At 32.4% G+C, this 72,089-nt stretch overlaps 2 protein-coding genes across 3 annotated transcripts; one reads left to right on the forward strand and one right to left on the reverse strand.

Moving 5' to 3' along the window:
- Positions 1 to 11,541: 11,541 nt before the first annotated feature.
- Positions 11,542 to 13,754, reverse strand: LOC137819427 (patatin-17-like). The gene is made up of 7 exons (XM_068623279.1): positions 13,534 to 13,754; positions 13,262 to 13,446; positions 13,034 to 13,187; positions 12,803 to 12,949; positions 12,450 to 12,695; positions 11,968 to 12,137; positions 11,542 to 11,875 (listed from the first exon to the last, which is right to left on the reverse strand). The coding sequence occupies exons 1-7, from the start codon at positions 13,720 to 13,722 to the stop codon at positions 11,752 to 11,754; spliced, it is 1,215 nt and encodes a 404-aa protein (XP_068479380.1). The 5' UTR covers positions 13,723 to 13,754; the 3' UTR covers positions 11,542 to 11,751.
- Positions 13,755 to 42,278: 28,524 nt separating this feature from the next.
- LOC137819580 (patatin-like protein 2) lies at positions 42,279 to 44,262 on the forward strand. 2 transcript variants are annotated; one of them, XM_068623474.1, is made up of 7 exons: positions 42,279 to 42,496; positions 42,584 to 42,768; positions 42,859 to 43,012; positions 43,089 to 43,235; positions 43,319 to 43,570; positions 43,672 to 43,840; positions 43,933 to 44,262. In XM_068623474.1, exons 1-6 carry the CDS (start codon positions 42,314 to 42,316, stop codon positions 43,681 to 43,683), a joined length of 933 nt encoding a protein of 310 aa, XP_068479575.1. In that variant the 5' UTR covers positions 42,279 to 42,313; the 3' UTR covers positions 43,684 to 43,840; positions 43,933 to 44,262. The 2 variants fall into 2 exon arrangements, with proteins under 2 accessions (XP_068479575.1, XP_068479576.1); XM_068623475.1 differs by having other exon boundaries at positions 43,697 to 43,840.
- Positions 44,263 to 72,089: the final 27,827 nt, after the last annotated feature.

Consider the following 72,089-nt stretch of genomic DNA (forward strand, 5'->3'; position numbering starts at 1 on the left):
AAGCTTTGTGTAGGAATCAAAACTGATCTTAACAAAGATTCTAAACAACCTAATCTAACCCAACCAAAAAGTAGCACAACTTCAGGCTTCATGTGGATTTGAAACATCAAAGATCCAAAGTTCAAAAAGGAAGACATGTTCAAGGTGTTCCAAAGATGGGCAAGGGTGAAAGAGGTGTTCATTTAACGTAGGTTGAACAGGTGGGGGAGAAGATTTGGGTTTGTGAGGTTCTTTGAAGTTGGAAACGTGGGGCGCCCGGAGAAGAAGTTGGACCAAATTTACATTGGGAATTTGAAACTCTATGTTAATGTCCTTAGACACAGGAGATCAAAGCTTAAGCAATATAGAGATACAAGAAGGATAGGAAGGATTACGGGTAGGGAAATACCAAGGGAGACCAAAAAACATAGTATGGTTATTCTTGAGGTGAAGAAGAAGATGAAAGGCAAGGAGGTTTGGATGGAGAAGAATGGGAATAAATCGTATGCTGATGCAGTTAGAGGGTCCACACAAAACAATTGGAAAGGTTCAATCATTACGTCTACACATCTCGTGCTACCATGGATGAAGAGTAGCGTAGTTGGCCAGTTCTCTATAGAACTGGATTTCGAGCAACTATGTAAGGAATTTGTAAAAGGGGGAATGAACATGATTAAAGTGAGGTATATGTGGGACAACTTGGCTTTACTAACGCCAAGAGAATTGGAGTGCATGGAAGATCTAATCAAGCTCAACAAAGAGTGGTTTGAAAGTGTGTTTGAAACTATTGATCCTTGGAGTGAGTCATATGTTGTTGGCCATAAAATCGTTTGGGTGAAGTGCTATGGTCTCCCCATATCCCTATGGAGCAATGATTTCTTTGCCAAAGTAGTAGGAGAAGAGGAAACACTAGTGGTAGTTGATAAATCTACGACATCATGGGACAATCTTGAGTATGCAAGACTGCAAGTTCGTATCCTTAAGAACCATAATGTGAGAATGGTGAAGGGCTTGCGGATCAATGGTGAAGTGTATAGTATCTTTATTGAAGAGGAATACCCAAGTGTTAGTGAGGGACAATGCAAGTGTCCTGATAACCACTACGCTTCTTCTGATAGTGTTACCTCTTCAGAATCCTTTGTGGCTGAAACTGTAGTCTTTGTAAGCATTTGTGAAAAAGAGTTCCGGTAGAGGGAAGGGGAGGAGCATCAGTCGATGATGGTAGCGAGGGGATAGGTAAGGATCTCAATAGATAAGATAAAGGTTATGCTTTTTCGGGAAGGCTCTATCAGAAGCAACGAGAAACAGAGGAAAAAGGGTAAGTCTGTCATGGATGAGGAAAAGTGTGGTAAGTGTGCCACTATTGAGGCTGTCAGCCATGCAACCTTGTCTCCGACACTTGCATTCTCTAGCCGCATTGCCAATACAACTTTAGCAAACCTAGTCGTAGCCATTGACGACCTAGTTGCGTCAATGTGAAGGTCAACAATCATATCTTGTCAATGTTGGGCCTTGGGAATCAAGGGAAGGTCGAAGAGATGGTGACTCTACTTTGAATCTCTCATGTGGCCTAGGTGATGAGGGAACAATTGTGCGGAGCATTAGTGAAACCCCCACAAGGCATCGTAGGTACAAAGGGCTTTGGGAATTGGGGGAACCTAGCTCTCTTGTAAGGGGGAAGATGAGCATAAGGGCGAGTTGCGCTCTGGTCAGAAACAATACCTTACCTAGATCGGATGCTTCCTCAGCAACCACCTAGAATGGGGACATAGTCAATTTTAACTCTAGATTCTAGAATATGGGTAGCTGTGCGAAACCTCTTAATTTGTGGGAGATTGATAAGCAAGTAGGTATCACTTGCAGTGGGAACGAAGAAGAGGTCATCAAAGAATTTAAAAGTATGGAAGAAAGGGATAATGAGGTGATGAGGAGGTATGAGGAGGGAATTAAAAAGGGTTACCTATGATTATAGTGACTCTGAATATAAGAGGTCTAGGGGGAGGGGGTGGGGAGGTACCTTAGGTAAATTATTTCTCGCGAAGGTGTAGATTTTTTAAACTTGCAAGAAACGAAAGCAAAATCTTTCTCATATGGTAGATTTTTTCTTTGTGGGGGGACAATAAGGTTGGCTGGATTTATAATGATGGTGTTAATGGTGCGGGTAGTCTTTTAACTATGTGGAATAAAGAATCCATTTGCTATGAGAGTCATGCGATGGGGAAGGGTTATATAGCTTTTTTTGGCTGTCATATGTCTACCAAGATAAAATCAGGTGTGGTTAATCTGTGTTGAATGCAATCTTAGAGCCAAGGCTATCTTATAGGAGGAACTTTCTGTTGAAGATGGATGAAGTCTCTTCTCTACCTAGTGTTGTGTGTGTTTGATGTAGAAAATAGCTAGTTTGTTGTAAAGTTTGTAATAGGTTTAGATGATCTTGTATGTAGGCTTGTAATTGTGTAAGGTTGCCTTTTGCTGTATGACCCATCCTAGATGCCTAACCAAGTCTAGATCAAGCACATGATGTGGTTAAATGGTTTTTGAAAAGCTTTTAAAAGTGCTCTTAAAAGATTTAAATCAGTACAAAAATAAATATGTTTTATGGAGAAAGAATCGGTTTATTTCTTCTCTGTTAAAAGGCTTTTCTAAAATTCTGTTAGGGCACCACAGGTAAAACTTAGTTCGTTATTTCAGTTAGCTGAGCTGGCCTGTTTGTTATCTTTTAATTTGTTTCACTGTGAAAGAACATGTTTATTCTTTGGTCAGCTGAAAGGTTTTTCACAAGTTAGTTAGGGCACCAAAGGCACAACTCAGACAGTTATTTCAATTAGCTGAGTTGGCGGTTTTCACAAAATAAATCTGTTAAGTTCAAAATGAATCTGTTGTTTTCATAACTGCTTTTCAACTGTTTTTTGAAAAGAAGTTAGAAACTGTTTTTCTATATAAAGAAAAGTCTCTCTCACATGAAAAGGTGCTGAGCAATTATGTTTTTGACAGAGATCAAACAATTTCCATGTGAGAAGAAGGATTGAAAGATTTTTGAAAGGTTTTCCAAAGAGATTTTCAAGTGTGCTTGTTCTAGGAAACCTTTGATCTTGGTGACGGTGCTGGTGCAGTTCTGCAGCAAATTGAACTACTGGTTTTGAGTTCTTGCATCTTCTTTTCAGGTGTAATCTTTCCTTTATTCTGTTTTGTAAAGGTGTAAGTGTTAGTCACTCCTTGATAGGGTTTCTTGGAGTGCAAGGTGTGCTGAAATAGGGTTTTTCAGCATTGATTGTGTTGTTCTTGTAGTGTTCAAGAACTGCTGTGTTTGTAAGTAATTGGTACTGTTTTTAGTGGATTCCACCTTGGGGTAAGGTGAGACTGGACGTAGCTCTGTATGAGTGAACCAGTATAAAAACTTGTGTGCCTTTTCTTCTCATCCCTGCACTCATTTCTGGTTTTCCTTAATTCTGTCAAGAACTAAATCTGTTCTTTTGAAATTGAATCTGTTAATTCTGGGTTTAAATAAGAACTGTTCTTCCTGATTTGTTAAAGCTTTCTCATCTCAAACAAGGCAGTTGTATATGATGGTCTAAGTGATATGTGAACAAACAATCTATTCATTAAAATCTGAGAAAGAATCATTCTCCTTAGAACCTTGTGTTGAGTAAATTTGTTTGATTTCTAAGCATAGTTGTATCCTTCATCCTCATAATATTCAGCTGATCTGACTCTGTTATAATCTTCTATTAATCACAATTTTATATTGAACAAGTTCAAATTGTGCTAGACTGCTCTGAAGAATCAATCTGTTTCATGTAAAAACAATCTGTTCTTTTTGCCTCTCGTATATTGAAAATTGTGTGCTCTTGCGAAAATTTTATAAGCTCAATTCACCCCTCCCCTCTTGAACTTAGACACTAATAGACCCAACACTTTCTAATCTAAAACTAGTACATCTGGACCTGGCACAAGTAGACGCAGAGGAAATCTTTACTATGGCACAAGTACAATCTTGGGTGTGGATGAAACATAAAGAAAGGAAAGTTAACTTCTCTTTTTCTGATTCGATTTTGTCACCGCTAACTAGTATTAATATGGTAACTAAGTAAGTTGAGTTTGATGCAATCTGTGTAAATATTTTAGGACATAAAAGTAAAGCATGTAAGGATGAGCTGAACCAATATCTTAGCTTGAATTATTCATATCTTTTGGTTATGGCATTTTTTGTTTCTTTGTATCAATTGAGAGGGGAAGGAGGTAGGGTTCTGTGATGCAGGTAAATAAGGAGAGGAGCAGAGAATAACAGGTATCAAAGGAGAGACGGGCTGTCACAATTGTTAAAACGAGGAAAAAGCAGTTAAGAAACTATGATGAAGGTGCTCGAAAGTTTATGAAGGGAGGGTCAGGTGGGTGGCCTTCTTGAGTAATAAATGGTAGTATTTGTTAGGAGTTTCTGCAGCCAGCAAAGTAAAAGGAAGACAGTAAGCGGTGGAAGGGAAAGTTGAAAGCACACGAAGAGAAAGATGAGGTTATGTTTAGATAGAGCATAGCAGTTTCTCAAGAGGACCAAAGGACGTCTGCTGGTATAAAAGGGAAGTAAAAGGGAAGTAAAAATTTAAGTAATATTTTAATGAATTAATGTACATTTAACTATCTTTGAACACGGTGCAGTGGCTTTAAGCTGAAGGACCAAGTGACGTTTTGCTGGTAAGATAACACTTTTTATGTAGATAAGGGATAGGTTAGCCTCCCTACAACTCAAAGATTAGGAGATCGAATGTTGAAGAGGGAAGAGAAGATAAAGGTAGGAAAAGAAATTGCAACAATGAAAGGAATAAAGTGTTCGATAGAAGAAGACTAAGAGAAAAGAGGCCAAGCATGAAATTGATGAACTGCTACTACACCCATTCCCTAGGGCTAGGCCAAAATAAATTTTAAGGGGTCTGTGTAATTGTTATTTTGTTGAATGGGCAGCACGTTAGTGGTTGGTAAGAGGGCCCTTGGAGTAAGGTTAAAGATGCAATCAAATATAAAGAGAAGCACACGGCTTACTGAGGCTACAAGAAGCACACGTTATATTCCTAAGCCTTTTCTTTCTTTCTTTTTTGTGTTAGAGATAGAGCAGGTTTTAGAAAGCAAGGGTCTTCTTTGTGTTTAAAGGGAAGGGCTATGCAAAGTGCAACCAAGGTCACTCATGCCTTATTCTAAGCTAAAAAATGGTTGTTAATCTTTCTCTTTTTTTTTTCTCTTTTCTTTTGTCTTGTATACGGGTTGAGATACCCCTAAAGTATCTCTTTAATTTATTTTATTCTTTGCCAAAAAACAAAAAAAAAACATCTGGACCTGGCCTAGTGCATCTATGGCGATTTTAATGCGGTTAGAAGTCTAAATGAAAGGAAAGGTGTTAGAGAAAGGGGAGACCAGTCAAAGGAGATTAGTGTTTTAATGACTTCATTGATAGGAATCTCTTGATGGGTGGTGGGTAAGAAGTATACGTGGTTCAAGCCAAATGGTCCAGCTAAAAGCAGGCTAGATAGGGTGTTGATTTCCAATGAGTGGCTACAAAAGTGGTTTATGAGCAACCGAGGGAGGTTTTAGATCACATTCTTATAGTAGTGAAATTATTGGTCAAGGATTGGGGTCCTAAGCGTTTTAGAACTATTGATGTGTGGCTTCTGAAGATGGGTTTTAAAGACCTTGTGAAAGATAAATGGATGTCATATACTATACAAGGGAATGGAATCTCTAAACTTAAAGATAAGCTTAAAATGCTCAAAGCTGACTTGAAAGTTTGGAACTATGAAGTGTTTAGGAATTTAAACTCGAATAAGGAAAGGATTCTAAAGGAACTAGAGGATCTTGATTTTCAAAATGCAAATGGTGGTCTAAAGGGAAGTAGTAGGTCGAAAAGAATAGAACTTATTGGTATGCTGGCGGTGATAAACAAAAGGATAGATTCTCTTGTAAGTCAAAAGGTAAAGCAAACTGGATTAAGCATGGGGACTCCTGTTCAAGGTACTTCCACTCTACACTCAGATGGAGAACACTTAGAAATGAAGTTAAATGTGTTGTGGTCGGAGGCCATGGATCAAGGAACTAGAGGTTGTTCGGAAAGAGGAGAAAAAGTTGTTTGAAGAAAGATTTATGGTAGTAAAAGACTTCGGGATTCAACTTGGTGAGGTAGAGTTTAAATCTCTATCAATGGAAGATAATCTTAGCCTTATTGCTAACTTCTCTGAGGAAGAGATACGAAACCGATTTGGCAGTGCGAAGGGAATAAAAGCCTTGGATCGAATGACATTAATTTCAACTTTATCAAGAAGAGTTGGGATGTTATGAAATGAGAGATTGTAGCAGTGGTGAGGCATTTTCAGGAATCAGGTAATATACCGAAAGGGTGCAATGCATCCTTTATAGACTTAGTCCCTAAAGTGAGTGACCCTTTAAAACTTGAGTAATATAGGCCAACTAGTGGGGGCACTTTAAAAAATCATTTCAAAGGTTTTATCAAGTAGAATCAAGTGTGTCTTACCCTTTGTTATTGATGAAAGTCAATCAGCTTTTTTGAAGGACAAAGGGATGTTAGACAATGTTGTTATGACAAATGAAGTGGTGGAGGATATCAGGAGGTATAAGGGACGTGGACTGTGCTTGAAGATGGATTATGAGAAGGCGTATGGCTCAATAAGGTTGAAATTCCTATATAATATGTTGCAAAGGTTGGGTTTCCATAGTAAATGGATTAATTGAGTTAGAGGATGTTTGGAATTTACTTCAATATATGTGTTGGTCAATGGGATGGAGGAACTTAGACCATTGAGAGGATTGAGAAAGGCGACTCGCTAGTGCCATTCCTTTTTATTATGGTAGCTGGAGACTTAGCAGGGTTAGTAAGACAAGCTTTAAAAGCTAATATGCTTTTAGGTGTGAAGATTGGAAGGAATGAGGTAAAGAGGTGTGTTTGCTACAGTTCATGGATGATACCTTGATCATGTGCGAAGATTCTCTTTACAATGTGATCACCATTAAGGCTATCCTTAGGGGATACGAGCTTGCCTCAGGATTCAATATCAACTTCCATAAGTTAAATCTAGCCAGCATAAATATGGAGAGCAAGACCCTTGCGTGCTATGCAAAAACTTTAAATTGTAACTTGATGAGAGTTCCTTTTATGTATCTGGTCTTGGAAATAGGAGGTAATCCAAGGAAGAGGCATTTATGGGAGCCAATCCTAGAGAAATTAAAAGCCAAGCTCTTTGCGTGGAATGAGAGATTTTTGTCTCTGGTAGGTAGAATATGTTTAATTAAGTTGGTTTTTACAGTGCTTCCCCTTTTTTTCCTATCCTTCTTCAAGGTTTCGAAATCACATTGCAAAAGTATTTTAGTATACAAAGGAGGTTTCTATGGGGTTGGGGGGATGAGAACAAATCTATACTGTGGGTGAGTTGGGAGAAATTGTGTATACCTAAACAAGAGGGCGGTTTGGGGTTCAAAGATATTCAAAAGTTTAATGTTGCCCTGTTAGCTAAGTGGAAATGGCAACTCGTGAGTGAAGATGAAGGGAAATGGAAAGATTTGTTGGTCTCAAAATATGGCACGAAAGCAGGCAATCTTAGGGTACATGTTAAACACCAATCCTGGTGGTGGACGGACTTGTCAAAGGTTTGCTGTGAGGGAGGAGAAGTAGGATGGTTCCAAGAGGCTCTAAGATGGAAAATAGGAACAGGAGACAAAGCCGAATTCTAGGAGGATGTATGGATTGGTAACTGTAACCTCAAAACACTTTATCCAAGATTGTTCTCTTTATCTACGGATCACGGTCTAAAAGTGGGAGAGGTAGGGGTGGGAAGAATCAGTATGGCGTTGGCGCCTTAGGTGGAGGCGTGAAAGGTTTGAATGGGAATCTCTATTTGAGGATGATTTGTATTCATATATATCTAAGTCCTCTCTAAATAGAGAGGTGAAGAATATTCAGGAGTGGGGGAGAGAGAATCTCGGGTCCTTCTCTGTGAAGTTTGCGTATGATTTAATTACTTGCTATCACGCTAGCAGGCGGTACAATGAGTTATTCACTTGTCTATGGAAGGTCAAAGCTCTACCCAATATGTTGACTACAACTTGGAGGGTCCTACTGGATAGAATCCCTACTATAATGTGTCTAAGTAGGAGAGGGGTTTTGGTTGACACTATATTAAGTGGTATGTGCCGAGTTGAGGATGAATTGAGTCAGCATCTGTTTCTAGAGTGCAAACACGCTCAAAGCGTTTGGTCCTTGTGTTTCAGATGGATATGCATCCTCTGAGTCCAGCATAACGATCTAAAGTGTCATTTGAGAGTTTCCATCTAGTTCAGGTCAACAACTATAAAACCCTGGTCTGGAAAGGTACCTGGGCAACGTTAGTATGGAGTATCTGGGAACAAAGGAATAATGTTATTTTCAAGCAAGGTGTAGTTGATGTTGAAGAGATATTTCAGAAGGCACCCCTCAAATATTGGTTGTGACTAAAACACAAGGTACCCTTTTTTAATCAATCCTTTGTGGATTGGGTTTTGAATTCCCTCCCTTGCATTAGAAGCCTCGGGTAACGATATGAGAGGGGTGGTTAGGATTTTCGGCCAAGTTAAAAGTGTTAGGATTGATGGCTAGAACAAGAGGGGGGTGAATTGTTTATAAAATATTTTCTCAAATACTTTCCTTAGAATGAATCTTTAACAACCAACCCAGAAAAGCAATTTAGAAAGCCAATCAAATAGTCAAACAGAAACTGATATCAGAATTATAATCGGTTAAAACTATGATTTAACCGGATGTTTATGACAACGGAAATATCAAACAGTTATGGAGAGAAGAGATAGAGAGATTTACACACAAAGTTTATACTGGTTGACTCAACCTTTGAGCTACATCCAGTCCTCAGTCAAAACACTGAGTAATCCACTATGTAACCAATCACAGATTACAAACACACATCACAAAGAGGTGACTTTGAATCCCACAAAGCTTACTCACCCTCTTTGCACACAGCCAACACCTCAATCCAGAATCACACTGACTTTACATGATTTTACAAACAGTTTTACAGAGTGTAATATGAACAATTATAAGAAACAAAGCAAGGGTAGAAAACACCTGGAATTACAGTACACCAGAAACCCTATTGGTCAGTTCTTGAATCACAACAAAGCCCAAAAGCAATCTTGCTAAACTTGGAAAAACACCTTTTCACAAACAGTTGGTAATCCTACCGTTAAACGCAAATTTGAACAACTGAATCAGTTAAAACAGGTTTTCAAAATACTGTTATGAAAACTCACATTTAATCGGTTAAAACTACGATTTAATCGGTTGAATGGTTTTAGCAGTTATACAACTAATTCAAAAAACAGTTTCAAAACTCCTTTGTCAGCTAAGTGACAAACATCTGATTGTCTCGAAACTTTAATTGGTTGTTTTTCCCTTTGCATGGAAAAATACTTTAATCTTTAAAACAGATTGAAATAAGCTTTATTTGAGAATCAAGACTGATCTTACAAAGATTCTAAATCCCATAACAAAACTTAAGCCTAAAACACAACACAACTTCAGACTCCATGAGGATTTGAAACATCAAAGCTTCCCATCTTCAACAAAAAAAGGTAAAGAAGATCCGGGATGCCGCTTATTTCGCATAAAGCTTTAATATTGCCAAAGTTTGCAGTAGTTCCTGGAGTAGCAAGTAGAGGTGAAATCAGGATGAGGGCCTTACAGAATTATGGTCTGGCAGTGAATCCTGGTTTTAGAATAATTGTGTTAATCCTGAGCAGGGAAGTAATAAGGACTTGCTTGTGTGGCTTTTTATCGAAGATGCTATCATGGGTAGAAGGCGTGACATTACTCCTTTATCGTTGACTGAGATCACTCATATAATTGAGCACGATGTTTAAGATAACTAAAAGTTAGTATCCTTATCTGGCATTTTTTTATAGAAGCTCTAAGAGGAATCATATTTATAAGTTAATGCAGCAAATAGACTTCCTCGTTAAGACCTTGTTCACTGCTGTTGTGAGCAAAGTGAAAGTGCACTTATGCAGTAGTTGCTGACCTACTTTTGGTTAGTTGCAGAACCAAAGTATTAGGGTGCTTCTTTGGTCCAGTATTTGGATTTGTAAAGGAGAAGCAGGGGTCACATCTCTGTTCATGTGGAGTAGCCTCACTCTGTTGGCCAAGGGGTGTTTTGCAGGTTCAAGGCAAATTTTTGCAGCATGTAAGGGAGTTTTGTAGATTAAATACAGAACTCTACAGTTACTATGTAGTTTTTGGAGAAAGGAAGATTTTGGATGTTTATCCTCCAGTAGAAGTAGCGTTTAGAGATACTGTCATGGGTTTAGTAAATATTTGAATATAGATACTGTCATGGGTTTAGTAAATATTTGAATATAGTCTAGTAACCATATGTAAATACACACAGGGAACTGTATGTAAATGTATATGGAAATGTAAATTTGTATGGTGATTATATAAGTTGTTAGCCGTGTTGTTAGATAGAAAAGAAAATAAATAAATTGGAAATGAAATTTATTAGTTAGAAGAAAAAGTAGAGAAAAAAATTGTAAAATTATTTTATTTTAAAGAAAAAAAAGTAACATGATCATCCTTTTTTTTTATATCACTACAAAAAAATCATTAAATTACAACTAATTTTAGAGACCAAAATAATTAGTTACTATTAGATTAAATTAAAAATCATTTTAGAGCCTACAAAAATTATTGATATCTAAAGTAGTTTTTATTATTAATAAAAATTTATAGAATAGTTTTAAATTAATATCTAACCATTAGCTACCAAGGTTTTAACTAGTAATATTTTAGATTCTAAAGTAGTCTCTAAAAGACTAATTGAGACCAATTTAGAATCTAAAATATTAATAGCTAAAATTTTAGTAGTTAATTTAAATACTAATTTAAAAATTATTTATAATTTTTATTAATAATAGAAACCACTTTAAACATAAATAAATTTTTAGTATCTAAAATAATATCTAATTTAATTAATATAATGACTAATTATTTTTTTTTCTAAATTAAGTTGTTATTTAATAAATTTGTTGTAGTATAGGTAATAGGTAATCCTTACAAAGAAGCTAGACAATGGAATAAAAATAATGTAATATGTATATGATTTTTGAATTTGATAATAATGTTTTTAATTAAAATAAATTTATCTCTATTTAATAGCATGATTAGCACATGATTAATGTAACCCGGCCATAATTAAATACATGCAATTAGTTTAATTGTATGCTACATAAATATTTTTATATAAAAGATAACACAATTCATGATTATGAGATCATTAATAACACGAATAGCAGGTGGGAGTTCATCCATCATTTTGCACTTATCAATATGAATTATAAAAGAAATAAAAGACAGAAGCAAGTTGATGAAAGAATTATTAATCCAAAATTATCTTAAACTAAACCATCAATCATAATCTCAAACCCATTTATAGAAACTAATTCTTTCTATGAATTCAAATTTAACTAATCTATTAGTTCAAAAAACGTTTCTTCTATGCACAGAAAGAAAAAGAAAAGAACTGCACAGAACTCACATTCGTTGAACATAATATTATTATACATTGATGCTTATCACATTCACAAAGAGCTGCATAGAACTCTCATGACAGAGATGCTTGCTGCATTATTCATGGTTCTTGCAAGCTACAAGAGTTGCACATAACTCTCATGCCTTCAACCTTATTCTATACAAAAGTACAACATAATTAATACAACCTCATACAATTGACATTAAATAACTTGCTTGAGTTTTTCTGAAGGAACCCTAAGAGTTTGAGGAAATGGTCTTCCTCCTTTTTTCATAGATTTTCGTTTCAGACGATGCTGTCTTTCTCCATACAGAATATCAGCAAGCCTTCATAAAAACACATAAAACCATTCTCCTCAAAACCAGCTAAAATAAATAATTGAGTAAACTAAAAGGTAATTAATTCATATTTTTTTCACCTGTCAAGAGCCTCAGCATTTGTTCCGCCAGCTTCTTCTAGATCTAAAGTATCCAAATTCAGCTTTACAGGTTTTTCTTGTAACAGATGTTTTCCTATCTCTTCAAGGCCGTCCATGTTTTCTTTTGTAACATTAACCATGTTGTTGAAATCAGGATTCAAGTTGTATTCCTGCCATTGGTTACAAGATTCATCAATATATAATACAAAACTATAAATATCTCTTAAGAAAAATCAGTGAAAGAACAAAAGGAATACAAGGCGTGGAAGATAAGTGTCTCTTTCATTTTATGGTTATTTTGAGTAAGATGTTTTGGTACCTTTCACTAAGTACTCTTATCTGTTTTTGGAAAGATTTATTGTAATGAATAAAGATTTCTCTTTTAGTATAAACTATCTAGTTTTTAGAGTTAGGTGTAGCAGGAAAAGTGTTTGACTAAGAAAAATGAAAAACTCTTGCTACCAATAAATAAAAAGAAATACCTGAATTCGAAGGTAGGTGCCGGGTTGAATGTCTGAGAAGAGTGAAGCAAGGTAGTATTCAGTAATGAGTGAAGAAAGTCGAGGGAGAACACCGAGTAGAGGAGAAATCCAATCCCAAGGAAACCATGTGGCAGCTGTCTGAGCATCAAAGATCTGCTCAATTTTTGTTATTCCAGTCCCTAAAGACAACACAAGGATTTTTGGATATTCATTGTGTCGTAACACTTCACTCACTGCTGCTTCTGTCTGCTCAAATTAAACTTGATAGTGTTAAACTAGTGACCTTGTATCATGCATCATAATTCACATCAATAGTTTTATGATATTTGTAATCAATAACTAAACTACTTTACCGGATTCCCAGATGCTGTACCACCACTAATCATATTGAACTCAACACCATCATTCTCAAAATAGTAGGGTGGTAGAAATATGGGTGCAGCTGAAGTGGATATGCATATGTCCGACATCAAGGCATTGAAGTAGGGAACATTCTTCAGCTGCATCACCAAAACATTATATTAACTGGTGTTTGTTTATTAATGTATGTGTTTCATTTCAATATAAGCATATATGCTGCTAACCTTGTAGTTTGAGAATATAACTGGCTTTCGTGTCTTGATGTCGAAAGCTGGGATTACAACATTGGTGATTGTCTGACTAAGTCGTGTGTCTCTCAACAGTTCACGAGTTATGTTATGTAAAGGCTCCCCATCGAATCTGGGACCGTGTCCAGGTCTGCATGTTGGTTGTTTCATCATCAGAAATTCATCAGAAATGATGATGTTGTGAGAATATTAATAACATTATACCTAGATTCATTGAATATCTGAGGGCCATTTTGTTTGTAGAACTCTACAATTTCTGCAGGAGTAAAAGCAGGAAGATTAGGATGGTGAGGGCCTGAGGTGGCTAACATAGCTGTTATGAGTCCACCAGTGCCATTCCCTCCTATCACATCAAAATAATGTACTAATTCTGCATTTGGATCCTTAACCTGCAACACAACCAAATTCAAATTAGCCTCATAAATATTCATTCATGCCATTTCAATACATGCATAGTATTAACAACAGTAATCAACCTTAAGAGCCTTATCTAAGTAATCAAGAACTGTTGCTGGAATAATCCCCTTGATACCACCACCATCAATTGTCAGAATAGTTATCATGTTTCCATACTCTGATGGAGGTAGTTTTTGGGCACTCAATCCACCAATCAGTTGCCCACCAAACACCAAAACAAAAAACAAAACCAAATGATGAGCCATCATTTGCTTCACAAGAATATTGTACTGAATTAGTGTGTTTTGTTCTCAAATGGGGTAAGGCTATTTATAGAAATATTTTCGAGGATACATGCAAGTACCATGATTAAACAAATCTTTTTTTATACATTTTTTTAACAGCAAGATGTTTTTTTATGCATGATAATGCCTTTCATTGCTTACTCAATCTTTGGAGTTTTCACTGCTTCAAAAGGAGAGGATAATGTAATAAAATCCACTCTCCATCCTCATCATTGATCAACATTATAAGCAAATGCACAACTGAATTTTTAAGACTTTACTTTTACCAAAATTATCCACTTTTTTTTTTAATCAGCAATAAAGATTTAATAAATAGAAGTACTAGGGGTACTCCAACCCATTTACACAATTCCTTATACTAGAGAAAGAAGGTTTCCAGATAACATGCCTAAACATAGACATATTCTACACATATATCTGCTAATCTTAACCTCTTTAAAAACAACAAGATGTCAATACATAAACCAAAATAGCTATCAAGGAATCCTACAACTTAATCCAATTCCAGACTATAGGCGTATCAGCTCAAAAGAAAGACTTTGCCTCCTTGCTATCTACTGCATTTTCCAAGCATCCATTATGATTAAAGTTGTGCCCCAAGAACATTACTCTCATGCAAACCAAGAATCCAACAAAAAGCAAAGAAAGGGTGTTAATCATCAATGTATTGATTTTAAACATTCATATACATTAATACACCAATCAGAATAAGAGAAATTTGACTTTGGAAATTTATAACTTACCCATGCCCACGCCTTTACTTGGGCTAAAGCAAAAATTTCAACAGGATCCACCACTGCATTATTGAAAATTATCCTATTCCTATGATTCCAAATTCCCCAAATAATAGAAATCCACATACATGAAAATTATCCACTTGGAAACACCAAATATAAGATGCAGGATCTCACATTCAACACACAATCTACATTGATGAAAAAAGAAACCTAAAATTATATGGTGATAAAATGTGACATTATATTAGATTCCCCATAGTTAAATTATCTTAAATTAAAAAATGTAAAATTATTTTTTAAAGTTAAAAAACATAAAGTATCTAGTTCATAATACTACCAATTATTAAGGACCAACTACTTTTTTTTATTATATATATATATATATATATACAAACAAAGGAATGGAATAATTAAATTGTCCCAATCCTTATATAAAACAAATATATACAAAACAAAATTGGCCATAAAAGTATTTCCTACCAAAAAATAGTCTATTTCTTTCACTTACTTTACATATCAGCAAACCTCAAAATATGCCGCACAAAAAAACATTTAATTGATCACAATATGCTCTCTTTTGTTCCTAAGAAATAACCGTGTAGATTTATTGCCCCTAGATTATATTGTCTTCAAAACTAAACAACTTCATACAAATATCTTCCTTTCCTTATAGAATTATTAAAGATAAACTACTAATTAATTTGAACAAGAATTACTAAGGACAAACTACTAACTTTAACATGTGTAATGTCCTTCTAACTACAATAGTGAAAATAAATGGTTTTAGAATCGAAAAAAAATCAATATTAAAGTGTGATTAACATTCCTCTTATATATGTTTGTCAAAAAGCTTAAAATGTATGTCTCAAAGTCATTGAATCTTGCAGAAACACTAATAGCGTCGACCTAACATATGTAAATTGAATGAGCAATACTTAATAAGATAATGATACGATCGACTAGGCCGATACTATCTAAATGAAATATAAAAAATTAAAACATTTGCATCGATCTAGCTGACACTATACAAAATTAAAATAAAAAGTTGATTTTAAAGTAGGTCAAGGCGATGTTAATTGGTAGAAAAAAATTGGTAGTTTTGGTTAAGTCAACACTAGGTGTGGTGAAAAAAAAAAGTTCAATTTAAAAGTATTTCCAATCCTTTTTTAAATTTGAAACCTACTTATATCAATTATAAATGCAAAACTCAAAATCATTCCAAACTCAATGTTAATTATAATTAAAAATCCAAATCCAAATTCAATATCAATATCTAAATCTAGTTTGGAAGATTAGTTAACATATCAATGTTCACAATTACTCAAGCAAAGAACTCCACCAACATTATATATGTGTGTTTTTTTATATATATGAGGTTAAAGGATAAACATAAAAGAGTAGGAAACATTATTGAGAGTCTATTTATAGTTATTTGTACTAATTACAACTTAGTTATGTGAATCTTGTTTTTTTTTTATCAACAAGAAATAATAAATAAATATAGATTATTTAAGGGGTGACTCAACCCTTATACAAGAAAAAGAAAAATAAGATAGGACGTCACACCCCCAACTTATTCCAAGCCCCCAACAAAAATTACCAACTAACCCTTATCTCAAAAATATCACATCCAAAGAAGTCCACTCTTAATAAAAGTCATAGTGCACGAACACATCAAACTCCAAAAAACATAAAGCATAAGCAAACCATCAAACATAAACCGCCAAAAATTAGAGTAAATTATTAAAAATTCTCTTTACAAATAACACAAACAACTGAATATATCACTATCTCAACAAAACTCATATGTATTTCTTTTCACATCACAAATGCGTCTGCTTAGAATCTCCATATCCAAAAATAAGAGACAAATGCTCTTGATGAAAATCAATCCCTAATTACTCCACTTAGAAGGACAGATTGCTTAAGATCATTATGCAAAACACACAACTCTTCCTTCCTAAAACAAGGACTTAGAAACACATACTAAAATAAAAGAAACAAATCTATTTCATAATTTTCATGCATATCATAGGTTCTACACCAATAAAAATAATTAAACTTTGCAACTTTTTTTTTACTTGTAAATTTGATAATAATAATAATAATAATTATTCCCGTTAAAATAAATTCATCTCTATTTGAGTTGTTAATTAATTAATAGCATGATTAGCACATGAATCTAATTAAGCCGCCCATGATTAAATGCATGGAATTGGTTTAATTGTAAGTTACATTTTTTATGCATAAAAGATGAAACACAATGAATGATTATGTGATGATAACACGAATAGAACATGGGAATTCATCCATCATTTGCTACTTATTAATATGATGAATTATAAAAAAAATAAAACATAGAACCATACAAACGTTATCTTTTATGTAATCTATTCGTACAAACGTTGTCTTTTATGTAGGTATGGGATGACTAGAAAACGCATAGAGAAAATAAATGTTACCATTTATTGCATGTGTGAAGTATTAGGAGTTGGTTTTGTACCTAACGCTTACGTATTATTAAGTAGAGTTAGTCAGAGTGATAACTTAAAAAGGAGAGCCATTATACGTATACAATCAAATTTTATATTTATATAATTTATATTTGGATTAAAAAATCATGTACCGTCTAATCATATTATACGTATACAATCAAAATACAATATAATCATGCACCGTCTTCACATTTAATCCAACATATACATATAAAATTTGAACTCAATAGGTTATTTTAATACTCCAAATTATTTTATTTTTAATTATTGATAAAAAATCAATATGTAAAGTTATCCATAATAATTTATATATATTTTTTTTATAAAAAATTTTATGTTAAGTATTACTATGCACATCAGTTAGGCTAACATCTCAAGTAACAACAATCATCGGTCATCACATAAAATAAATATTATTAAAAAAAAGAAAGAAAATACAAAAAATATATGGCGGAACTATACCAAAACTCATATGTTAACAAAAACGATACATAGGTAAATTATACCTATTTATAAAATTCTAAGAACAGACTAGATGGAAGTCTATTATATTAATGAAATGATTCTCTATGAATAAATCTTAAATCAGCACACACAGTTATAAAATATGAGTAATCCTAAACCTTATTTTCCCACAGTAATTAAGACAAGTATTTCATCGATTACGAAGCAACCATGGAACATTAGTCCTAGCAGTAAACGCGGCAAAAACCAAGGCAGAATCACATTTAAGCTATACATTAGTAAGCCCCATCTTTTGAGCTTCCTCCATAGCATGTATAACTCTATAAAACTCAACAACCATAGAAGTCTAAACTTCAAGAAACGCAGAGAAAACACCGATAAACTCTCCCATACTCCCACGAAAAATACCTCCACAAGTAGTAAGACCAGAATATTCTCTAGCAGCCCCATCAATGTTAATTTTAACCCAGCTTGGTGAAGGGAACTCCCATTTAACAGGAAAAGATGAAGAACTTTACTAGTACGAATATTAATACCAAAAAACTTAATCATGTTGAAATCCAACATATCATTCTTCATTGAAACTTTAGACGAATTTCCCACTAGACAAGTTAAATCTTTAATATTATATTTATATTAAATAATAATAATAATAATAATAATAAAACGTGATAATGGTTGATGAAGTTATTAATAACAATAAAGTATAAGAATTAAAATAATCAGTATTTAGTAATTGAAGATGTAGTCATTACAAGAAAAATCCATTTTAGCTACCAACAAAAAGTGGGGGCTAAAAAAAAGAAGTCACTAGTATGGGTGAAGTCTACTCAAGTTGGACACAAAAATAAATGTCAAATATTATGTCCACAATGGAGACCTTTAACTCACACTAAAAATTATTAAAATAATAATAATAAGTTAGCATCTAGAATGGGGACACAAAGTAGATCCATAAAAAATAAGTTGCAGAATGGTACTGTATCGAGAATGGGGACACAAAGTGGATGCAAGTTAATATTTTATTACATTTAGCGTAGATCTATGTGACACTAAGGTGACATGGACATTTATTGTAACCTTAGCCCACACTATAAGTTATTTAATCAGAAGACAAAAAAAACCTTAAAACATTTTTGTCTCACATTTTCATCTTCTCACACTTTAAATTTCTCATTCCTGTCTCACACTTTCAAACTCATAATCCCGAAATTCCTCCTAAAACCCTACGTCTTCTTCATGGTCATTTCACTCTCCTTAATTTTGTTTTTCGTTTTTGTCTTTGTGGTCATTTCACTCTCCTTAAGTGCATTTTACTCATTTATTTCCTAGGTAGTGTCCCCAATAGCGACAATTTACTCACATTTGCTTTCTCACGCAGTATCCCCAACGACGACGCTAAGTTTAATTATTGTAGGAGATCCCACATTGCCTAAAGATTAGGACATTACATAGTATATAAGTGGATGCAAACCTCACCTTATAAGTCGGTTTATGAGGTTGAGTTAGGCTTAAAGTTCACTTCTTAACATGGTATAAGAGTCATTTCGAGCCTATCTTAGCGATTGTTTATTGGGCCTATCAGAACACCCACTACCAGGCCGCTATCAACCACCCATAATATATAGTCTCACGCACAAATTGGTAGCCTCGTGTGAGGGGGGTGTGTTGGAGATCCCACATAGACTACAAATTATGACATTTTATAGTATATAAGTGGGTGCAAACCTTACCTTATAAGTCGGTTTTATGAGGTCGAGTTAGGCTTATAGTCCACTTCTTAACATGGTATCAAAGTTATTTCGAGTTTATCCTAGCGATTGTTTGTTGGGCCTATCCAGCCACCCGCTATCGGGTGGTTATCAGACCACCCATAATATATAATCTCACGCACAAGTTGGTAGTCTCGCGTGAGGGGGTGTGTTGGAGATCTCACATCAATTAGAGATGACGACATTTCATAGAATATAAGTGGGTCCAAACCTCACCTCATAAGTCGATTTTATGAGGTTGAGTTAGGCTTAAAGTCCACTTCTTAACATGGTATCAGAGCCATTTCGAGTCCATCCTAGCGATTGTTTGTTGGGCTTATCAGACCACCCACTATCGAGTCATTATCGGACTAACCACAATATATAGTCTCACGCATAAGTTGGTAGCCTCGTATGAGAGGGTGTGTTGGAGATCCCACATCGACTAGAGATTATGACATTTCATAGTATATAAGTGGGTGCAAACCTCACCTTATAAACTAGTTTTATGAGGTTAAGTTAGGTTTAAAGTCCACTTCTTAATAATTATTTAATTTTATATTCATTTTAGTGTCCCCAAACCTATGCTATAGTTAAATAATATATTTTTCTTTATGTAGGCTTAGCCAACACTATCTTATAAATTTGTGTCCCATTGGAGGTTGTCTCTAATGCATAGCCACCAAAATATTACTTCCATTTGGGTAATTTTCTAAAATCCTTTTTGTTTCTTAATACTTTATGAAACCCTATTTATTGTACATGGTGAGAAAGCCAATTTTCCTAGTCCTTTAGAATTTAACCACTTAAGGAGAATACCAAACTCTTCATATTGTTGAATTCTTCTATTTGCATATTAAGCCATGTAATTGCCTAAAAAAATCATTGTTTGGACCTTCCAAATTATTTATAACTACAACTTGTTATGTTGGTGTATACTTATAGGCAAGTATTTATTGTTCTTTTTAGTTATCCTCCATTAGGATTCAAAATCATGATATTATAAAGACACAACAAATCAGGCTATCTTTCTTCCTGCAACTTTCCACTCCCACATGAATTGCCTTTGTATTTCACAATTTATGGGACTATCTTTTTGAATGCTCTAAAAAAGCATATGAAAAAATGTGGGACTGAATGATATAACAAAAATTATAAGGCATATTCTACCACTATATGTTAAGCTTTTCCTTTTCCACTAAGCAAGCATTTTTCTAATCTTATTTAACACAGTGACCACATCTTACATCTTCTAAGGTTTTCACTAGTTAGGATTCCTATATATGTAAATGGCATAGACATTTTTTGTTTTGATCAACAAAGAATAAAATGAATTAAAATGGAGCATTTCAGAGATTTTAGGGATGTTCCAACCCTTATAGAAAAGTACCATATGTTATAAGCCATACAAACCAAAGATACACCATTTAAGCAAAGACAAAATGCTATAAAAACATATTATATTTACCTTGTATTATTTCTACTAGATATAAGTAAAAGCATATCTAAACATTCTTATTGCCTATTACCTAGCCATTTATGTGTAATGCATCATCAAAAGTTGTCTAAACAACTCCTCTAATACTTCTTTGCGCCAATTTGTTGCACCTCAATGAATTCTTTCCTTCTCTTAGAAAGATTTGTGCATAATGTACCATAGAACTAAAAAAGATCCTTGTTGTGCTTAAACCTTCGTAATAAAACTTCACCTTGTTACAATACTTTATTCCTAACAACTCTTTCCTCTAAAGCCTCTTCCAATGTTCTTGGGAACCTACAATATAACCTCAATTACCATATGCCTGCAATAATAGAACAAAAACTTTTTCCCTCCTTGGCTAAGGAGTAAGTCAATTCTTTTAAACTTAACCAATTAACCTCCACATAAACTGCAAAAGCAAAATTATGTAAAACAACTCATAAAACCAGAGCTTAACTTACCCAACATTATACTTCACACAAAAGGACCCCAAGCATTGTTGAATTGGACAATATGACAACATCTAGAATTGTTCTTTGTTTCAAAGTGATTGAAACCCTGTTTCTATTAGGTCACACGATCACATCTCCTCAAAGTTCTCATTGCGGCAGTACCTTAATCCTCTCATACTCTTCTAATCCCATAACAGAATCATGACACAAGTCCTCCATTTTATGTGATTCCAATCTGCCTTCAATTCCAATATCTTTTTTCCCTTAAAATTCCCCCATCTGCCACAAACTTCTAACATATGCCACAGTGCCCATGTCCTGAAATCACGTTGTTCCTCTTCAACTCACCATCACTGTGGCTCAACTGCTCTTGGAGCCCCATAGGGATTGTTCTACTACCTCTTAGACTTATCACCCATGTACATTGCTGGTAGGATACCTTCGTAGACCTTGCATATTTTGTTTACCTCCTTCTTTCTATTTCCATCTTCTGTTTTTATCCTCAAGTTGCCTCTTGTCAAGCATCTATTTCTTTCCCATCTGTACAACAATAGTGAAAACCCTTAAGAAACATCTGTTTAGGACTATAATAGTTTTACATAAACTAATCTTTACTACCTCACACATAGAACTTTAAGCTTGTGAGTCATACAGAAGTTCCTACTAACCTATAGAATACAAACAGTTTAGAGGATAAAGCACCCAATCAGAAAAAGCAAAATTGAATTTGTTATCTTCCTCTTCATTCATGACCAAGCTTGTAGTTGTGCTAGACTAAGAATTTCATATGGATCCACTTTCTTTCCTTTAAAAACCACCCCATTTCTTTGGTTCCAAATGCTCCATAAAACTACTACCCACATGCCTTTCCACACACGATTTCATTTTGCATTAAATTGTTGTAAAAAAAACTGGATCAAATGTTGCTTGAGATCATTGTAATACATTATGTTCCCACCCACTTGGATACCGTCAACCATACAAAATGGCACAAACATAGTTGAACAATTAAGTATTACCACATTTTGTTGTCATTGTTTTTTACTAACCCCTGTCCCTCCCATCTTACTCATGAAAATTGACTTTCAATCCTGATAGCAACTCAAAAGATCTTAATAATTTCTTATAATTTCTTCAACGTGAACATTTTGAGTTTTATTTTCACATATAAGTTTGGTTGGGTTGCTTGCTTTTTCGTTAGTATAGTAGGTTTTTGGCAAGTTGTAAGGGAAATTGTGGAGGTTATTGTATTCTGTTCTATATAAGGATTGAATTACCTTTGAAGTGATTTATATTTTTTTTACTGATAAAAAAATAACATTATGACAACTAATTGCACATCTTCTTATATGAATTGAAACGATCAATCTTTCTGCAAAAGTTGTTGGAAAATCGCTCACCCCATCAAATTTGCATTTTTATCATTTTTCTTTTCTAATTTAATACAAAATGCTTTCTCTTTATTAATTGCTTCGAAAGAAATGTATTCCATGCATTGAGAACACTAATCAAACTACGTGCAATGTCATGCATGTAGCCCCAATAAATCAAACAAATTTGTCCAAGCCCCTGAAGATGGAATTGAGCAAATGCCTTATGGATAACCTCACTTTAGGACCAATTATTAAGGACCAACTACTTTTTTTTTTTATTATTATTATTATTATATATATATATATATAAAGGAATGGAATAATTAAATTGTCCCAATCCTTATATAAAACAAATATATACAAAACAAAAATTGGCCATAAGAGTATTTCCTACCAAAAAATAGTTTATTTCTTTCACTTATTTTACATATCAGCAAACCTCAAAATATGCCACACAAAAAAACATTTAATTGATCACAATATGCTCTCTTTTGTTCCTAAGAAACAGCTGTGTAGATTTATGGCCCCTAGATTATATTATGTCTTCAAAACTAAACAACTTCATACAAATATCTTCCTTTCGTTATAGAATTATTAAAGACAAACTACTAACTTCAACATGAATTAATAAGGACAAATTACTAACTTTAACATGTTTTGTCTATTAGAATGTCCTTCTAACTACCAAAATAAATGGTTTTAGAATCGACAAAAAAGATACAAATAATGAAAAAAAAAATCATATTAAAGTGTGATTAGCATCCGTCTTATATATGTTGGTCAAAAAGCTTAAAATGTATGTTCGGAAGTCATTGAATCTTGCGTCAGTATATGAAGAAACACTAGAAGTGTCGTCCTAATAATAGATGCAAATTGGATGAGCAATATTTAGTAAGATAATGATACAATGGACTAGGCCGATGCTACCTAAACAAAATATAAAAAAAATAAAATATTTGCATCGGTCTAGCTGACACTATACAAAATTAAAATAAAAAAATTGATTTTAAAGTAGGCCAGGGCGATGTTAATTGATAGAAAAAAAATTGGTAGTGTTGGTTAAACCAACACTAAGTGTGGTGAAAAAAATTCAATTTAAAAATATTTCCAATTATTTTTTAAATTTGAAACCTACGTATATCAATTATAATGCAAAACTCAACATCATTCCAAACTCAATGTTAATTATAATTAAAAACCCAAATCCAAATTCAATATCAATTATCAATATCTGATTTGGAAGATTAGTTAGCATATTAATGTTTACCCACCAATATTATATATGTATGTCACCAATATTATATATGTGTGTTTTTTTATATATATGAGGTTAAAGTGTAAACATAAAAGAGTAGAAAACATGATTTGAGAGTGTATCTTATAGTTGTTTGTTCTAATTACAACTTAGTTATGTGAATCTTGTTTTTTTTTTATCAACAAGAAACAATAAATAAATATAGATTACTTTGGGGTGACTCAATCCTTATAAAAAAGAAAAAACTTATTCCAAGCTCCTAACAAAAACTACCAACTAATCCTTATCCCAAAAATATCACATCCAAAGAAGTCCACAATTGACAATAGTCAGAGTGCACCAACACATCAAACTCCAAAAAACATAAACAAACCACCAAACATAAACCGCTAACAATTAGAAGAACTTATTAAAAATTTCCTTTAAATAACACAACAACTGAATATATCACTATCTCAACAAAATCCATAGGTATTCCTTTTCACATCACAAATGCGCTCGCTTAGAATCTCCTTATCCTAAAATAAGAGACAAATGCTCCTGATGAAAACCAGCCCCTAATTACTTCACTTTGGAGGACAAATTGACCTAGAAAGACATACTAAAATAACATAAATAAATCTATTTCACAATTTTCTTAGAGGTTATAGCACCAATCAAAATAATTGAACTTGGTAACTTTTTCTTTACTTGTAAATTTGATAATAATAATAATTACTCCCATTAAAATAAATTTATCTCTATTTGAGTTGTTAATTAATGAATAACATGATTAGCACATGAATGTAATTAAGCCGCCCATGATTAAATGCATGCAATTAGTTTATTAGTTTAACTGTAAGTTACATTTTTTATACATAAAAGATGGCACACAATTAACGATTACGTGATGATAACACGAATAGGACTTGGGAGTTCATCCATCACTTGCTACTTATTAATATGAATTATAAAAAAAATAAAACATAGAACCATACAAACGTTATCTTTTATGTAATCTATTCATACAAACGTTGTCTTTTATGTAAGTATGGGATGACTAAAAAAAGCATAGAGAAAATAAATGTTACCATTTATTGCATGTGTGAAGTATTAGGAGTTGGTTTTGTACCTAACCCTTACGTAGTATTAAGTAGAGTTAGACAGAGTGATAATTTAAAAAGGAGAGCCATTATACGTGTACCATCAAATTTTATTTATATAATTTTTATTTGGATTAAAAAATTATATTGATATAATCATGCACCGTCTAATTTAATACCAATCATGCACCGTCTTCACATTTAATCCAACATATACATACAAAATTTGAACTCAATAGGTAATTTTAATACACTAATTTATTTTATTTTTTATTATTCATAAAAAAATCAATATGTAAAGTTATCCATAATAATAATATTATATTTTTTTTATAAAGCTTTTATGTTAAGTATTACTATGCAACTTGATATCTCAGCTAGACTAACACCTCAAGTAACAACAATCAACGATCATTACATAAAAAATATATTATTAAAAAAAAGAAAATATAAAAAAAATATGGGAAGACTATACCAAAACTCATATGTTAACAAAAACGATACATATACCTATTTATAAAGAATTCTAAGACAGACTAGATGGAAGCCTATTATACCAATGAAATGATTCTCTATGAATAAACCCTAAATTAGCCAACTTATCAACACACACATTCCCTTTACAAAAAATATGAGTAACCTTAAACCTTATTTTTCCACAGTAATTAAAACAAGTATTTCATCAATTACAAAGCAACCATGGAACATTAATCCTAGCAGTAAACGCGGCACAAACCTAGGCAGAATCACATTCAAGCTAAACATTAGTAAGCCTTATCTTTTGAGCTTCCTCCACAACATGTATAACTCCATAAAACTCAACAACCATAAAAATCTGAACTTCAGGAAACGCAGAGAAAACACTAATAAAATCTGTCATACTCTCACGAAAAATACCTCCACAAGTAGTAAGACCAAAATATTTTCTAATAGCCTCATCAATGTTAATTTTAACCCAGCTTGGTGAAAGGAACTCTCATTTAACAGGAAAAGAACGAAGAACTTTATCTGTACGAGTATTAATACCAAAATCTTAATCACATTGAAATCCAACATATCATTTTTCATTGAAGCTTTAGACAAATTTACCACTAGACAGTTAAATCTTTAATATTATATTTATATTAAATAATAATATTAAAACGTGAGAATGGTTGATGAAGTTATATATAACAATAAAGTATAAGAATTAAAATAATCAGTATTTAGTAATTGAAGATGTAGCCATTACAAGAAAAATCCATTTTAGTTGCCAACAAAAAGTGGGGCTATAGAAAAAAAGTCACTTGCATGGGTGAAGTCTACTCAAGTTGGACACAAAAATAAATGTCAAAGATTATATCCACAATGGACCTTTAACTCACACTAAAAATTATTAAAATAATAATAATAAGTTAGCGTCTAGAATGGGGACACAAAGTAGATTGAATAAAAAATTAAGTTGCAAAATGATACTGCGTCGAGAATGGGGACACAAAGTGGATGCAAGTTAATATTTTATTATATTTAGCGTAGGTCTAGGTGACACTAAGATGACATGGACGTTTATTGTCACCTTAGCCCACGCTAAGTTATGTAATGAGAAAAGAAATAAAACATTAAAATATTTTTGTCTCACATTTTCATTTTCTTACACTATAAATTTCTCATTCCTTTCTCACACTTTCAAACTCACAATCCTGAAACTCCTCCTAAAAACCCTACGTCTTCTTCTTAGTCATTTCATTATCCTTAATTTCGTTTTCCGTTTTTGTCTTCATGGCCATTTCACTCTCTTTAAGTGCATTTTACTCATTTATTTCCCAGGTAGTGTCCCCAATAGCCACAATTTACTCACAATTGCTTTCTCACGCAGTATCCCCAACGACGACACTAAGTTTAATTATTGTTGGAGATCCCACATCGACTAAAGATTAGGACATTACATAGCATATAAGTGTATGCAAACCTCACCTTATAAGTCGGTTTATGAGGTTATCAGGCTGAAAGTTCACTTCTTAACATGGTATCAGAGCCATTTCGAGTCTATCTTAGCGATTGTTTGTTGGGCATATCAGGACACCCGCTACCAAGCCGCTATCGATCACCCATAATATATAGTTTCACGCACAAATTGGTAGCCTCACGTGAGGGGGGTGTGTTGGAGATCCCACATTGACTAGAGATTATGACATTTTATAGTATATAAGTGGGTGCAAACCTTACCTTATAAGTCGGTTTTATGAGGTCGAGTTAGGTTTTATGAGGTCAAGTTAGGCTTATAGTCCATTTCTTAACATGATATCAGAGCCATTTCGAGTCTATCCTAGCGATTGTTTGTTGGGCCTATCCAACCACCCACTATCGAGTTGTTATCAGACCACCCATAATATATAGTCTCACGCACAAGTTGGTAGTCTCATGTGAGGGGGTGTGTTGGAGATCCCACATCGACTAGAGATGATGACATTTCATAATATATAAGTGGGCGCAAACCTCACCTCATAAGTCGATTTTATGAGGTTGAGTTAGGCTTAAAGTCTCCTTCTTAACATGGTATCAGAGTCATTTCGAGTCTATCCTAGGAATTGTTTGTTGGGCTTATCAGGTCACCCACTATCGAGTCGTTATCGGACCACCCATAATATATAGTCTCACACATAAGTTGGTAGCCTCGCGTGAGAGGGTGTGTTGGAGATCCCACATCAACTAGAGATTATGACATTTCATAGTATATAAGTGGGTGCAAACCTCACCTTATAAGGTAGTTTTATGAGATTAAGTTAGGCTTAAAGTCCACTTCTTAATAATTATTTAATTTTATATTCATTTTACTGTCCACAAACTTACATTGTAGTTAAATAATATATTTTTCTTTATGTAGGCTTAGCCAACACTACCTTGTAAATTTGTGTCCCATTGGAGGTCGTCTCTAATGCATAGCCACCAAAAGATAATTTCCATTTATATTGGGATGCAAAGCGCACACTAGCACCATGTATCGTCTCTCTTTTGCTCTTTGCATCGCTCTTTTGGAGACTCTACCATCATTATTTTTTGTAGTGAACATAGATTTAATCGACGTTTAATGATGAGATATAATAAAAAATAAAAAATAAAAAATTGATGAAGTCATTATGAACTTCACTAATGCAAGGTAATTAATTTTTAATGACGGGACATGTTGCATTGACTTGACCAACACTTGATCCACTTTTAATAAAAAAAATACAATGTAACTAATTCTTTAGTTTTCCTTCTTTTTCTACTTTTTTTTCCCCGGTTCTCTCCTTTTTACCTCTATCGCCAATGGAGCAATCCCTCAATCTTGGATTCATGGTATTGTTGCTTACCAGTGATCTTCGATTCGTAGAAATTTGTTGGGTAATTTTCTAAAATCCTTTTGTTTCTTAATACTTTATGAAACCCTAATTATTGTACATGGTGAGAAAGCCGATTTTCCTAGTCCTTTTGAATTTAACCATTTAAGGAGAATACCAAACTCTTCATATCGTTGAATTCTTCTTTTTGCATATTAAGCAATGTAATTGCCTATAAAAATCAGTGTTTGGACCTTCCAAATTATTTAAAACTACAATTTGTTATCTTGATGTATACTTATAGGCAAGTATTTGTTGTTCATTTTAGTTATCCTCCGTTAGTATTCAAAATCATGATATTATAAAGACACAACACATCAGGCTATCTTTCTTCCTTCAGCCCTCCACTCCCACATGAATTGCCTTTGTATTTTTTACAGTTTATGGCACTATCTTTTTGGATGCTCTAAAAAAGCATAGGAAAAAAAATGTGGGATTGAATGATATAACAAATTTTATGAGGCATATTCTACCACTTTTTTTTTTCTCAGCAATGAATAAAATAAATTAAGAGAGGTACTTCAGGAGTACCTCAACCCATTTGCAGATCCAAGTTCCTTACATCATCCTTGAAAAAGTTTCAAAAACAAGAACCTATTAGTAACCCAAACATATTACACAGTAAAAAAAGTGTCCAATACTCCCATACAACACCACACGTATCACCCATCAACCATAATTCTCTGCTCCAAAAGGGGGTTCCAGAACATGGCCTTACGTACCTGAATTCACCACTAAGAAAGAATAACAATACAACACTAGTCTCAGCAGTGCCACCACTTGTCCCCACATTAAAAAGCCAACACAACACCATATTCTACCACTATATGTTAAGCTTTTCCTTTTCCACTAAGCAATCATTTTTCTAATCTTATTTAACACAGTGCCCACATCTTACCTCTCCTAAGGTTTTTGTTAGAATATATGGCCTTAAACGAGAGGGGGGTGAATTGTTTAAGAGGGGTTTTTAAAAACTTTTCTAGTTTGAACAAAATCCTATGTGTGAATCTAGATCAGAATTTCAGTTAGCCAAGAATTTAAGCACAAAACAGTAAAGCACCAGAAAAACAATCGTTTGTTTCTGAGAAACAATCGGTTGTTTATACTAGTAAAGCAATAACAACTGAATTTAAAAGAGTTTAAGGGAAAAAAGAGATACACCAACAGTTTATACTGGTTCACTCTTAAACCAAAAGCTACATCCAGTCCCCAAAAGCCACTGGGTAATCCACTAAGCAATCAAAACAGATTACACACAAACCACCAAAGTAGTGACCTTGAACCCTTCAAGAAACATACTCACTTTAGCACAACAAACACCAAGAGTATTGATCTTGACCACCTCAAGAACACACAACACTCATTGACAATAACACTAGAATTACAGAAGATTCATAAAGAATTACACTTGTTTACAGAACAATCTGAAATCAATACAAATGCAATCCTATTCCACTCTTTCTTCATAAAACCCAAAGCTTGATGTGAATGTTCAAAACTTGAAAGCAATCTTTCTCACAACTAAAAAACTCATATCTGTTTCTCTTGTTTGTTTTAAAACATAAACAAGCCTTTTATACTTTTCAAAGATTGGTCAAAGCATTTAATGAAGGAGCGTGTTTAGTTAAAAATCAGTTAAATCACATTCAATAACCAAAACAGAATTCTGTTAGGATTTTTAAAGAAACAATCGATTGAAACCACGAAACAATCGATTGTTTTGGTTTGACAGCAAGTCAACCAACCAAAACAGTTTTCAACCTTTTCAAAAACACCTAAGAGTAAAACAATCGGTTGTTACGACAAAACAATAGGTTGTTTTTCACTTAGTTTGAAAAACACTTAAATTCAAAAAGGTTTTAAAACACATTAGCTTTAGATTCAACAAAGAGTGGATTACACTTTTAAACTACCCAGATCCCACCCCAAACACAACAACAACTCCCGCCTTGCATCAAACACTTGGATTTGGATTCTTCAACGCCCTTGATCACTCTTGATCAACAGTTTTCACTAGTTAGGATTCCTATATATGTTAATGGCATAGACATTTTTTGTTTTGATCAACAAAGAATAAAATGAATTAAAATGGAGCATTTCAAACATTTTAGGGATGCTCCAACCCTTATAGAAAAGTACTATATGTTATAAGCCTTACAAACCAAAGGTACACCATCTAAGCAAAGACAAAGTGCTACAAAACATATTATATTGGTGAAGGCTTACTTCAGCAAAAATTACAATCCCAATTCCATTGCTGCAGTGATTGTTCTGCATTAGCACTATCCTGGAATTATTCATGGTTTACTCAAATCAGAGCCCGAACAATAGCCCTTTCCTCCAAAGCCTCCTCCAATGTTCCTAGTAACCTACAACATAACCTCAACTACCATATGCCTGTAATAATAGAACAAAAACCTTTCCCTTCCTTGGCTAAGGAGTAAGTCAATTCTTTTAAACTTAACCTTATTAACCTCCACATAAACTGCAGAAACAAAATTATGTAAAACAACTCATAAAACCAGAGCTAACTTACCCAACATTATACTTCACACAAAAGGACCCCAAGCATTGTTGAATTGGACAATATGACAACATCTAGAATTGTTCTTTGTTTCAAAGTGATTGAAACCTTGTTTCTATTAGGTCACACAATCACATCTCTTTAAAGATCTCATTGCGGCAGTACCTTAATCCTCTCATACTCTTCTAATCCCATAAAAAAATATGACACAAGTCCTCCATTCTATGTGATTCCAATCTGCCTTCAGTTCCAATATTTTTCTTCCCTTAAAATTCCCCTATCTGCCACAAACTTCTGACATATGCCACGATGCCCATGTCCTAAAATCATGTTGTTCCTCTTTAGCTCACCATCATTGTGGCTCGACTACTATTAGAGCTTCATGGGGATCGTTCTACTGCCTCTTAGACTTATCACCTCAGCACTAAGGCATTGCTGGTAGAATGCCTTCGTAGACCTTGAATATTTTGTTTCCCTCCTTCTTTCTATTTCCATCTTCTGTTTTTAACCTCAAGCTGCCTCTTGTCAAGCTTCTATTTCTTTCCCATATGTACTACAACAGAGAAAACCCTTAAGAAACATCTGTTTAGGGCTATAATAGTTTTACATAGACTAATCTTTACTACCTCACACACATAGAATTTTAAGCTTGTGAGCCATACAGAAGTTCTTACTAACCTATAGAATACATACAATTTAAAGGATAAAACACCCAATCAGAAAAAAAGCAAAATTAAAATTTGTTATCTTCCTCTTCATTCATGACCAAGCTTGTAGTTGTGCTCTACTAAGAATTTTATATGGATCCACTCTCTTTCCTTTAAAAACCACCCCATTTCTTTGGTTTCAAATGCTCCATAAAACGGATACCCACATGCCTTTCCACACACGATTTCCTTTTGCATTAAATTGTGGTAATGAAAACTTGATCAAGTGTTGCTTGAGATCATTGTAATACACTGTGTTCCCACCCACTTGGATACCGTCGACCATACAAAATGGCACAAACATAGTTGAACAATAAAGTATTATCGCATTTTGTTCCCAACTTACTCATGAAAATTGAATTTCAATCCTGATAACAACTCAAAAGATCTTAATAATTTCTTCAAAGTGAACATTTTGAGTTTTATTTTCACATATAAGTTTGGTTGGGTTGCTTAATTTTTCGTTAGTATAGTGGGTTTTTGGCAAGTTGTAAGGAAATTGTGGAGGTTGTTGTATTCTGTTCTATATAAGGGTTGAATTACCTTTGAAGTGATTCATATTTTTTTTACTGATAAAAAAAATATTATGACAACTAATTGCACGTCTTCTTATATAAATTGAAACGATCAATTTTTCTACAAAACTTGTTGGAAAATCATTCACCCCATCAAATATGCATTTTTATCATTTTTCTTTGTCTAATTTAATACGAATTATACATCTTCACATCATTTATAGAACCTCTATAATGCTTTCTCTTTATTAATTGCTTTGAAAGCAATGTATTCATAGCATTGAGAACACAAATCAAACTACGTGCAATGTTATCCATGTAGCCCCCAATAGATCGAACAAGTTTGTCTAAGGCCACTAAAGATGGAATTGAGCAAATGCCTTATGGATAACCTCACTTTAGGGAGATTGATGATCAATTGAATGCAGTAAAAAATTTGATTTGATTTAATAAAATTAAAAGTTATTTAACCTGGATTTGATGATTCAAATTTCATATGTATATGTTAGATCAAATGTGAAGACTATACATGATTGGTAAGGGTGGACAAAAACTGCAAATTACCAAACCCGATCCATAATTATCCAAATCTATATTATTTTTAATCCATTTAAATGGATTTATTTCAAATCCAAATTCATATTTTTGGATTTTAAGTCCAATTCATTCAATTGGATATGAATTAGATATAGATTGGATACATTTTTGGATTATCTAAAATGAATTTTGGGTTGGATTTTGACTTGGCCCCGACCTAGGTTCAGTTGAGTCAATCCAGGCCAGGTAGACCAAAGTCAGCCCGAGTCCATGTGGAGCCAAGTCTGCCCAGGCCAAAGTCAAGTATAGTCGGTATGGGCCAAAGTCGAGTCAAGTCGATCCGGGCTAAAGTCCAACCGAGTCGGCCAAGGAAAAAGTCGAGCACAGTCAACCTAGGCCAAAGTTGAGCCAAGTAAACCTTGACCTAAGTCGAGCTGAGTGCACTAGAGCCCAAGTCGAGTCGGCACTCGGACAACATAAAGTTGGCACTAGGGCTATGTCACACTAAGTCGACCCGAGCCCATGTCGAGTCGAGGCTTGGGCCCATGTTGAGTTGAATTAGTTTGAGCCCATGTTGAGCCAAGTCAGCTAAGGCTATATTGAGCCAAGTTGACCTAGGTCGAGTCGAGCCGAGTCGGCCCGCATCCCTATCGATCCGAGTCAGGCCAGGCAAATGCCGAGCCGAGTCAGATTGGGCCAATATCGAGCCGAATCGGCTCAGGCCAATGTCGAGCGGAGTCGGTCCAAGCCAATGTCGAACTGATCCAGTCCGAGCCCATGTGAAGCATAGTCGTCCTGGGCCCATGTCGAGCAGAGTCGGCCCGGGCCCATGTCCAGCCGATTCGATCCAGGCCCATGTCGAGCTGTTGTTGAGCCAAGTTAGTCCTAAACGATGTCGAGCCGAATCGATCCAGGCCAAGTCAAGTAGAGTTAGCTCGGGACCATCATGAGCCGAGTCGGTCCTGACTGATGTCGAGCCGAGTCCGTCTGGGCCAATTTCGAGCCGAGTTGGCTTGGGGTGGATGGCGAGCCGAGTCGGCCCAGACCCATGTTAAGATGCATCGCTAGGGCGATGTCGAGTCGAGTCGGAAGCGCCCATGTCAAGTCGATTCGACGTGGGCCTATGTCGACCCTAGTCTACCTAAGCCCATGTAGAGCACAGACGGTCTGAGCCCATAACGAGCCACGTCAATTTGGACCCATGTGTTGAACAAGGTGATTTAATGTCTCCAAATCCAAGTGGATTGCTTGAATACCCTGTTGCTGGTTGTGTGTGTGTCTTGTGTAGTTTGAATTTGTTAATCAACTCAAAGTAATGATCCAAGGTTGTTTTACTAAAGTTCTTTTGAAAAATATATGTTTTCTAAAGAAAGTGAAAAATCAACCTGTTGAACTTTTGATTTAACCGGTTATTTTATATTTAGTGTATTTTGAAAAGGAATTGAAAAAACTTGACTTTGGTTGACTTTGCTGTCAAACCAATTCAATCGATTGTTTCGTGTTTTCAATCGATTGATTTTTTTAAAACCTTAATAGAAATCTGTTAAGTGGCTTTATTCTGTTTTAATTTATTTAAAAATGTTTTGACTCTTGCATTAAATGCTTTAACTAACTGATTGGAGTTTAAATAATGTGTTTTACGCTCTTGGTCTTAATTAATTCAAGGAAATCATTCAAATAATTTTTTCCAAGATTGCTAAGTGTTTTTGGATATTTTCTTAAAACGGAATAGGATTGTGTTATATTCATTTTGCTTTAAAATGAAATTGTACCCAACTATACTCATTACTTTCTCTCTTGACTACAGTATTTCTGTGAGAATTGGTGTTGTGCAGGTTTAGAGGTTGTTATGAAATTTGTGGTGTTTTTGCCAAAGGTGGTGTTCTTGAAGGGTTCAAGATCACCACTTTGGTGTGTTGTGTGTAATTAAGGTTTTTTATTGCTTAGTGAATTCTCAGTGATTACTGAGGAATGGATGTAGCTCTTGGTATAGAGTGAACCAGTATAAACTCTCTGTGTTGATCTCTCTATCCTTTCTTTCTTTTAAAACTATTTTTGCTTTGTTTATAACATTTTTGGTATAAACAACCGATTATTTTGTTAAAACAACCGGTAGATTTTTTGCAATCAGATTAAAAATAGTTTTGAACTTGGATGAACTGATTTCTAATTGGTTTATTCCTCATTGTCTTTCAATCTACCTTCAAAATTTACTTAAATCTTTCATAAACAATCACCCCCTTTTGTTTAAGGTCTATATTTCGAACAATTGGTATCAGAGCTAAGTTTTTGAAAGTCATTCAAGTTTTCGATCCTAAAATATTTTTTATCGCTAAAAAGGTAACCTTTGGGAAGGGTGCTTCAATTAACAAGTCACCTCTGTTTTGTGGTCTGAATTATCAGTTTTGGAAGGTTAGAATGAAATCTTTATAAAATCAATTGATAGAGGAATTTGGGATGCCATTGAAAATGGTCCTTTTATTCCAAAAGCTGAAAAATATGATGTTTCTATAGAAAAACCTTGGTCTCAATGGACTAAGTCTGAAAGAAAAAAAAAACTCAATTTGATTGTATAACTAAAAACATCATTACATCTGCTTTAAATTCTGACGAGTTTTTCAAAGTCTGACAATGTGCTTCAACAAAAGAAATGTGGGATATTCTTGAAGTTACCCATGAAGGAACCAATTATGTAAAGAGAACAATAAAGCATGCTCTAATTCAAGAGTATAAGATATTCAAAATGCAAAAAGGGGAGACCATTGCTGATGTACAAAAGAGGTTCACTCACATTGTCAACCATCTCATCAGCCTTGGAAAAACCTTTGAAAGAGGGGAACTCAACATCAAGATCCTCAAGTGCTTGGACAGATCATGTCAACCCAAAGTCACAGCCATTTTTGAATCCAAGGATTTGACTACCTTGACAGCTACCTCCTTGTTTGGAAAACTTAGGGAACACGAAATTGAGATGAATAGGCTGAATGATCAAGAGCATGAAGGGAGAATCATTGCTTTGAAGACTACTGGTCACAAAGTCTGTCAAAAATCAAGTGAGGACAGTGATGGAGAAACTCTTAACTTGCTTACCATAAAATTCAACAAGTTCTTGAACAAAAATAGCAACAAGAACCAATCCTCAAATAGGTATAACAACAAGAAACTCAATTATTTTAATGTTAACAATTATACATGTTTTGGATATGGTAAATAGGGCCATATCAAAGCTTATTGCCCCAACAATTAAAGTAAGGAGAGAGGACAAAACAAGAAATTTAAGAAGAAGGGAAAAACTAAAAGAGCCTACATTGCTTGGAAAGACAATGATGTTTCTTCCTCTAATTCATCATGAATTGGAGATGAAGAGGCAAATTTGTTCTTGATGGCAAAGGGAGAATCTGACACAAGTAGTGTAAGTTCCAGCACCTCAAATAATTTTGTAAATTACAATCAGTTTCTTGATGCATTTAAAGAAACTCATGAAGAAGCCCATAGGTTGGCCCTTTTGAACAACCGCTTGAAAGGCATTTATAATTGGCTAGAAAACATAGTCAAAGCATAGGAAGAAGAGTTGAACAATTAGAAAAATGATTTTGAAAATCTGGAAATGATTTACAAAAACTCTTCTTGCAAATGTGATTCAAGCTTTTGTGAAAATTGTGAATCTCTTCAAAAGAAGGTTCATTATCTTGTAAAAACTGTGGATAAGTTTTCAAAAGGCCAATCAAACTTTGAAATTGTTCTTGCATATCGAATATGTGTTTTTGGCAAACCTGGATTGAGTTTTAATCCACACAGCAATAAAATATCAGTTTCAAAGCCATTTTCAAGCTTATTTAAAAAACAACCGATTGAAATGTCGAAACAACTGGTTGTTTCATGCTTTGATTGTATGAAGTAAGTCCACTCTGTTAGATTTGCAGAGTTAGGAAATTTTTTGTTCCTAGTGGTGTTTTGAAATGGGTTCCTAAGAATTCTAAGGTTTCTAATGATCCAATTAATGCCCATGGACCCAAATTCACTAGGGGACCAAATCTTGTCTCTTGAAACCTTCTTGCATGTACTCTTGAGAGCCTAGAATCATTGGTGTGAAGAATGAAGCCTCAAAGGAGGAGATTTGTACAAGATTCTTGAGTACAGTTCTTGATTGCATACTGATTTCTTGAAAGTCAAGTGATACTCTTGACTCGTGTACAATGGGTGTCTTAAGAGAAAAATCCTCAAAAGCTAAAATGTTGTGTATTTTTACTTCTTAATTTGTATATTTGGTTCACATTGATTAAATGAAATCTTAATTGATTCTTTTTCTTGATTAAATGTGTGGTGAAACATCTTTATGCAAAGGTTTATGTAATCGGCACTATGCAGTTTCATCTTTGTCAGGTTTATGAAAACTCTCAACTGCTGTCACAGAAAAACAACCGATTGTTTTACCTATGACAACATTGTATTAAAGCTATTTTGAATTTCTGTGCATGGGTACAATTGTTTCTTTCCATTCAAAACTGTTATGGGTCAAAATTACTTTTATGGAGGCTTTGAATACAACTTTATTGGGATTTAATTTGGTCATAATGGAATATATTCCATAACATCTTGGAAACTTAAGAGCTTTTGGATGTTTAAATATGGATTGTGCTGTCACTGGCAAATCTGTTTGGAGGCTGACGGATGGCAATATTCTCTATGAACAAATTCTTTCTTTGTTGAAAAACAACCCACTAAATGCCCATACATGTTGATTGTTTTTTCTGCTTAAATACATGTGCTGGTTCAACTATCTTTCTTCACAGAATCAGCCCATTATTTTTCCTCTACTGGGTTCTTTTCTTTTTTGAAAAATTATATTTGAATCATGGACTCAACTCCTCCCTCATAAAAAAGGATGAAGACTTGTGTTGTAAAGAGAGGAGGGCATCTTGAATCTGGTTTGCAGGGGATGATGAAAAAATTGAGAAGTTCCTTCATGAAACTAGTAGGAAAGCCATCAACAACCCAAAACTTATCTCCTTCAACTGGTTGAAAGAGAAGAACCTCATTGAAGTGAGGAATGTTTTGAAGGAGCAACTACTTTAAAGGTTCCTGGTGATGTCAGGGAATATCTATCCTGATCTAGTAAAGGTTTTCTATACAAACCTTCATATGGTTGGTGATAATCTTTGCTCACACGTGAAAGGAATTAATATGGAGATAACTCCAAAAGTGTGTTTTGTTGTAGCTGGGTTGAAATATTCTAGGCTAAGGATAAATAAAGGAAACATTGGGGTTGTAGAAGAGTTCAACAAGATGCAGTACTATAGGAACTGCCTAAAAAATCCTTAATCCAAAGTGAAGAGTTTTTTTGTGGGAGGCATCAAGCTAAATGAAAGAATTATTGCTTTTGTTGTATCTTGGATGCTGACTCCAAGAGGAAACAACCATTTTCTCTTGACTGCGGAAGATATTGTCCTTATCTACTGCACAACACCAATTTTGAAAAGGATTTAAAAAAGCTTAACTTTTGTTGACTTTGTTGTCAAACCAATTCAATCGATTGTTTCGTGTTTTCAATCGATTAATTTTTAAAAACCTTAACAGAAATTTGTTAAGTGGCTTTAATATGTTTTAATTGATTTAAAACTGTTTTGGCTCTTGCATTAAATGCTTTGGCCAACTGATTGGACTTTAAATAATTTGTTTTACGCTCCTACTCTTATTTAATTTAAGATAAATCATTCAAAAAAAAAGATTCCAAGATTGATAAGTGTTTTGGATCTTTTATAAGAATGAAATAAGATTGTGTTGTATTCATTTTGCTTTAATCTGAAATTGTACCCAGCTATACTCATTCTTTTCTCTCTTGACTACTGTATTTTTGTGAAAATTGGTTTTGTGCAGGTTCAGAGATTGTTATGAATTATGTGGTGTTTTTGCCAAAAGTGATGTGTGTTCTTGAAGGGTTCAAGATCATCACTTTGGTGTGTTGTGTGTAATCAAGATTTTTGATTGCTTAGTGAATTCTCAGTGGTTACTGAGGACTGGATGTGGCTATTGGTAAAGAGTGAATCAATATAAACTTTATGTGTTGATCTCTCTATCCTTTCTCTCTTTTAAAACTGTTTTTGCTTTGTTTTTAACATTGCTGGTATAAACAACCGATTGTTTCACAAAAACAATCGGTTGATTTTCTGCAATCACATTAAAAATAGTTTTGAACTTGGCTGAACTAATTTCTAATTGGTTGATTCCTCTTTATCTTTCAAACTACCTTCAATATTTGCAAAAATCTTTCATAAACAATTGACCCGTCCTCTTGTTTAAGGCCTACATTTCTAACACCATGTCGAGCCGAGTCGACCCAGGCCCATGTCAAGCCGAATCGAGTCGGGCTATGTCGAGCTTAGTTGGTTTGGGCCCATATCGAGCGTAGTCGGCCTGGGCTTATGTTGAGCTGAGTCAACCTGATCCCATGTTGAGTCAAGTCAATCCGGGCCCATATCCTGGCCGATGTCAAGCCGAGTCAGTCCGGGTGATGTCGAGACGAGTCGACCTGGGCCGATGTCAAGATGAGTCGGCCCGGAGCTGATGTTGAGCCGAGTCGGTCTGGACCCATGTCGAGTCGAGTCAATTTGGGTTCATGTCTAGTCGAGTCGACCTAGGCTCATGTCGAGTCAAGTCGGTCGGGGCCGATGTAGAGCCTAGTCGACCTGGGTCCATGTCGAGCCAAGTTGGTCGGGATCCATGTCGAGTTGAGTTTGTCTGGGCCCATATTGAGTTGAGTTGGCCCGGACCCATATCGAGTCGAGTAAACTCGGGCCCATGTCGAGTTGAGTCTGGCTTGTTCCAAGTTGAGCCTAGTCTGCCCAAGTCCAAGTTTACGCGAGTCGGCCCAGGTCCAGGTCCACCCGATTCAGCCCGGGACCAGGTCTAACTGAGTGGACTCAGCTATAGATCTAGCTATGTTAGATTAGGTCGTGTTCAAATCAAAATGGATTTGATATAATTTACAAAGTGAATTTAATCCAGATCACTCTAATTTGATTGTATACGTATAATGGCTCTCCTTTTTAAATTATCACTCTGCCTAACTCTACTTAATACTACGTAAGGGCCTAACTCTACTTAATACTACGTAAGGGTTAGGTACAAAACCAACTCCTAATACTTCACACATGCAATAAATGGTAACATTTATTTTCTCTATGCTTTTTTTAGTCATCCCATACTTACACAAAAGACAACGTTTGTACGAATAGATTACATAAAAGATAACGTTTGTATGGTTCTATGTTTTATTTTTTTAATAATTCATCATATTAATAAGTAGCAAATGATGGATGAATTCCCATGTCCTATTCGTGTTATCATCACATAATCATTCATTGTGTGTCATCTTTTATGTATAAAAAATGTAACTTACAATTAAACCAATTCCATGCATTTAATCATGGGCGGCTTAATTAGATTCATGTGCTAATCATGCTATTAATTAATTAACAACTCAAATAGAGATAAATTTATTTTAATGGAAGAAATTATTATTATTATCAAATTCACTAGATTCACATAAGTTGTAATCTAGTACAAACAACTATAAAATACACTCTCAATCATGTTTCCTTCTCTTAACGTTGAGTTTAAGCTTTGACCTCGTACATAAAACAAACACACAAATATAATATATATATATATATACGAATTTTAAACTCATCTACAATGTTTTACATTTAAAATGTGTATTTACAAAAGATATTAAGTTTAAGGACCAACCTAGAATGAAAGTAAATTTTAAAGTCTTTATTGATAAAATTTATAATTATATATTATAAAAAAATATAATAAAATTGAGTACTTAAAAAATATTTCAATTCATATAAAAAAAATAAGTTGAACAACAACCCTCTATATCCTACATATGATATTCTTCTCATATTTTGCAAAATGAAACTAACTCCAACCATAAAAAACTACAGTCGCACAGGCATAGTCAGGCTCAGAGGAATTACAAATAAAATTGTATCTAAATATAAATATAAATTACTGCCATCAATTAGTTATTGTCATTTTACTACAAAAATTAGTTGCTCAATTTCAAAGAAAACTTCTGCTAAAACTTCTAGAGATAGAGAGAAGCATTTTTTTTTTTCAAACTAGGCACTGCCTATTATAATTTTATTTGAGATATGCAGAGAATAGCACCTTTCAAATTACAAACACTATAAAACTTAAAGTTAAGTTTAAAGATAAATAAGTAAAACAACATTTCTTCCTCTTATTTTTTTTTTCTTCTTTCTTTTCCAATCTACTACCTTCTCCTCCCATGTTATCTTCTACTTCTCGACCATATTAGGAGAAAAGTAATAAAAGAGATGAAAGAGAAATAATTAATACAAGAACTTGTTGGATTGAGAGATTCAACATCAATAATCTTGGCTGGGTAGCCTTGTTTGCTGTTTTTAAAGAAGAATTTCATGCTTTTTAAAATTAAAATTGATAGTGGTCAATATTTTATATAAAAATTAATTTATATTAAATTTTTTATACATCATTTTATTCATTGAAATATTGTTGATATCCATTACTACAATAGATCCAAAATAAAATAATGAAAAAAAAATAAAAAAATTGAAAACAAAATTAAAAAAGTAGCAGACTAAACCATCAACCCACCCAGGATGAATTACTAATTGCAGCCTGTAAAAACTTGTCTTACTTTTTGATGGACAGTTGCGATTCAGTGCAAAACAAGTCTAATTTGTCTGTTTTGTAACCCATAACTAAGAGTATAAATTTTATTTTTTTTATCAACAAATAATAAATTAAATTTATGAGATATTTTAGGAATATCCCAACCCTTATACAAAAAATCATCATTCTTCTCTCATACTTACCAGATAAGAACAAAGTATATAGAAAAGCATAAAACATAATATAATTCATAACAAAGAGGTTGCTTCCCTATTCCTAGATAGGTAGAACTTGTGTAAGTTGGGAAGACCTTCACAGAAAAAAAAAAAAAACACACCTTGTGCTGTGGGGGGCTATAGCCCCCGAGAACCTCACACGGACATCGAACTCGCAAAAAGTTAAAAAAAAAATTGCTGCAAGAGAAGACATTATATTCAACCTCAACTTGAGAGAGAACATGTGAAAGTTATAGGGACCTAATAAAGTCATATTTTATCACCATATAATTTTAGGTTTCTTTTTTCATCAATGTAGTAGATTGTGTGTTCAATGTAAGGAGTTTGAATATTAGTACCTCAAATTCATCTTGCATCTTATATTAGATGTTTGAATATAATTTTTGTAAAAGTAGGACTTGAAAGTCTTAAAAATTCAGTTGTGCATTTGCTTTTAATGTTGATTAATGATGAGGATGGACAGTGGATTTTATTGTTTTTTTTTTTATCAGCAAATAGCAATGAAATTAAATAAGACCACTTCAGGGGTGGTCCAACCCTTATACAACAAAACAGATTTTCTCAAAGAGCCTTTCCATCTACATATCAACCAAAAGACCTCCTACTCTCTTTCCCATCTCAATCAATAATAAAAGAAACCCAAGAAACAACATTTTACATAAAAACTAAACAGAATACATACATACCAAGGGTTCAAGACACCAATCAGAGAATGAGATTTTATTGTATTATCCTCTCCTTTTGGAATCACTGAAAACTCCAAAGATTGTAATTAATGAACGGCATTATCATGCATAAAAAAAACAGATTTGTTTAATCATGGTACTTGCATGTATCCTCCAAAATATTTCTATAAATAGCCTTACCCCATTTGAGCACAAAACACAGTAATTGAGTACAATATTCTTGTGAAGCAATTAATGGCTCATTTGGTTTTGTTTTTTGTTTTGGTGTTTGGTGGGCAAGTGATTGGTGGATTGAGTACCCAAAAACTACCTCCACCAGACTATGGAAGCATGATAACTATTCTGACCGTTGATAGTGGTGGTATCAAGGGGATTATTCCAGCAAAAGTTCTTGATCACTTAGATAAGGCTCTTAAGGTTGATTATTGTGGTTAATACTATGCATGTATTGAAATGGCATGAATGAATATTTATGAGGTTAATTTGAATTTGGTTGAGTTGCAGGCTAAGAATCCAAATGCAGATATAGCACATTATTTTGACGTGATAGGAGGGACTAGCACTGGTGGACTCATGACAGCTATGTTAGCCACCCCAAGCCCTCAGAATCCTAATCGTGCTGCCTTTAGTCCTGCACAAATTGTAGACTTCTACAAACAAAATGGCCCTAATATATTCAAAGCATCTGGGTATATCTAATAATATTAATATTCTCACAACGCAACATCATCAATGTTAATATTCTATCAATTTCTGATGATGAAACAACCAACATGCAGAGTTTTCCCCGGTCCCTTATTCGATGGGGAGCCTTTACATAACATAACCCGTGAACTGTTGAGAGACACACGACTTAGTCAGACACTCACCAATGTTGTAATCCCAGCTGTCGACCTCAAGACACAAAAGCCAGTTATATTCTCAAACTACAAGGTTAGCAGCATATCCTCGTATTGAAAACATACATTAATAACCAAACACCAATTAATATAATGTTTTGGTGATGCAGCTGAAGAATGTTCCCTACTTCAATGCCTTGATGTCGGACATATGCATATCCACTTCAGCTTTACCCGTGGCTCTACCAGTCTACTATTTTGAGAATGATGGTGTTGAGTTCAATATGATTGATGGTGGTTTAGCAGCTGGGGATCCGGTAAAGTAGTTTAATTATTGATTACAAATATGAATCATGATACAAGGTATCAAGTTTAACACTATCAAGTTTAATTTCACCAGACACAAGCAGCAGTGAGTGAAGTGTTACAACACTATGAATATCCCAAAATCCTAGTGTTGTCTTTAGGAACTGGAATCACAAAATTTGTGGACATCTATGATGCTCAGATCGCTTCCAATTGGACAGATTCTGACTGGCTTTCTAAGGAAAATGCGGAACTTGTCCCTTATGCTTCTGCAGCCATTACTGAATACAACCTTGCTTCACTCTTCTCAGACTTTCAACCCAACAGTAGCTACCTTCGAATTCAGGTATTTCTTTTCATATATTGGTGGTAAGAGGTTTTCATTTCTCTTAAGAATTATTTATAGTTTTGGATTATATATTGATGAATCTTGTAACCAATGGCAAGAATACAACTTGAATCCTGATTTTAGTGACCCGAGTAATGTTACACAAGAAAACATGGACGGCCTTGAAGACACCGGAAAACAACTGTTACAAGAAAAAGTTGTAAAAAGGAATTTGGATACTTTTGATCTAGAACAAGCTGTAGAAACAAATGCTGAGGCTCTTGACAGGTGAAAAAAATAATGAATTCATTACCTTCTGGTTTAGTCAATTATTAATTTAACTAGTTTTGAGGATAATGGTTTTATGTGTTTTTATGAAGGCTTGCTGATATTTTGTATGGAGAAAGACAGCATCGTCTGAAACGAAAATCTATGGAAAAAGGAGGAAGACCATTTCCTCAAACTCTTAGGGTTCCTTCAGAAAAACTCAAGCAAGTTATTTAATGTCAATTGTATGAGGTTGTATTAATTATGTTGTACTTTTGTATAGAATAAGGTTGAAGGCATGAGAGTTATGTGCAACTCTTGTAGCTAGCAAGAACCATGAATAATGCAGCAAGCATCTCTGTCATGAGAGTTCTATGCAGCTCTTGTATATTTTCAGAATGGTGAATTTTAAAAGCATCAATGTATAATAATATTATGTTCAACAGTTCTGTGCAGTTCTTTTCTTTTTCTTCTGTGCATAGAAGAAACGTTTTTTGAACGATTTTAAGTTTGAATTCATAGAAAGAATTAGTTTCTATAAATGGGTTTGAGATTATGATTGATGGTTTAGTTTAAGATAATTTTGGATTAATAATTCTTTCATCAACTTGCTTCTATCTTTTATTTCTTTTATAATTCATATTGATAAGTGGAAAATGATGGATGAACTCCCACGTGTTATTATCTGAATTGTGTCTCATGTTTTATATAAAAATATGTAAGTTACAATTAAACTAATTGCATGTATTTAATTATGGCCGGGTTACATTGATCATGTGCTAATCATGCTATTAATTAACAATTAAAATAGACATAAATTTATTTTAATAAAAAATTATTATCAAATTCACAAGGTTCACATAATTAATTAAGTTATAATCTATTAGGGAGAACTATAAAAAATCATATACATATTACATTGTTTTTACTCTACTGTCTTTACTTAGCTTGTTTTTGTAAGGATTACCTATTACACATACAAACAAAAACTCATGATCATCTTAATTTTTTCCTAATTTTTTAGTAAAAAATTTCCTTATGAAATATTTATAAATTTTCCTATCAATAATAATTTGTATGAAATTATTACCAAATTTTATTTTATTTATTTAAGTTTTTATATTAAAACAATTGCTAAAAGTTGCAAGATTTTAAAGTTTCAGTTCCATCAGTTTTCAAAGAAGCTTTAACCACTTTTCAAAAAAGCTTTAACCACTAGACAAATTCTTTTGTTATATTATAATTTTTATTATACTTATTATTATTATTAATATCATTTATATTATTAATATTATAAACATTATTAATATTATTAATATTATAAACATTATTAATATTATTAAATATTATTAATATTATAAATATTATAAATTTATTACTATTAAAAATATTATTAAATATTATTAAGTATTGTTAATATTATTAAATATTGTAAATATTATTAATATTATTAATATTAATAATAATAATAATATTAATATTATTATTACTAATAATATTATTAATTTATTAATATTAATATTAATAAAAATATTAATATTAATATTATCACTAATATCAATATTATTATTATTATAATTATTAAAAATATTTAATCTAAATCCATATGTAAAAGTCCGTATGTAATACGGTTCCAGATCCGTATATAAAAATTCGTATGTAACGCTAACTTTACATACGGATCCAAATTCGTATGTAAAATTCGTATGTAATGTTCAATTTACATACGGATTTGAATCCGTATGTAATAATCGGTATGTAAATAGCAAATTTCTTGTAGTGGTCATGTGATAGGGCTTAGAAACTTGTTGAGCAAGATGGAGCTAAAGCAACTAGGTGAAATTGTGATTCAAGTTGACAACAAATTTGCAAATGAGTTGGCAAAGAACCCAGTGAACCATGAAAGAAGTAAACACATTGACGTTCATTTTCACTTTATCTGTGATCATGTGAAGAAAGGAAGTGTGGAATTGGTGCGTGTGGCAAGTCAGGATCAAGTTGTGGATATCTTCACAAAACCGCTACCGAAAGTACTTTTCGACAAATACAACATGATGGATGGTAGAAACATTTAAGTTTATGGGGGAGTTTTGTTGAATAAACTTTAAATGTAATTTGTGGGTTTTTAAAATTAGAAGTTACTAGAAAATAGTATAATGAGAGTTTAGATATGTGAAAGATCAAAAGTTATGAGTGGGATTTTAATTATGTTGTTAGTGGGGTTTTATTTAAGACTATAATGAAGATTTTTCTAGAAGAGCTTCCTAAAGCCTATAAATAGGATGTTCTCTAGCATAAATCTAGCATAAATACAAGAAGAATAAAATCTAGCATAATTCCTCATAGACCATATCATCCAAATAGAAAAAGTTATCACAACAAGTTTAATCAATTTAAGGACTACCACTTGCTATTCAGACCTATGTATGTTAAAAACAAGTCAGAACTCGAAACCAAGCCCCAAATAATATTACAAACAAACTGCAGCAGCTAGGATTTAAACCCAAGTCTTTCCAATGACCAGGGGAAGCATTGATCACTAGACCAGACAAGTTCTTTGATCATATTATCATTTTTGTTATACTTATACATATTAATATAATTTACACATATTAATATAATTTACACATATTAATATAATTTATACATATTCATATAATTATTATTATTAATAATAATAAAATAAATTATATTTATATTATTAATATTTATTAATACTATTCATATTATTAATATTTATTAATATTATAATTAATATTATTATTAACATTATATTCATATTATTAATATTATTATTAATATTATTAGTATTAATATTCATATTATTATTAATATTATTAATATTATTATTAATATTATTAGTATTAATATTATTAGTATTAATATTATTAGTATTAATATTATTATTAATATTATTAGTATTAATATTCATATTATTAGTATTAATATTCATATTATCAATATTATATTCATATTATTAATATTAATTTTGATATAAATATACATTTAGATATTTATTGTGTGTGTATAGTAGTTTTATTTGACTTGAGTAATATTACTTTTATCCGGATATAGATAGATAGAGAGAAAAAGGAAGAAATTATATAATATTAATATAACTTTAATACTATAAATACATATATTGATTAATATATTTTTTTATTTAATCATTAATTTTTTAAAACTCATGGTTAAATTTAAATTTACTTTCATATTATATATATATATATATATATATGTATATATATTAATATAAAATTATTTGATATCTTATTTTCAAATATAGGTTATTATAGGTAGTTGTGAAGTTTTTGTTAGATGGCTATATAGGTGCTTGTATCTTACACTTCTTTTGTGATTTGAGATTCTTGTATAAGGATTGAAATATCCTTAAAATGTTTCCTTTAATTTTTTTTATTCTTTGTCGATAAAAAAAATCTTATTTTCAAATATTTACTTACATAGATTAAAATTTATGTAATGTATAATTTTTAAAATATTTTAAATTATAAATTATTTAATCACTTTGTCATTATGATTTATATATTAGTAGAAAGGGTTATTTAGTAACAACTTTTTACATAGATTTATGGAATAATTAATATAGTTTAAACTATAATGATATGCTAACTAGTAATCTGTATTAGAGATTCAATTAATAGTCAATGTAAAAGTCATCATTCTATATTAAAAGATAATATTGTTTGTTGACAATATTCTTTACTATAACACACAAGTAAAAACAACTACCTATAATGAACTTAATTAAGTCAATATGATCGTAAAATAATAATTAATATGATAGTTGATTTTAATGTAATAGGTAATATGATGACTATGAGTATGACATATATTAAATGTGATTCATACTAATAGATAATATAATAAATTATGTTTAGATTTATAGATAAATTAAATGTGATTCATATGTTAATATTGTTAGTATCATTAATATTGTTAGTATTATTAATATTGTTAGTATCATTAATATTGTTAGTATTATTATTATTGTTAGTATTATTAATATTGTTAGCATTATTAATAATATTAATATTGTTAGCATTATTAATAATAATAAGTATAATACAAATCATAGTAAAACTAAAGAATTTGCTTGGTGTAGTAGTTAAATTTTCTTTGGTTGCTTCAGGATTGTTGAAGGAACCTGGCTTCAAATCCCATTCACTATTAATTTTATTTTATGGTGCCAATATTTACATACGGAAAAAATCCATATGTAAACTTGTTTACATACCAGATTTTAGTTCCCGCTCCATGGCGCCAAAAATTACATACGGTCTGTGACCTTTTCAGCCCGCAACCCGCGCGGGGCGGGCTGGCCCGCTAACAAGAAAAAAAAATAAAATTGGCACTTAGTAGCTGCAGGGCAACGTACAAAAAAAATCTACCACTAAAAAACTTGTACAAACTCACTACAACCATAACAAGGGTCAAAAAAGGAGAAGCAAGCAGAGGGTATTTTAGAAGTTACCCATGACCAAGCCTTCAATTGAGCCAAAAGTTATCTTATTTTTATTATATTATTTTTATGAAAAATTAATTAATTAATTGTCATTATTTTAATATATGCAGATGACGGGGAAGATTATAATTATGAAAAAATGGATGAAAGTTCTTCTAAGGTTTAGGGTTTAGGATTTAAGAACAAAATGTAAAAAAAAAAATATTTAATTATAAAAAAAAACGCGGGCCAGCTCTTATGCGGGGCGGGTCGGGAATTCTAGCCCGCAATAACTTTGCGGGGCGGGCCAACCCGTCCCGCATCTTTGCGGGCCAAGCGCGGGGCGGGCCAATGCGGGGCGGGCTGGCCCGCTTTGCCATCCCTAAATAATCTGTATGTAATTCGCGTTTTTCTTGTAGTGCGTTGGAATCTCACCACCTTTTTCTTTTCTAACTTTCCCCACAATGTTGGTTAGTTAGATATGTTCAAATTCTTTCAGAAATGGGGAAGGGAAAAAGAGGGAGATTAGATAATCTATTTCGAAATGTTGTAAAATGGTCAGATAAGATTATTCCCCAGCACAAGGTAGTTTGGGTGAAATGTTGGGGTCTACCTCTTTCAATGTGGAACAAACAAGTTTTTGGAAAAGTGTTAGAAGCCCAAACTTTGGAGATGGTAACCATTGATGAAGCAACCTTATTGTTCGAAGAAATTGAGTACGCTAGAATTAAAGTAAGAAACCAGTTTATTGAACAATGTATACAGTGGTTGTGAGGGAGGAGTTTATGGTCCTTTGTTCTTGCTCTGAAAAGAGGATTTATCAATCCTTAGAGAGTGTGACTTCGTTGGATTCTTTCATGGAAGAGACCAGTTTTGAAAACCTTTATGAGAATAGCGAAGAGCCACACCAACGGAGCTTGTCTCCGGGCCAAGAAATGAGGCGGAACATGGTAGTGGAAAGGAACCGGCTCCCTTGGTCAGTTTAGGGAAACTAACAACATGCTTGGCAATAACTTTATAGATATCAGTGGTTCTATCATGAAAGGAGAATGTTTTGCGAATTCTGTAAAAGAGAGGACTAAAAAAGCAAGCCAACCTAGTCCTAATCTACCGACAACAGATATGCCAAATACAATAGCTATCTTGGTAGATTGTGTAACTCCAAAGGAAGGGGAGGTTCATGAATTAAGGCCAAGCCCATTCGCACCTCCAGTGCTAAGGACCAAATGGAAGGGCTCTCGAGTCAACACAAGGCAATTGCTTCCTGCACTATATCATTTATGAAATGCACCCAACACAAAATTTAAAATCCAACATTGCCCTTGATTTTATTTTTGTTTAGGGATACACAAATCCGAAAGTGAGTTTTATACATTCTGGATTTTGAAATTCGAAAGGTCATTTTTGTATCTCATTTAAGCTTTCGAATGGTCATATTCAAAAGTGAGTTATGAGTTTCAGATTTTCATATATGGAATGGTGTGCTGTATATGTTGCTAAGGATTGAGATCCGGAACTCATTTATGTTTGCTTACGGATCTTGACATCTAGAAAGTCATTTATGTTGTTCAGGTAAGCTTCCGAATAGTGAAATCTGGAAGTGACATATCAATTCTGGATTTGTATATCCGGAACTTTGTAATTTGACTTATGGATATAAATATCCGAAAGACAAAATTTTTAAATCATTAAGGACAAAATGGACATTTCACGTCAGTGTGTTGGGTGCAAGACTGAATTGATATTGTGCAGGGAGAATCAACCTCAACACAAGGGGCATGCTCAAATAAACAGAAGTTCATCTTAAGGGTTAGTGTTATTGGGCAAAGTTCACCTTCTTATAACTCTAAAGTTGTTGACTATGACCAAGGCAATGATGAACAAGGGGACCAACAAGAAGGGGGGAAGCTTCAAGCCTATGAAGGAAAGGATGGTCAAATGAAGGCCATTTTGAAGAGAAGACTTTTTGGGTCATCTTTTGAAGGTGAAGGGAGTGTGGGTAGAGCAGATTATGCTGGAGGCAGAAGTCTCTATCGAAGGGAATCAAGCATATCAAAGTCGTTGATGAGAGGAGCTCGTCGGTCAAGGGTGGAGACAAACAATTCAAGTGAAAACATCTATGATTCTAACATTCTGAAATGTAATAGATGATTACACTTCATCTTCTTCACAGTTTTCATAAATTATCTTTTTCTTTATTTTCCTTTTTAGCTTTGTTTATGCATGTTTCTAGAGTTGTTGGAGGTTGCTTTTCTAGTTTAAATGGGAGTTATTGTTTTACATAATGAAGAGATTAGGCTTTGGGGATAAGTGGATTGAGTGGGTTAAATGATGCTTAGAATCGTTATTGGTCTCTTTTCTTTTTAATGGGAGTCTAACCACAGAGTTCAAACCATCCACAAGGTTAAGATAAGGTGATTCTATGGCCCCCTTTCTCTTTCTCTTAGTTGTAGAGGGGATGACTAGTTTAGTTCGACAAACGACCAAACAAAATCTTTTGAGGGAAGTCAAGATAGGAAAACTTGAAATAGAGATTAATTTTTTGCAGTTCACAAATTACACTGTCTTTATTTGCGAACCAAATTATGAAAGCATTTTTACATTAAAATATATCCTTAGATGTTTTAAAGTAGCCTTAGGCTTAAGAATAAATTTCCACAAATCAATGATAGGAGCTATAGGGGTTGTAGAGGGATTGGTGGATACTTTTTCCCATCTACTTAATAATGCCTTTACCTTTCATGTAATCTAAGCCTACCTGTTGGTACAATAAACTCAGATAAGAATTTCAGAAAGCCAATCAATCAAACTCATAGAAACATATATCAGTAATTCAACCGGTTAAAAGCATGATTTAATCGGTTGTTTATAGCGGCGAAAATATCAAACAGATAGAGAGATGAGAGATTTACACACAAGGTTTACATTGGTTCACTTAATCCCTAAGCTACATCCAGTCCTCAGTCAAACCACTGAGTATTCCATTATATAACCAATCACATATTACAAAAACCACACCACAAAGAGGTGACTTTGAATCCCACAAAGTTTACCCACCCTCTATGCACCAACACACACCTCAAGCCATAATCACACTGACTTTACAGGATTTTACATACACTTTTACAGTATCAGAATTCAATTACAAGAAACTAAGAAAGGGTAGAAAACACCTGGAATTATAGTAAACCAGAAGCCCTATGATCAGTTCTTGAATCACAGCAAAGCTCAAAGGCAATCTTGCTAAACTTGGAAAACTTCTTTCACAAACAGTTTGTAATCTCTCTTTTTATCTCAAATCAGAGTGTAAAACTTCTCTATCAAACTTTTGAAAGAAGGTTATATTGATAACCTTTGAAAAGCTATCGTTCAAGGCAGATTTGAACAAATGAATCAGTTAAAACAAGTTTTCAAAATATTGTTATGAAAACTCACATTTAATCAGTTGAAACCACGATTTAAACGGTTGAATGGTTTCAGCAGTTACACAATTGATTCAAAATACAGTTTCAAAATTCCTTTGTCAGCTAAGTGACAAACAACCGATTGTCTCAAAACTTTAATCGGTTGTTTTTCCCGTTGCATAGAAAAACACTTAGTTCTTTAAAACAGATTGAAACAAGCTTTGTGTAGGAATCAAGAACTGATCTTACAAAGATTCTAAACCCCATAACTAAACTCGAACCTAAAAAGCAGCACAACTTCAAGTTCTATGAGGATTTGATACATCAAAGCTTCTCATCTTCAAGAAGTACCAATTTTGGATTCCTCTATTGGATAAGATTAGGAATAAATTATCTGAGTGGAAAGGTAGGCATCTCACTTTAGTTGGGATATTGTGTCTTGTTAAGTTCGTGTTTAAAATGAATAGGTTAACTAAGAGGAACAAACACATAAAACAAACTGAACTAAAAAAAAATCATCATAGACGAAGGTTTTGTTAACCATCGCCTATAATGGCTCATTGACTACGGTTTAGATTAAAATCATAGTCTATGATGGCTCCATGTAATTAATCATAGAAGACCCAAAAAATGGTATATGCGAAAATTTTGTCAAAAATTGTCGCCTATACCCTCCTTCGCTTCTTCTATATTTTTACTTCACTTAGAATATAGGCAGTGGTTCCTTTGATAATTGTCGCCTATAGTTGTGTAATAGACTACGATTGTTTGGACTTCGTTTATAATTCAAAATTATAAATAATGTTCTCATAGACTACAGTTCTAAAATTGACACCTATAAAAATTGTTGTCAAAAAGCATTTTTACAGTAGTGATTTTAACACCAATCTTATTGTTAAGCCACTTGCATTTGAAAAATGGTATAAAAAACTTAGTATAACTAACCTCCTAAATCTCTTCTATCACATTATAATAAGGCATCAATCCCACAACAAAATTTTGATATTTTGAAGTAGAGAATTGCATGGACTTTGCCTCCAAAGTGACTCCACTATTTTTTACTGTAATTTTATAATCTTGAGACTTTGTATAAAACAAACAACCATTTGTTTCATAGCCAAAACATCAAACTTTAGTCCATTTGTAAGTCATGTTAATATTTCAGATGTTGATGAATCATTGATGATTTCTTGTTTAAACCATGACATGAAAGTTTTCTTATGCTCCATCAACACCCATTTCTTTGATTTCCTTGGATTATTATCTTTAACAATATATTTGTGTAAGTACATAAGACCTCATTTGTGTTATTCAATATATACAAATGTGCTTGTTGAACCTCTCTAGATTTTCTTACCACATGTACGCCTTTTGAGAACTTACTTATTGATCTATAAGAGTGTCAACATTTGTCAAGAACTCCTATAGAATTTTCTTTGGACATGTACTAGGAACAAAACTCAATAGATTCCTTCCAAAATGTATCTTTCAATAATAGAAGTTTATGTACAATATTGATTATTCACACATCCTTTCAAAATCTTCATGTATCGTTCAATTAGGTACATCCATCGTAGATAAACTGGCCCACAAAATTTGTTTTTTTTTTTAAGATGAATAACTAAATCAACCATGATGTCAAAAAAGGATGGAGAAAAAACATCTCTAGTTTAAACAAGATAATAAGAATATTTTCTTCAAGTTCATCTAACTTTTGAGGGTCAATATCATTACTAAATATTGAATTTAAAAAATGAACACAATCGAGTTATGATATGCCTAACATTGTTTTTTGTAAGATTCCACGAATAGTCACAAGTAATAATTGTTGCATTAGAAGTGTTGGTCCAACCTCACTCTAGAAACAGTGTAGGTCTAGCCTCACTTAAATTCACCATCATAATTTTCTTCTCTTTCAAAATTTCTACAATGCTTCAAACTTTCACTATCATTCATCTTCCGTTGAAGAAATTCAAATAAAAAACAACGAAGAAAAAGATCTACAAATGAAAAAATCTAGTAATCAGAGTTTTTGTTTAAAAGATCAGTAACTTCTTCATCAATTTTTTTTCTAATTTTCATGTTGTTCATATTTTTTCTTGATTGTATTAAATGTTTAACGATTGATTTTTTTATCTTTATGTATGTGCTTTTAGGTATTCTTGTGTTCATATTCATGTGTTCTTTTGAATTTTTTTGAGTTTTCTTCAAAATTTTCAGTGAAATTTTCTTATAATTGAGTCATGTTGATTTTATAATCATAAATGTTTTGTCTAGAGTCAAGTTTAGTTCAAAAATTGTCATAAACTTCATTGGTTAAACTTTTTGAATTTTTTCAAATTTTCACATAGATTAGAGCTATTGAGTGTTTTTGTTTTTAACTTTTGAATTTTCTATTAGATCGTTAGAAGTTTTTTTTAGAGTTAGGTTTCAATTATCATCTTCTTAAAAATTCATTTTCAAAAATTTCCGAAAAATTCTTGTGGTGCAAAAAGAAATCTAGAGGTGTGAATAGTAATCCAAACCTGATTTTGAAATTTCATGAAATCTTGTTACATTCTCAAAATTGTGTTCACTGTATGTTTGAATTTGGCCCTTCATTTCGGTTGAGATTTGGAGCATACTTTTTGTGAACCTTTTGTGATTGCTTCTACACAAGAATTTGTTGATTCTATGATTCACTACTTGAAAGGCACTGAATTGGGGTGTCGGTTTATGACAGCTTTCATTATGGTTCAACTATAATGGTTATTGTTTTTGTCGATTCTAACTTTTGACAATGATTCAACTGAAACCATAGTCATTTTTCGTGTTTTTAACAAGATTGTTGCAAGTGTTGTCTTTTCCCTATTTTTTAAATTTTGTTACTAAAGTTTTACTCTCATCAATATGTAGTAAATTAGGCTTTAAAACGAACAAAATTGATTTCCCGAGGCGTGAGTAATCACTGTCCGTAAGGATTTATCCGCAGTGTATTACGCAAGTCCCCTAGGATACAACAGAAACTTTTCAGTAATTTTTTAGGATCAAAACTAGCAAGTTACTCTTAAAAGAGTAATGCCCAAATAGAACCTAGAAAGATTATAATAATAAAATAATGAGGAGAGAGAAGTGAAAGGTGAAAATTGGAGAAAGGAAGATGAAGATGCACGGTCGTGCTATGAAGAAGATGAAGAAGGTGAAATAAGAGATGCATTTCTGAATGAGGGGAACCCTTGTTTATACAGGAAAAAATGTAACAGCCCCAAACAGCCACAACCCACATTCCAACAGTCATTGGTGGCACTACTCCAGGTTTCAGCTGCACAACTTCTTCAACCTCCGAAAATCCAGCAATGTGGAGGCGCGCAACTTCCAAGTCGTGTGGCACGATCCAAGGTGGGGAGGGCAACGTTTGCTTTTCAAACTTGGAATCATTCTCCGCTTCACTCTGCTTCTAAGATTTCCTCCAACTGAAGCATCGAAAGATTAGGGTTTATGTTCATCTCTGTTTTTCGGTTTTTTATTTTGCAAAACTGATTATGTTTACAACACAATATTCATTTTGCAGTTTTGATGACGGGTCTTAATCTACCCATTATCAAAAATTTTCCTTTATTACAAGCAAAAGTATCACACTACATCTTTTTTTATTATTATTTCTTTAAAAACAAAAAATTAAATAAGACATTTTAGAGTAATTTCAACCATTATTCAAATTTCAAAGCTCACTAAGTAATAAGTTTCAAACCAAAAGCATCATACAGTAAAAAAAACACAAATATGAGCCTTTGTTTCTTTGACACACCCACACTGCTTTTTATAACACAACTTCATAATCTCTTTGGCACACTCTCACTACTTCTTCATAATTATGCAGCAAGCCTGAAAATGTTTCAGGTCATACAATATTAAAATTGATGTTCAAAGATCCTTCAAAACTACTAAAAACATCTGCATACTGCACATTCATTCTCCCTTATAATAATCGCTTTTTAAATATTGTACTTTGATATTGTTAATAGAGTATTTTCGTCATTAATGCAACACCCCATTTAAACTATAGTAGGTTATACATAAAAATATAATTATATAACTTACATCCAAGTATCTATATATCTATACTTAATTCACAAATCATTTTAACTTTACTTTCCCAAAACTATAAATACTAAAATACTAGAAACATTAAACATTTCTCCAGCTCAACCTATCTCCTTTATTAATTACTACAATATTATTTAGGTGTTATTAGAGTATTCACATTTATTTTTTCTGATAAAAATAATAAGAATTAAAAATAAACTAATTATTTTAAACTTATTATATAATATAATATATAAATAAAACGTACATATATATTAATCACATCACTATGTATATATCGTTATCCCACTCCCATTCTCTCCTCAGCATTCACCTCATTCTAGCCCCACCTCTTTCACTCTAGAGATTCCACACAACACCTCGTCCACAAAAAGAACCCTAAACTTTGAGTAAGAGATATTACAACACCTCGTACTACATGAATGCACAAAGTAAAAGTAATAGATATTACAACACCTCGTTCTACATGAATGCACAAAGTAAAGACAATTTCTATCTATTTTCACTAAGATATTACAATTAAGAAAAATGTTTTGTTAACACCATGACACATATTTGACATTGTCAACGTGGCAAAAAATATGACGTGGTAAGGACAGTTTTGTAACAATAATGTTTTCAGAAGCACGTCGGAAACCACTTCTCGGAACTCTTGTCCACCACAACCGAGGACTCTCCGGTGACGCTCCTGCCCATATTCTGGCTCCGCCGCCTCCTCCACGAGTTCCTTTGTTGCGAGGCCGAGTTGAAAGTCATCGCCAAGCCGCCGCTCGACAAGCTCCTTCCAGAACTCCTCGACTGGGTCGTCAACACTCGACGTCTGCCACATCATCGCTCTCGGCCTCGATGCCAACAAGAACCTCCAACGCCTCGCTGAGATCGTCGTTGTCGCGCTCGACATGACGGCGCACCAGGAACAACTTCACTGCTAATCGTAAGGACCGCATGCGGTCGCTATCGTAGACGATGGCGTGGAACTAGTTGGCGTCGGAACAAATCCACACAACTCACAAAACGCTGCCATATGATGATTCGAGACCATGCCGGTGTAAGGTCCTTCGCCGCGAGGATCGAAGGTGAAATTCTCCCGTCCAACACCACCGTCAATTGGAACAACCTTCCACATCTGAATAAGGGTTATATATTACATCGGTTAGATGATTTAACCGGTATAATATGGGTCATTCTGAGTAAAAAATATATATTACAACGGTTGTTACTAAGAACTGATGTAATATATTCTTTTTTACCATATTTTGAAGCTCGCACTACTCATTCACACGCAATCTCATTCTGCTACGTCATTATCATGTCTGCAGCGTCAAATATGTGTTACTATGAGAGGTTGTCTATTTATCAAGACTCTACAATTAATTATGTGTTATTTGATATATAAAAAAAAGTGTTTATCTATCGGAGTTTTTTTCTTTATGTAGTGTAATTTAAAACAAAAATTTCAGAAATGAGAATTTTTTTTTTCTTAACCATAAATGAATAAATAGAATATAGAGGATATGATTTAATTATAAAAAAAATCTCCAATTAAACATATGAGTTTTGTGATATTGAAAGAACTTATTTTTATCATTTTGGACTTAGAATTTTACCAACTTAAATTTGTATCACTTATATTTTTTTAAAAATAATTCACTTATATTTTTTTATATTATTAAAATATTATATTATTAATTTTATTAATAATTTTAACATATTAAAAATAAAAAAGTTATATTTAATTTTTTTAATTATATATTATAAAAATATTTTCATTCAATCATTCCTTTAATTATATATAATAATAAAATATTTTATAAAAACAAGTTATATATAATGAAAAAAAATAATAAACCTATTTTTCTAGTTATATATAATTAAACAAAAAATTTAACAAACGTACACTTAGTATACGAAAGTGATTTCAAAATTGTAAATAAGGTATACGATCTCTTCATTTTTAATTATTGAGATTCTGATTCCAAATTGAAAGGTTCTTCTAATTTTAGAAAACCTCTATATTTAATTGACTATTTTCTTAGAATTAAATCCTATTTTCTATATACGATTTATCCATTTTTAAAAGTAGAAAAAATCTGTCAATTTCTAAAATTTTCATTTTAGATTATACTATATAGGGGAAAAAACCTTATCTATCCAACACAACCCTAAACCAATCAATATATATTTTTTGTATTTCATAGTCGAATCTATCACAATCTTGAATACACGTGATAAATTTTGCTTATTTTTTAACCAAACACTTCCCATCTACTACTGTCCAGAAATGTTTGATTATGGATTTGGGAATCTAGGAAGATAAAGTAAACCATATATATATATATATATATAAGCACTTCCAAAACGATGTAGGACATAAAATGGACACTTAGATATACAAAATTCGATTTGAATTGTTCAGAATTTCATTTTCATATTTTTAGGTATTTATTTTAAAAATAGGTCAAAAATATTTTTTAATTATGTAATTTGACTGATTTAATATAAATCAAACAAGAAATAATATAGTATGTTTCAAAATTTTCTAAAGATATTTTTTCTTTACAAAACAAAATATATTGATTTTCTTTCCACTTTATTCTTATATGCTAACAGGGACAAAAATAATACTTAAATCAAATCAATAATATTAAATTTTTACCTCACAAATATTAACATTTTACGAATTTTAGACACAATTTTTTCTCATATTTCACTATAATATTTTTAAAAAAATTTACTGTTTAATTTATTAATTTCCTAAATATGTAATAAAATGATGACGTTTCAATAATATATATATATATATATATATATTAAATAACATAATTTTAATATTATAATAATTATAAAATATCTACAAGAAAATCATTTGACAAATATTAATTTTAGAGAAAAAAATAAATAATTATTATATTGATTAAATTGAATACTATTTTACAGACTAAAAAAATTATTAATTTTTAAATTAGTTTTATTATTGATAAATAATTTTTAAATTTATATTTAATTAGTTCACTACCAATTATTTAGATTCTACATTTGGTAACAAAAATCTTAATAGTTAATTAGATACCAGTCTAAAAATTATTTATTAATAATAAAATTTAATTTAAAAATTAATAATTTTTTTAGTTTTTAAAATAATATTTAATTTAATTAATATAACAACTAATTATTTTTAATTTTTAAAATTTACTTTAGTTTAATAATTTTTTAATAATATATAAAACATTGTTTATCATAAATGAGAATCTCACAGCAAATCGACAACGTGGACTAAACCTACATTAGTTTAACAGGAAAGCACATAAAGATGTTACTCTCTCTTAAAGACACACGTTAAGCTCATAATAAAAATTGAAAAAAAATTACAAATAATAATAATTACCTTGAGTTCGAGAGACACAAATGGGAACATTAAATTTATCGAAAGGATTAAAAATATATTATTTTTGCGTTCGTCTAACTGTCTCCAAAGTTTTTATAAACTTTATGATATAAATAAATTATTAAATGTTAGTGTCAGTTAACAAAATGTAAATTAAATATTTTTTTATTAGGATCAGCGTCGGTTTTAACTGCCGCATTGATGATTTGGATGTTGTGTTAAACTTATTTGATTGTAAAAAAAATTTAAAATATAATAAAACTAATTTTGTGTTAAATTGAAATTAATTTATTATATATATTAAAATTAAAATAATGTTAAAAATTAATTTGCAACATAAATAATATTTAATATAAAAAAGCAGTAAACTGGAAAAAATAAACATAAAACACAGTCAACCGTAAATAAAAATAAATATTATCTTTTAATTTTTAATTTTTTAAAAGTTTATATTATAATAACTATAATTTATCTTTTAAAAATTACACCAAATTCATAAAAATAAACAGATTAATATGTATCATTCGTTCAAATGCTGATAATCCAATTGCTCACATTTCATATATTTTCTACTATCTAAAGTAAACATTCTGTTTTTCTTTTTAAGATTTTTAAGTCTAGTAAAAATTGAAAAATTAAATACATAATTTAAGTTACATATTGAAAAATTGAATACAGAATCTCAGTTACATACATGCTTTTTAAAACAACGTCAAAAATTAATTTGCAACATAAATAATATTTAATATAAAAAAAACAGTAAACTGGAAAAAATAAACATAAAAACAGTCAACCATAAATAAAAATAAATACATAAAACACTTTATATTTTAAAAAAAATATGACATGAAACCATAAACACAATCATTTTATCAAAACTTACATACATTTATAAAAATAAAATTTAATAGCAAAAAAATAAAATTTCATAACAAACACTTAACATCAAAAAGAAAAAAAAAATTAAAAAACATGAACTTACTTATGAAGAAGACGAACAATACCAACCAATACAACCCGAAAAACAAGATAAAATATAATTAAAAAATTTTAAAAATTAAAACAAAACAACAACAGAGAATTGATTCTCTATGCAGTTGAAGTGCAAAGAGAATTGATTCATTTTGTACCTTTGAACATAGTGAAGAACTAGTGCAGTGAAGAAGTGAAGACAAGATCAATAGCATTACTGAAGAACGTGAACAATAAGACCACCTCAACATTTGCTGATGTTATGGTTTGGTATGCTTGCTGCCATACACATCAATTCTGCGAAGCTGCTTTTTGGATTTTTTGGATGCTGCTCTATGTAGTTCTAGCTATATGCCTTTTTCTGCTTTTTGTTGTTTTGCAGATGGGGTGAAGGTTATGATGGCACTCATGGAATTTTGTATATTTTTTGGATTTGTTTCTTGTATATGGGTTGGGATACTCCTGAAGTATCCCTTTTAATTCAATTTATTCCTTGTTGATAAAAAAAAAAGACCACCTCAACTACACAACTCCAACTACCTAAGGTCTAACTTGAAAAACAAGAGAAAATATAAATACAAACTTTTAAAAATTAAAAAAATCAACAAAAAAACACACACATAGAAACACAATAAGAGAATTGATTCTCTATGCAGTTCAAATGCAAGTAGAATCGATTTTCAATGGTACCAAAAAAAGTAAAATTAATTGCGGGTGTTTTACAAAGGCATGAGAATCGATCGTCTAAAGTTATGTTTGAGCTAGAATCGATCGTCTAAAGTTATGTTTGAGCTAGAATCGATTCTCATCCTAAATCAACTGCTAACAAAATTCTGATTGCATGAACTTTCACGTGTAGTAGTTTCACGTTCACATTCTAACCGTGTGCATTGTGCAACATTGATTCTTCTTCAGCATTGAATCCTCTCCTGCTTCTTCACAGTTGCATTGTCATAATGAGATTCCAAAGTTAAAGTTAACAAGGTATTTGGGTAAAATGGTTATATCTACGTGGATATTACCTCTCATCTAAATCTGATAGGAATGAAAAATCATCTATCTCGCTCGCCCGTTTGCCCATTCGCCTACAAAAACCTTGATGCAAACAAGAAAAATGTATGTTAGTCTATCTATGTATCTACTGCATGACTAGAAACAAACACTGCATAAAGGTCCATGATGTTAGGAAGTATGGTATCATATCTCTTTTACTGACCACGACTTTTGAATGTTATCCTTTCTTATATGTTAGTAATATAACAAAATTAATGGAGTTCATTGAAGAGTTTGAACTCAAACACATCAACCATTATTTAGGGTATATGTTATTTACATAATGGATTTTAGTTAAACTTCTTATAGGTATTTCAACCTAAACTCTTTTCATAAAAAATTTAAAAGATGAGATATGTGTTATTTGTTGTTTGAGATATGTTAATTTATTACCTATTTATATTAGTACAACTATTAATTGGGTACAATTTTGAGTCTTTATGTTAGTAATATGTTGTTTTGCAATTGAATATAAATATATTTATATAAGTAAAAGACGATTGTAGAGAAGAATGTAAAAAGTTTATTTATTTTTTAATGTAACACGAACATAGTTAAATGATTTTATGAGTGCATGTCTATCCTTCCAAAAATATTGTAAATCGGCGTTTTTAGAGTTGTCAACAAAATATTTAATTTTAGCACTTAAATATTAATATATATATTTATATATTTGTAGTATTTTAGTACATCAGGTTTATGGCTAGGGGGTGACAATGCGGATTGGTCCACCACATAGCCCGCCTCGTGTTTGCTCCGCAAAATATAGGTCAGGTTAGCCCGTCCCACGCAAGGAGTGTGGGCTCATTTCACTGGTTTGTCCTATATAAGAGGTAATCCGCGGGCTTGCGGGCCAATCCGCATAAGAATTTTTTTTTTCAAAAATTAAAATTTCATTAATTATAAAAAAAATTATTTCTATTACTGAAAAAATAAAATTTTATCTAGTTTCAATTTATTCAATTAAGATAAAAATATAAATTCAAGTATGAGTGTAGTTAGAAGGATTGATTAAAAATAATTAAAGTTTTGATTTGCATATATTTTTTCTATATGTGTGTAAGTGTATAAGAGTATCTTATCAAAGTTTTCATACCTTTTTCTATAAGAGTTGAATCATCCCTGAAGTGGTTATTGTGTATATATTATTGATTGTTGATAAAAAAAATCAAAATTTTGCTATAAAATATTTTAATGAAGTTGACTAATTTTTTAACTATACTATTGAAATCTTTTTTTTATATTATTTTTTATCAACAAATTTTAAATATAACACTTTCTTTAAAACTAAATTGAATGTAACTCTTAATACTAACTCATAATCATGAATTGGGTCATCTTTTATATATTAAAAAAATGTAGCTTACAATTAAACCAATTGCATGCATTTAATCATAAGCAGCTTACATTCATGTGCTAATCATGCTATTCATTAACAACTCAAAAAGGGATAAATTTATTTTAATAAAAAAATTTATTATTATCAAATTCTCAAGATTCACATAACTAATTTGTAATCTACTAAAAACAACTATAAAGTATATTCTCAATCATCTTAACATTCATATATAGTTTACTTCTCCTAGCATATAGTGCATAACTAAAATCTTGATAGTTAATTAAATATTAATTTATAAACTATTTTAAATATCAAAATTAAAAATAATATATAATTTAGTCAATAGAATAATTAATTATTTTTTATCTTTAAAAATAGTTTTTATTTAATAATTTTCTTGAAGTGTTGGGATACGACAAGAATTGGTGACAACCAAAATGATATAAATTACTTTCACTCATTATCTTGTAAGATATGATAACATATATATTGTCTTCATTGGTCATTGTATTATATCAATCACTATATTATACAAAATCAGACAATATTCATACACATAAGAGGTACAATTCCTCTGCTATTCTTAAGTTGTTTAGCTTGGAGCCCTCCTATTCTTAACTAGGATAAAATAAATTAAATCTCCCATGAAAAAGAAAATTCTTTTTTTTTCTTTTTTTGAGGACCCCCCATTAACTAAAATTAGATGATTCATAAGTTAATTCATAAATTCTTCCATTTGTCTGTGAAGTGGAGGAGAATGAGAAACGAGATCAACGAGGTAGAAGGGAACGTGGTGCGATGATAAGGAGAAGGTTAAGGTTAAGGTTAGAGAGTTCTTTAAAGGCAAATTTGATGGGATGTTTGAGCCTCAAGTTAGGTTGGACAATGTTCGTTTCAACTCCATTTTAATGAAGATAATGTGTTGTTGGTCGGAGCTATTTCTGATGTGGAAGTTAAGGATGCAATTTGGAGTTGTGATAGTTCGAAGAGCCTGGTTCAGACGGTTTCAATTTTAGCTTCATTAAATTTTGTTGGGAGTGCCTTCAGGATGATTTTGTTTCAGCAGTAAAAGATTTTCTGGTCAACTGAAAGTGGCCTAGGGGGTCAAATACTTCATTTATTTGTTTGATCCCTAAGACTAATAATTTGCAACAGCTTAAAGATTTCAGACCCATCTCGCTAGTAGGGTGCGTGTATAAAATCGTCTTGAAGATTTTGTCTATTAGGTTGAAAAATGTGATTAACAAAGTCATCGATGCTAGGCAATCTGCTTTTCTTGAAGGAAAGGGGGCTTATGGATGGTGTTATAGTGGCAAATGAAGTATTAGATGAGATGAAGAGGAATAAGAAAAGTTGTGTTTTCTTCAAGGTGGACTACGAAAAGGCTTATAACTCAGTGAGGCGGGATTTCATTTATTATATGTTAGGCATGCTTGGTTTCTGCGAAAAGTGGATCTTCGGGATTAAAGCTTGCTTGGAATTAGCTTCGATGTCAGTTCTTGTAAATGGGAGCCCTACTAAAGAGTTTATTCCGAGAAAGGGCTTGAGGCAAGGGGATCCTCTTGCACCGTTCTTGTTTCTTATAACAGATGAAGGTTTAGTTGGGGTGTCTAGGACCGCGATTGAGAAAGACTTGGTGGAGACTTTGGAGATTGGCAAAAAGTTGATTAAGGTAAACATGCTCCAGTACGCAGATGACACCTTGTTCTTCAGTAAAGTAAGTATTAAAAGCGTGTATCACATAAAGATCATTTTGAATTGTTTTGAGTTGGCTTCTGGTCTTAAGGTGAATTTTCTCAAGAGTAGAATCAGTGGGATAGGGGTAGATCAGACTGAGGTTCTTTGTTTCACAGCTATTTTAAATTGCGATGTGATGAAAACTCCTTTTAAATACTTGAGGATGCCTGTAAAGGGGTGTCATAAGCAACTCATTGTGGCTTTGATGGGAAAATGGCTTTGATGGGTGGGTTGTGGAGGGAGGTTATTGAGTCTAAGTATAGGGGTTTGAGAAGTTTTGAAAGATCAGAGGGCCAGGAAAAACAAAGTCTCTCTATGGTGGAGAGATTTGGACGAGATTTGGAAGTTAGAGGGGAGTGGGGAGGGAAGCTTGAAGACTATTATAATTGGGAGGTTGGAAAAGGGAGAGATATTTTGTTTTGGGAAGACGATTAGGTAGAATCTGGAGCCTTGAAAAATAGATTCTCGAGGTTGTTTTCTATGTTTGACAATAAGGAGGCAAAGTTTGCGGAGTTTGGGTCATTAATGTTTGACAATGGAACTTAACTTGGAGAAGGGGGCTTTTTTCTTGGGAAGAGTCCCAAGTATGCCAGTTTTTTGAGGTGGTATCTTATAAGAGTCTCGCCTTGGAGACTGAGGATAGATGAGTTTGGAAGGATTGTGAGTCTGCATAGTTTTCTGTCAAGTTTGCTTATGGTTTATTAAGGGGAGAGGAAGCAGAGGATTCTTCGAGGATGTACAACTTTTTCTAAAGGATTAAGGCTCTTCCTTCAGCTCATGTCATTGCTTGGATGGTGATTGAAAACAATATTGCTACCAAGGTCAATCTGGAGAAACGAGGGGTTCAGGTTGAGAGCAATCTTTATTGTTTATGTAGGGTATCATAGGAGTCGACAAGTCATTTGTTCTTCGGTTGCAGAGTCTCTTAACTAGCTTGGAATCTTTGTTACACTTGCTTAGGAGTGAGTTAGGTAAATCTTCTCTCTCCTGGGTCACATTTCGATCAGTTTAAAATTCTTGATGCGACCACTTCATTTAATCTTATTTTGGGTAATGTTTAGATTGCGTTGGTAAGCGAGATTTGGAGGCATAGGAATAATTGTTTATTCTACGGAGGAGTGGTAGACTATTATGAAGTCTTCTCCTTGGCACATGTTAAGGTTTGGTCTTTGATCTCATCAAAGGTACATTCAACGAGTTTCTTGTTCTCTGATTGGTGTGCCTAGAACCCTTGGTATGTATGTACTCAATTAATAGTTGTTGATAGGGTGACGGGGTTGGTCTTTGAATTTTCAGTCATTTTTTTAGCTAGTTGTGGCAGGGTAGACTATCGAAGTTTTCTTGAGATGTATGTCTTTTTTGCTTTGTAACAGAATTATACCACCCCTAAAGTGGGTCACATTTATTATATCTTTTCTTGCTGATAAAAAAAAAAAGTTAATTCATAAAAGTTATCTCATGAGATTTCTCAAAGTTACTTCTTCAAACTTGTATATAAACTAGTTTTAACTCATGGAGAACTAATTATATTTTTTTATAATTTTTTCTTATATAAAATTTTATGAAGAAATTTATCCGAATATAACTTAAATACAAATATTTTTTTTCAATTGAATGAGGAATAATACATGCAACTACTTAATCATGAGATGATGAGACTGCAACAATTCAGTATTATATGAAACGTAACATGAGAAATAAATGATATAGGTAACAATTTTCTTATATTTATTTTAGTTCAAACAATAAAAATTTTATTCATTTTCTTACTATTTTCTACTCTATATTTTTTACAAAAAATAAATGAATTAAAATAAAACACTTAAAGGTCGTATTAACCCTTATATCTTACTATTTTCTACTTAAAAAAAAATCTCTGGCTTTATTTCTTTCTTTCTATGTTCTTTCGAAGCAAATAATTAGTATTGATTGATTAAATAAATTGGATACCAAAAGATTTTTATATGAAGTTAAAATGATTGTTACAAAATTAATACTTAAACACACATTTACAATATTAATCGAAGGTTCAACAAACAAATTCATTATCTTGATGAACACCATAAAGTCACAATATTAGTAAGAAACAAAAAAATATCATGTAAAGGCGTTCAATCTTCTCTACTACTATTACAGCACTAAAAAGATTTGGGGCTGCTTCTTCCTGCACCCATATATGTTCTTGCGCCACCCTATAGTTTTAAAATTCCACAAATACCTTTCTGTAAAAAGCTAAAAAAGTTAGATATATTGATTGTGGATGTGTTTTTCTGTGTGTTTCAGATTATGCAATCTATTGAATCTTTAGATTATATAATTCGTAAATAATATTATTATTTGTATGTCTTTTGTTGAGCTAATTTGATACTTTTTGTCGAATTCGGATACAAATACCAAATTAAATAATCCATAAATTAATATTATATTTTAAATTACTTAATCCGAATTTTGTACATAAAGTATTAATCCAAAAGACACACAAATAATAATATCATTTATGATTTATGAATTATGTAATATGGAATATGGATATTAATCTGGATTTTGAAATTCATTGTTTTCAACCATAACATTTCTCTATGCGCATGAGATGTAGAATTTGCAGAGATGGGTTAGTAAAGTTAATGAGGTTTCATAATATTAACATTTTTTGTATTTGGTAATAATATGTTTTATGGGCTATTCTTTAAGACAAGGACGTAGGAAGCTCCACCTTTTTCTCTTCGACCGTAAGAAAGTAGACCTACCCAATGTGTTGTAAAAACCAAGTAAATTTTGAGCAATTGTATTTATGTCTGTTTTTCCTGAACAGATTTTTAAAAAAAAAAAATAGAATAAAAGATGCATATATAATGCAACTATGCAATCCGTGGGGAGACGTTGAAGTTTTGTATTTTTAACAGTAAAAAAAATATAATGAAAATATCTTAGGAATATCTAAATCCTTATACAATAATAAACGGTAAAACTCCATTATACTTAAAACACAAGTTACCCAATATAATACTGCAAGACTCTTACATCTACTTTTTTCCCTTAGTTACAAACAAACTCGATTACACCACTTTATCTTGAGAGACCGTGCTCTTTCGATGGTTTGTCACTCGCACACCTAACCTTTACTAATTTTGATAGCCCTCATACAGACAAGAAGTTCGAGACACCAATCAGAATATTATAAAATAGAACATAGATGTACAAAAGAGAATAAAGATTAACCAAAGAGTGAAAGGAAGATAAACTATATGAGAATGAATATCTCTTCTATTATTTCATTGAAATCAAAACAAATAGTCTGAATATATACCAGCACTATATTTATTCTAGGTCTAGCTAAAGAGAAAAAAAATCAATTAATAAATATTAGAATCATAACAGACAAAGACAAAATAAAATAAAGGTTATTCAACTATATAAAGTGAAACAACTAAAAAGGACACAATTAATATTAGCATCCTTATATAACTCTTTTATCTATATTCTTTAATATAGTGAGAACAATAGTTTTGAACAATAGAATTACATGTTTATTTTAATCTGCCAACCAAACTATGCCAACTAACCAACTATATATAAAAATTGAATCTAAGTAAAAATATCGGAGAGAATAAAAGAAGTATTAAAAAAAGTGAGATATCTATGTGAAAGAAGATACATAACAAAAATGAGAGAAAACACATGTTAACTTTGTTAAGAAGTGGGCTTTAAGCCTAACTCAACCTCATAAAACCGGCTCAATGAGGTGAGGATTGCACCCATTCTCTAATCTCTAGTCGATGTGGGATTTCCAACACACCCCTTCACGTCGAGGCTACCAACTCGTGCGTGGAGATATATGTTATAGGTGGACCGATAACGACCCGATGGCGGGTGGCCTGATAAACCCAACAAACGCTCGCTAGGATAGGCTCTGATACCATGTTAAGAAGTGGACTTTAAGCCTAACTCAACCTCATAAAACCGGCTCAATGAGGTGAGGATTGCACCATTTATATATTATGAAAGGCTCTAATCTCTAATCGATGTGGGATTTCCAACAAACTCTCATTCTAAAAACTCTGATTTAAGAATGTGAGGGTTGATAATTATATACTTTAAGACAAAGTGGAAATTATAGATAGAACAAAAGTTAAATATAGAAAGGGTACATTTAAGTTAAAAACTATAGCACAATAGTGTATTTCACAAGTGTCCTAAACAACGTGTCTTTCTAAGGAGATAAATAAATAAAATAGAAAAAAAAATTCCCTAAAAATATAATAAACTAAAAAATATATTTATATTTAATGATTTAGTCACGTAAAAGTTTATATGCAGCATGGAAGTAATAGGGTGGTCCAAGTTAGTGTGGACACAAAAGAAAGGTCTGGCATGTTACTGAGTACTGTGTTGCAGCATTATCACATTAGCCTTTTGTTATTTTATTCTTGTTTGTATTGGAATTCAGAATATATATGTAGGAATTGACCTCACATCTTAATTATGTGCACTCAAATTAAAATATAACTTATAAATTTATGTTTTATTCTTTTAACTTTTTAAATTTTAAAATTATTGCTAAACTTTAATGAGCAAGTAATTTCAGTATCTCATTTTAAAATTACTTATCAATCACCACATTTTAGGAGTTTAGTCACTATTTTAATCATATAAGTTGATAAAAAAGGTTATTAGTATAAGTAGTTCTATATTTAGATTATATGTAAAAAAACTTATGTGATAAAATCAAAAAATAAAAAATCAAGTGAACATGTGAAAATGGATAATAAATTTATAAAACAATGATAATTGATTAATGAAATAGAATAAATATAATTTTAAAATTGATTTATGGGAGAACCAAAAATAATTAATTACTATATTGACTAAATTACATACTATAAACTACAAAAATTATTGGTATTTGAAGTAGTTTATATTATTAATATAAAAAAATTATAAACTAGTTTTTAGATTGATACTTGAGAGTTTAGCTACTAATTATTTTATATTATAAAGTAGTGACGTGCATTCAAGGCTAAATAAAGAATATTTAATGTGGAATAACTTTTTTCTTCTAAACTCTTTATACATAAGATCTATTTGAAAAGGAAGATTAAAGGAAGATTGACGACAAAGAATGAGCATAGTATCTTTAACTATCCTTAGCCTTGGGAGTTGTGAGGAAAAACATTATTTGTGTTCAAGAGCAATCTAGAAGAGGATAACCCTTGTATACACTAAGAGAAAATACCTCTTTCTATTGAGTAATCATATGATCTTTTAGATCATATTCTTTGTAAAGTTTTTTTGTTTTAGCCAAGAGTAGTTAACCTTGTTTAGTGGAACTCAATCTCACTAAAAAAATCAATTTTACATACAAAAGAAATTCGCATGTAATGTCCTAAATGCATCTCAAATTGACCATTACCTACATATTACATACAAAATCAATATGTATGTAAATGGGAAGGTAAATTTCCATATCAAAATGTTTTCCTTATGTAATAACTAGACACCTTAGCTACTAGCATTCTTCGTATGTAAAGATGGTATGTAATGCATTATTATTTTATTATTACTATTATTGTTATTATTTTCAAAATTAGTTTTTGTTATTATTATTTAAATATTTACATTATTATTATTTTTATTATTATATTATTATTTTTATAAATGTTATTAACAATCTATTGTCGAAAGGAATCAAACTCAAATTTCATAAGTAAACACAAAATCTATAGCCATTACGTTAAAAAAAAATTGGTTGTCATATTATGATTAATATTAATCATTCCATTTCCGAAAGTGTTGTTAGAAATTGTAACAGGTTGTTTTGGATGAAAAATGATGTGTCTAAAGCTCAAAAAAATTGGAATTGTGGGAAGGAGATGGACTTTTTGTTTAATGGTGAGGAGGATGTAGTCCTATGTTCTTTACAAGCCTTGGAAGCCGGGGATTCTATAAGAAGGAAGAAGGACAACGTTTCTAATGATGTAAATAATTAGTCTGAATATTAGGCGACTAGGAGGAAGCATTAAAAGAAGATATCTAAGAGAGTTAATAAGCTTGGAACAAGTAGGTATGGTATGTCTGCAAGAAACAAAGTGTTCTGAGTTTGGAGAGGGAAGTTGTTTACTTTTGTGGGGCTCTAACGACATCAGTTGGGTTGAGGATGGAACGAGTAGTAAGGCTAATGGGACTATTACGATGTGGAGAAAGAGTTGTTTTCAGTTGTTGAGGTATTCTAATGGGAACAATTTTTCTGTTATTGAAGGGGTCTGGAAGGTTGGTGGCAGTGTATAGGTTACAATTGTGAATGTCTATTGCTCGGGGTCATTGAGGGATAAGAAGACAATTGGGATGAGATTTGTGAAGTGAGGACAAATCATTCAAATAGAGTTTGGTGTGTAGTTGGGGACTTCAATGCTATAAGGAGGAAGGAGGAGAGAAAAATGTTGGTATATGTGTCAGACTACAGCAGCGAAATTAGGGAGTTTAATAATTTTTTGAAAGGTCGGAACTATTGGATATCCTAATGGTTGGCATGAAATTTACTTGGTATAAACCAAATGGATCCGTGAAGAGCAAAACCGATTGGGTATCGATTTTGAGGGATTGGTTGGAAACTTGGCCAAATAGTAAAAAGTTTGTTTATAGTAGATCGGTATCAAATCATTGTGTCCTAGTACTTAAAGATGCATGTTCAGATAGGGGTACGAAACCGTTTAGAAGTCTAGACATTTGATAGAGGGATGGCAGGTTCATTGACTTTATGCGGGAGAAATCAGCTATGATGTGTTTGGAAGAGGGTTGTTCATGTTTAAGGAAAAATTGAAAAGATTAAAGCAGGATTTGAAAGTATGGAAAAGAGATATCTTCGGGAATGTAAATAGCCTTGGGGAGGATTTAAAAAAGAAGATTCATTTTTTGGATGATCGGGGTGATGAATGTGTTTTTGATGAAGCAAGAAGAGAGGATAGGAGATTATTGTTGGCAGAACAAAACAAGAATCTTTTCAGGCAAGAAGCGGTCTATTTTTAGAAAGCTCGTCATAAGTGGCTCCAACAAAAGGTGACCTAAATTCTAAATACTTTCATTCGTTCATTGCGTGGAGAAGGGTAAGAAATAGCTTTAATGACATCTTCATTAACATTCGTTGGTGTGATGACAAGGATATGGTTAAGCATAAAGTCAAATATTTTTTTAGGAATAGATTCGAAAGAGTTATTGAGCCTCGGGTTAGGTTGGATAATGTATTTTTTAACTCTATATCTGATTCAGATAACAAGATGTTGGTTGGTTCTTTCTCTGAGGAGGAAGTTAAGAATGCAGTTTTGAGCTATGACAATTCGAAGAGTCCTGGCCCGGATGGTTTTAATTTTAGCTTCATTAAACCGACGATGCTCGTGCAAGATAAGATGACGATCCAATCCGTCTTTCCTTGGCCTCCCCACCACACTCTTGATACGAAAGAAACCGCCATAGAATAGATAAGAAAGAATTAAGATATGATAAAAAAGAACATTCTCTTGGCTGTGAATGATTTTGTTGTCTCTAGTTCTTGGCCTAGGGGGTCTAATGCTTCCTTTATTTGCTTGGTTCCCAAGTCGGAAAACCCACAATTGTTGGGTGATTTCAGACCCATTTCTATGGTCGGGTGCTTGTACAAGATTATCTCTAAATTGCTTTCTCTCATGTTGAAAAAGATATTACGAAAGATTATTGATTCTAGACAATCAGCATTTCTCAAAGGAATGGGTTTAATAGATAGTGTTCTCGTCGCCAATGAAGTTCTTGAGGAGGCTAAGAGGACAAAAAAGAGTTGTGTTTTTTTCAAGGTGGACTATGAG

The sequence above is a fragment of the Phaseolus vulgaris genome, chromosome 10 (assembly GCF_000499845.2).
Source record: "Phaseolus vulgaris cultivar G19833 chromosome 10, P. vulgaris v2.0, whole genome shotgun sequence".
Lineage (NCBI taxonomy): Eukaryota > Viridiplantae > Streptophyta > Magnoliopsida > Fabales > Fabaceae > Phaseolus > Phaseolus vulgaris.

What these genes read in the sequence shown, in the direction of transcription:
- LOC137819580 (XM_068623474.1), top strand. Translation starts at nt 42,314, where the DNA reads ATGGCTCATTTGGTTTTGTTTTTTGTTTTGGTGTTTGGTGGGCAAGTG. An exon ending in ACTTAGATAAGGCTCTTAAG is followed by an intron (nt 42,497 to 42,583) that starts GTTGATTATTGT and finishes GTTGAGTTGCAG; the next exon opens with GCTAAGAATCCAAATGCAGA. An exon ending in GTTTAGCAGCTGGGGATCCG is followed by an intron (nt 43,236 to 43,318) that starts GTAAAGTAGTTT and finishes TAATTTCACCAG; the next exon opens with ACACAAGCAGCAGTGAGTGA.
- LOC137819427 (XM_068623279.1), bottom strand. Translation starts at nt 13,722, where the DNA reads ATGATGGCTCATCATTTGGTTTTGTTTTTTGTTTTGGTGTTTGGTGGG. An exon ending in ACTTAGATAAGGCTCTTAAG is followed by an intron (nt 13,447 to 13,533) that starts GTTGATTACTGT and finishes GTTGTGTTGCAG; the next exon opens with GTTAAGGATCCAAATGCAGA. An exon ending in GCACCTACCTTCGAATTCAG is followed by an intron (nt 12,138 to 12,449) that starts GTATTTCTTTTT and finishes AACCAATGGCAG; the next exon opens with GAATACAACTTGAATCCTGA.